The 71,298-nt window shown below is 48.1% G+C and overlaps 2 protein-coding genes and 1 long non-coding RNA gene across 5 annotated transcripts; 2 read left to right on the forward strand and 1 right to left on the reverse strand.

Annotated features, from left to right (window-relative positions):
• The first annotated feature begins 2,042 nt into the window (after positions 1 to 2,042).
• Positions 2,043 to 14,054, forward strand: gaa (glucosidase, alpha; acid (Pompe disease, glycogen storage disease type II)). 3 transcript variants are annotated; one of them, XM_035397426.1, is made up of 20 exons: positions 2,046 to 2,180; positions 2,668 to 3,366; positions 3,821 to 3,972; positions 4,382 to 4,547; positions 4,812 to 4,908; positions 5,385 to 5,504; positions 5,846 to 5,964; positions 6,211 to 6,342; positions 6,508 to 6,618; positions 7,380 to 7,493; positions 7,862 to 7,946; positions 8,662 to 8,779; positions 9,033 to 9,166; positions 9,667 to 9,818; positions 11,187 to 11,335; positions 11,759 to 11,900; positions 12,014 to 12,112; positions 12,207 to 12,371; positions 12,969 to 13,121; positions 13,731 to 14,054. In XM_035397426.1, the coding sequence occupies exons 2-20, from the start codon at positions 2,776 to 2,778 to the stop codon at positions 13,794 to 13,796; spliced, it is 2,865 nt and encodes a 954-aa protein (XP_035253317.1). In that variant the 5' UTR covers positions 2,046 to 2,180; positions 2,668 to 2,775; the 3' UTR covers positions 13,797 to 14,054. The 3 variants fall into 3 exon arrangements, with proteins under 3 accessions (XP_035253319.1, XP_035253317.1, XP_035253318.1); XM_035397427.1 differs by lacking the exon at positions 2,046 to 2,180 and having other exon boundaries at positions 2,249 to 3,366; XM_035397428.1 differs by lacking the exons at positions 12,969 to 13,121; positions 13,731 to 14,054 and having other exon boundaries at positions 2,043 to 2,180; positions 11,759 to 11,884; positions 12,207 to 12,347.
• Positions 14,055 to 19,393: 5,339 nt separating this feature from the next.
• On the forward strand, positions 19,394 to 47,857 carry tbc1d16 (TBC1 domain family, member 16). Its single transcript, XM_035397018.1, has 12 exons — positions 19,394 to 19,675; positions 25,170 to 25,376; positions 26,028 to 26,481; positions 34,718 to 34,909; positions 35,546 to 35,693; positions 36,244 to 36,408; positions 36,815 to 36,963; positions 42,957 to 43,091; positions 43,946 to 44,132; positions 44,758 to 44,937; positions 46,854 to 47,000; positions 47,573 to 47,857. Exons 2-12 carry the CDS (start codon positions 25,202 to 25,204, stop codon positions 47,837 to 47,839), a joined length of 2,199 nt encoding a protein of 732 aa, XP_035252909.1. The 5' UTR covers positions 19,394 to 19,675; positions 25,170 to 25,201; the 3' UTR covers positions 47,840 to 47,857.
• Positions 26,500 to 35,605, reverse strand: LOC118216020. Its single transcript, XR_004762952.1, has 3 exons — positions 35,520 to 35,605; positions 34,713 to 34,937; positions 26,500 to 26,551 (listed from the first exon to the last, which is right to left on the reverse strand). It is a non-coding gene; the product is annotated as an uncharacterized LOC118216020 (long non-coding RNA).
• Positions 47,858 to 71,298: the final 23,441 nt, after the last annotated feature.

The following is a 71,298-nucleotide window of genomic DNA, read 5'->3' on the forward strand; positions in this document are numbered from 1 at the left end:
TGTACATCGCTTTGGATAAAAGTGTCTGCCAAATAAATGTAATATCATATGTTGAAAGTGACCTCCCAAACAAATGGTTCCATATTAATGTATCGTGCTAGAGCCAGAGAGACCCCAATACTTTTGGGTGCCCTAGGCAAAAAAATAATAATTTGGGGGCCCCTCCAAAACATTGGCACCTTCTGATTCTTCTGCCTGGAAACCAATGTCAGAGGAAGGCAAAAAGGCGGGGCCCTGGACAAGAAGGCAGGGCCCTAACTGCAGTGCCAGATCTGCCTAGCGGGAGGGTCAAACCATTGTGTACTGACATGAGAGACTGATTGAGCAAATAGCTTTGAATCTGATCTCTGCAAATGATGTGCTGAGGTAAGGAAACCAACTGTGAGAAAAGAGTAATTTTGGCTAAAACTACGACTGAACATTCAAGGGCCGATTATAAGGACAATAACATTTGGACAGCTCTAGCCTAGCCTTTTGACATTGTAACACAAAGTTCAAGGGGAAGGTCCTAATTCTGTATTGACATGAAAGTGGTGTAACTGGATTAGCAACAATGACATTTTCAAAATTCCCCTGAAGGGAGTTGTTCTATCAACTTTGTTTGTATAAAAGACTGTTCTGCTGTACAGTGTGACTGCACTATAAGCCATTAGTATGGTGTCTTATGACCACCATGATCTTGCACAGTTTTTCATATAGCAATAACTTTTTTAAAAAGTTGATTTTCCAATTTGCAATAAAAGACATAAATAAACATGGTGAATTGAATATTGAAACCCCATTCACCAACCCACACATCCAACCCCTGCCTCCCTTCCCCCAGATACATAAGAAAATCCTAATAATAATAATAATTTGTTCCTCTGAGGAAGAAAATAATGGGATATAATTGATTCTGAATTGCATATATAAAACATCTTAGTTGTGGATATTTTACACGGTGTATGCTTGGTGAGCCGAATTTGGCCGATAATTATTGAAAAGACATGAGTTTTCCGTCCTTGTGTAGCTCACCTATAGGGAAGCCTTCGTCTGCTCCTCCAGGTACAGTATGAACTCTACATTGCCCCCTACAGGGCCAAAATTGAACAAATGTTGGGAAAGGCGTTGTCACTTGAATGTCCTGCCATACATAAATCACATTTAGCATTATAGGATTCTATATTGATTTTCGCAAAGCTTTCAGCTTCGCCGGGTGCAAACAGAGATGCAGTGGTTTAACGGAACAGGCTTCTAAATCAAGCCAGACCAGAGGAACCTAAAACTGAAAAATACAACGTAATGGTTTGCAATTGAGCCGACCAATAGTAACACATTAAATTTGGACACAGCAGTCATTCTCAATCATATGGTATGTATAGCATAGTTAGTCGTGATCTTTGACGCTTATTGTACCAGATAAAAGTTAGTGAGAGCCTTCCCAAGATTGTGAGATAAATATAGAGGTAGGGGGATATTTTTTAATTGATTTTATTTTTTAAATATCATTTTAAAGATATTGATTCTGTCAGTTAGATTGATAATGTCTAGTGTTCTAATACTTTAGAAACCAGCTCAAAGATGTTGTCATAGTTTACTGATACTATATTTTCTATCTCAGTCTCAATTTTCATACTCAGACTTCAAAGTCTGTTGCCTTAAACGTCTAGCCGACTGTATTTTAGTTTCCCATCCAACATTTCTCAACACACACAAGTACAGTATGTTCTGAGAATTCCAACATTAATCTAGAATACAAAATATAGTTGTCTCACAATTCTTTCACAAAAACATTCAGGGGAAAAATGCACAGCCAAGTGACTGACCACTCGGAATTGAAATTAATACAGAAATCTGTGATGTGTAACCGTTGAACATAGTCTGTTTGTTGGTCAACTGCATGATGCTTTAAGAATGTAGCCACAGAAGACGTTTTATACAATGGGTGCGCAGACCGTGCAGACAGACTGGATTTCAGGACCTTCACGGGTTTTCGAAGTAGTTACTGTATTGACAGGGCGAATGTGACCATCGTCCATTCCACACGACAGAACAGTAGGTGGCGTCGTGCTTGTTTATTCGGTTGAATCCTCCAAGAACTTCACCAAAGAAGCAGAAAGCTTGCACAGGAGCTTGATTTCCTGATTGTGACGAGATTTACACTGCCTCAGAAAACCGCACACCGCACTGAACTGTTCACTGTAAGTCGGTAATACAGTAGAAACCTAGAATGCAAACGTATAAACTGATTACAAAATATTTTTTGCACAAAAGAATGTATCAGAATTTAGGTAGCGAATTAGCCTGCTATCTTGCCGTTTAATTATTTTCGGACTTCCTCAATTACTGTAGTAGTTGGCCGCAGGTCTGTTTACGTGTACATGCACGAATAGTATTGTCACCATCAAATTAGTAAACAAGTGCGTTTAAGTGAGCCTGTTTGCCAGCTGACTACTACCAACAGCATTAGCTAAAACGTGAATGTAAACTCTGGTTGGTTTGAAGGAGATTAGGAGATTTTAAAATAAGGTTAGCAAACGACCTTATTTTAACGCTGGTTAATAAGCAGGGTAGTTTAGCACTATGCTGCAAAAATATTGCTACCGTCATGCTAAACAGTTCTCTACCTAGCAAGCTGTCTGCAACGTTATCCGTCATTTAATAGTTAACGTACTGTTTTAATTTCAGGTCGGCGTACTATGGTTGTTCGTTTGTTGCCACTGTGGATCCGTGGAAGTGTAGTTTGAATTTGTGGTCCATGCACCGTGTACCAGTGAGACTGAGAAGGCGTTCTTGATGACTTACCGGGGGCGTCTGGGGGAGATATGGCGCGTGTCTGCGCGTACCCCAGTCGCAGGTCTCGCGCTTTCCGTGCTGACCACAGCGTTGTTAGCGTACTTGCTCTGTGTGTGCATGTCGGACCACAAAACCAAAGTGATCCGGATAACGCTGGAAAACTTCAGCGGAGACGGTCTGGAAAGGGCACGCAGAAACGTAAGAACACCAGTCGCGGACAGGCAGCAGTTCCCCCCTCGCTCTGAACGGAATATAAAACGCTCCCCGGTGTCCCGCTTTGCACCGAGGGGGGAGTTATGTCAGCGACCGCCAGAGGAACGCTTTGACTGCGCGCGGGACAGGTCGCTGAGCCGGACGGAATGCGAGGCTCGCGGCTGCTGCTACGTCCCGCTGAAGGACGGCCTCTCTAACGGACCTCCGTGCTGCTTCTACCCACCGTCCTACCCTGGCTACAAAATGGCACCCCTCTCTCCCAGTCCCCGTGGACAGGCTGCCACCCTAAATCGACCCACACCCTCCTACCTTCCCCGGGATATTTCCACCCTCCAGTTGGAGGTCATGGAGGAGTCAGAGGGTCGATTGCACCTCACTGTGAGTGTCTCAGCCCTTCTTCATGGACTCCTGTTCCACCTTTTGACATTGTGGGGCTAACTCTAGAAGTAGCAGAGACAGGGATATATGACGTTATAAACACTCCCAGTACATCACAGATTCAGCCAGTCTGTGCATAACAGGATTATTTAGGCTACTGATTGGAAGCCACCAGTTTTTACCAATGTGAGATTTTAAGCACACCACATCTACAGCTGCTGTCCTAACAGTGAACACATTTAACCTGGGCCATGAACTTACAGTAAGCAGATACAGGAAGTGACATCACATGGAACCTACCAGTCAGTGGGATCCAATCAGGGCACAGTTTTTTCTTGTAAAACCAGACGTGGCTCACTCACGCTGCTAAACATGCGGAGTGCTACTCACAGCTCTCGAAGGCACAAATTAATTATTTTGTTTTAAGTCATGTTTACATCCCCCCCACCTGTAGCTGAAGGACCCTGCGCATCCCAGGTATGAGGTTCCGCTGTCCGTGGCCCCGCCCAGGAAGAGCCCCGAGGCGCAGGGTGCCCTCTACGGCGTCGAGTTTCAGCCAGACCCTTTCGGATTCGTCGTGCGTCGCAAGTCCAACGGCCGCGTGCTGTGAGTGTGGATCTCCTTCACGATCGGTGCCGTTCTCTCCTGTCTCCAAAACCCCCCCCCCCCCCCCCTTTCCCCCCTTCCCCCCCCCCCACCACCCCCCAAAAAAAAAAAACCGTGATGGGATTATTTAGACCTGTATTCAAATACTGTCTGTATGCAGAATATCAGAAAGTAAGTTTTGAATTGCAATTTTGGCTATGTAAGAATAACAGAGGAGGGGAGTCAGTGGTTTAGTGTCCACGAAGGACAATTCCATTTTGCTGCAATCCACCACATGTTTTGTGTGTAACAGGCTGTGTCTGTGTCCTTGTGTGTGTATGTTGGGTTGGACTGATGTGCTTGCTTTGTGTGTGTGCGCATGCGTTTGTGCGTGTGTGTCCTTGTTTTTGTTTTTTGGGGGGTGGTTCAGGATGAACACCACAGTGGCCCCCCTGCTCTTCGCTGACCAGTATCTACAACTGTCCACCTCCCTGCCCTCCTCCCTACTGTCCGGCCTGGGGGAGCACTACACCCCCCTCACCCTGGACCTCAACTGGACCTCCCTCACGCTGTGGAACCAGGACATGGCCCCCCACGTGAGTGTGACATCATCATCGTCATCTTCATCATCATTGACCATCGCTTATATCAGATTCTCACCTCCGGTCCTGGGGGCCCACTCTGTGTACTGGTTTTAGTTCCAGCAAATGTTTCATCGTTAGTGTAATCAACAGATTGGCTTGTAGACATTTATAACCCATGTTATTTTTATCCAAGCCAGCACCAAACTGTTTTTTTTTGGTTTTTTTTTTGAACGACCAGTTCAGGCCACAGTGACCCCTTGTACCCCTTTCTTACAGAGTGATGCCAACCTGTACGGGTCCCACCCGTTCTACCTGGTGCAGGAAGGGGACGGCCAGGCTCACGGAGTCTTCCTCCTGAACAGCAACGCAATGGGTGAGAGGGAGGCGGCAGCGACTCCCATCCCACGTTTAACGTTCCTTTAATTCATTTTACATTACATGACATTTACTAGTCCATCAAACAATCACTTTCTGAGTCAAGAAATTTTTCGGAACTGACCACTGAAGAGAGCGTCACAGGATCAATGTATAAATGTTAATTCTTTGCCGGTTTAATTTTTTTAATTATTGACTGGTAAAAATTGAGGGTTACTGGTGCCTATTCCTCACTCACATTTTAACCTTGAGTCTTGCAGTTAAAATGCAGGAAGGAATAATAGTGGGAATGAAGGAATGTGCTTTTGAGACCTCCTTCCTCTCTCCCTCTCCATTCCCGTCTCTCCCCCTCCCCTCACTTCTTTCTCTCTCTCCCCCTCCCTTATCTCTCTCCCCTTCCCTTCCTCTCTGTCTTTCCTCTCCTCTCTCTTCTGTCTGTTTCTCCACCATCCCTTCCCCCCCCCCTCTCTGTAGAGGTAGTGCTCCAGCCCACCCCGGCCCTCACCTGGGTGTCCATCGGAGGGGTTCTGGACCTCTACGTCTTATTGGGGCCGGACCCACAGAGCGTAGTGCGGCAGTACCATGAGGTCATCGGTAAGACCCTGTTACTCGGTCCTCACAAGCATAGGAGCTCAGGGAGGATGTGTGCTCCTTGGTCCTCACGAACATAAGAGCTCAGGGTTGGTTCTGTTTTTATTGCAATGCAAGAGCTCCCTGTCTTCACGATTGCCCTTTCCAATCTGTAGCTTTTGCTCTATCTACCTCCCTCTCATCTCTCTACCTCTCTCCCTCTTTCTCTCTCTCTCTCTCCCCCCTTCTGCCTGTCCAACACTCACCATCATGCCAGAATATGAACAGATAAAATAAGAAACTCTACCTATCTCACATCTCTTATTTCCGTTCTCCTTCTCTTTTTCTTCTCCCTCCCTGTGTAGGGTATCCCATGATGCCACCGTACTGGTCTCTGGGTTTCCACCTCTGCCGCTGGGGGTACCCCACCACCAACGCCACGCGAGCTGTAGCCCAGCGCATGCACGATGCCCAGTTTCCTCTGGTACCCACACAGTGGCACGACGCTCCCTTCCCATGGTTCATCAACAAAAAAGACAGAACAAATAAAAGTTTTAAAATTAGCCCGTGCAGCAAAAATAATCTTAAAACCAGTCTGTGCCATTAAGAAGTAATCTTGAAATCAGATTTTGCAGTGAAAGTGATCTTAAAATCAAGCTGTGCGGTGAAAACTATTTTGAAGTCAAGCTGCGCGTTAGAAACAGACGTCTCAAACCACTGTTGCCACTAGGATGTGCAGTGGAACGACCTCGACTACGCGGACAAGCAGAGAGATTTCACCTTCGACCCCCAGCGCTTCGGCGACCTTCCTGAAATGGTGAAGGAGTTCCACCAAGCGGGGATGAAGTATGTCCTCATACTGGTGAGATGGCGCCCGGATTGGGTAACTGGGGAAACACTTGAGCTTATCTGACGAGAACTGCAATCCACACCTTGGTCACTAGGGGGCAGCAAAAGCCAGAATCAGTACAATGCCGTCGCAGTCACAGAAACGTTTTTTCTTGTTGGTGACTTCGCTGTGTCCCAGGATCCAGGCATCAGCAGTTCAAGTCCCCCTGGATCCTACAGACCATTTGATGAAGGGTTACAGAGGGGCGTCTTCATCAGGAACACCACCGGGCAGCCTCTTATTGGGCAGGTACTGACTGTTAAACAAAGCTTGTCGTACCTGCTTACGTCATTTATGGCAGGTGTCTCTCATATACTGTAGTTCAGAAGCACGTGCAAAAAGTAGTCCAAATGCCTAGGGAAAATAACTGTTCATTCAGCAGGATCAAACAGATTTTTATCACAGAGGTGGATCAGCACTTGGTGTAGGGTAGAAAACCAGATTTTCAAAAGTGTTATTTCTCCAACAGCATTGAACTCATTTTTTTAATGCATGCTCTTGCCATCCGTTTTCTACACTAGAGAGTCTGCAGCCCTAGTCCTGTTGAGCCACGGGGTCTGTTGGGTTTTTATTGATGCTCAAATTGTCTTTTTCTGGCTGTGACATGGCTGCTGACATTAGGGTGAAAAGAAGCAGCAGCCAAACCCTCCAGCTCTCTGTCGTGGCTGCAGATCCCTGATCCGCACACCCGTCTCTGATGAGATATGTTGGGTTATTGGCCCCACAAGCATTAAACCTCTGTGTGCTGCAAGGGCTCCACGCTCTCGTTTTTTCCAAGGAGGAGTATAATTTTTGGTTGCCAGGTTGCTAGGTGCAGATCCTAGTTGGAGCAGTACCTTTGTTCCTTTGTGTAAGGTGCTTAACTTGAATTGGCTTCATTAGGAATTCAGCTCTGTTAATGGATTTTAAGTTAAAATGTATGTGATAAGAGCTTAACAACCATCTGGCCTTCCTCCTCTGTGTTTCCACTCTTGGCCCCGCCTTCTCCCCGTTCTCTCCTGTCCAATCAGGTGTGGCCGGGCCCCACCGCTTTCCCGGACTTCACCAATCCCGAGACGCAGAGCTGGTGGCAGGAGAACATCCAGGACTTCCACAGCAAAGTCCCCGTCGATGGCCTGTGGATCGTTAGTGCCCTACCCCCCCCATCCAACACCCCCCCCCCCCCCCGTAACCCCTACACCTCTAGCCTTTTGATCCCTTCATTCACTGACATGTGGTTTAGAGTAGGTTAGATAATCATTTATAAAACAAGAGCATCAGATCTGGATACTCAGGAAGATGGATGTTTGAGATAGTAAACAGCAATTATTAGGCAAGATAACATAGTAAATTACGTATAAACGTTTCACACTTTAAATGCTTTAGGTTATGATCCATACATGTATAATACTGGAATATGAACTGACTATGACTGAGAGGTGTGTCTCTGGTAAAAGGCATCATCAGTAGATCTTTTTTTTACCCCCCCGATGCTGACGGCATTTCCTCTCAGGACATGAACGAGCCGGCCAGCTTTGTGCCGGGCTCTGTGGAGGGGTGTCCCGACACCGACCTGGAGAGCCCCCCCTATGTTCCAGGTGAGGCCATCAGACAGCCTGTCTGACCTCTCACCTCTCACCTCTGCCAACAATGACCTTTCACCTCATGCACCTTCATCTCCCCATTAAGCCTTTAAGGTGTAAGATCACGCATGTGTGCGGTTAGAATATCGAACCGCACATTCTAAATGCTGATGTCACAATCACTACTGGTAAGTGAAAGCAATGGAGTTCTAGAACACTGACATAGAATTTTCAAAAAACTTTCCAAAACCTTGCTGTTTAAGGGGTTAATGCAGGGGTTCCAGAACATATTCAGCTGTCCTAACATGGCCACCCTGTGGCTGCGGATCTCTTCCTTAGTAAAACGGTTAACCTGTCACACCTTTAACCTTTAACACTTCAACACCTTTACACTGTGCAGTGGCTATTTAACATGCTACTACATGGAATCACTTTGAAAACTTGTATCATGGATCTATGTAAAACATCTTTAGAAATATCATGAGTGCAACATTACCAAGAATCTGTAGACTAGACAAGGTTGATTTTATGTACAAATGAGAAAATGTCTAAAATGAGTTGCTCATTAATAAATGGATAAGTGAAATGAGATTGTATTTAATGAAAATCATATTAACTAATATTGTTATGATTTTTTCCATTTGAAGACACTGGGACTTACAGACCCTATTTTAGGAGTTTATTATATTTTATGTTAAGATCTCATTGGAAGTTTTTTTGCTCTGTACAGGTGTGATCGGAGGCCACCTGAACTCTGGCACGCTGTGTATGTCCAGCCAGCAGAACATCTCCTCTCATTACAACCTGCACAACCTCTATGGGCTGACAGAGGCCAGCGCCACCTACAGGTCAGACATGGCACTGCACGGAAATCAGGATGACTCGAATAGTATTCATAAATATTATTTCAGCTTTTTTGTAGAGCGAATCACAACTGATATGTTTGAATCGTTGAAACTGTTTTTAAAAGTGTACATGTTTGTTTTCTCAGATCAGTATTTTTTTTTTTTTAATTATTGTTGGGAGTTGCACAAACAGGCAACCAATGGGCCATAAGATTTGAGGAGGACGTGACCCCGTGACCCTTCTTCCTGTATATAGCGCCCTGCTGAAGGTTCGGGGGTCCCGCCCCTTCGTTCTTTCCCGCTCGTCGTTCCCCGGACTGGGCCGCTTCTCTGCGCATTGGACGGGAGACGTCCAGAGCGACTGGGAGCAGCTGCGCTACTCCGTCCCTGGTGAGGGCGAAGGGCGTCTGCCGTCTGCGCAGTCCAGCTGCGCAGTCCATCTGTGCAGTCCAGCTGCGCAGTCCAGCTGCGCAGTCGTTCTGTCCTCTAAGCTCGCGCAACACGTCCAAGCGATTAAACCAGCGGTTCTCATCCCTGTTCCTGCAGAGCAACCGTCCTGCTGGTTTTCATTTCAGCCCTGATTTGGCACATCTGACTCTACTGATTAGCAGCTCAATGAGATCTCTAGCTGTTGAGTGAGGTGTGCTTTGTTAGGGTTGGAGCAAAAACCTACAGGACGGTATAGCTCCAGTAAAAGAGTTTGGAAACACTGTCTCAAACCATTTGAAAACTGGAACTCAGATTTACTGTTTTTGAGTTTAAATGGAGTGTTACTGTAGGCATTTGGATAGGTTTATGATATATCCGAGTAATTTTTCTGTATTGAATCTGAATGCACCCCCTCTGTCCCATCACTAACCCCCCCATCGGCCTCTCTCTCCCCCCCCCAGCCATCCTGCTGTTTGGGCTGTACGGGGTGCCCCTGGTGGGGGCAGACGTCTGCGGGTTTGAGGGCAACACCACTGAGGAGCTGTGCGTGCGCTGGATGCAGCTGGGGGCCTTCTACCCCTTCATGAGGAACCACAACGACCGGCCCAACATTGTGAGACCCCCACCCCCCCACTTCCCCCCCCAGTTCGCCCTTCCTAAACGCTACCCCGGTTATCCGGGTGCTGTAAGCAAAGGGTGATAAGTGATGGTAAACGTACCATCCGGGTCACGTTTACATTTAGCCATTAGACACACTATTCTCATTCAGACAGACAGTGTGTGTGCGCGAAAACTTCAGGTAGCGACATCGCCAACGGTACAAAGCTATTAGCGTCACAACCAATGAAAGAAGTGGCACCATGCAAACCTAAAACACAACATTAAGAGCCACAGGGGTTGCCAGAGCCACAGAAAGCAGAGGAAATGAACTTGAGGACATAGAACCACGAGCAATGCCCTATATCCTCGAGTTTATAATGCATTTTAGGACATATCTTAAATCTAACATTACTACGTCTAGTTTGCCCACTGTTAGATGCTGTAATGGTGGGGTGCTATGTGCGATAATGGTACCGCGCTGTAACAGGAGAGTACCAAGCACAGTAATTGTACCGTGCTGCGCTAGCACAGTGCTAAGTACGGTACGTTTCAGATACTAATTGCAGCAGCGGGGCAGTACTTAAGGTGCATTATGGTCCCGTGGGCGCAGTAAGGTCCTGTGGGGGGGGGTGCGATAATGTTCCTTTCTGTGGGCGCGGTAACGGTCCCGTGCGTTGCTAAGCGCCGTCTCCGACGGCAGCGTAGCATGATGGGTAAGAAACTGGTCGCGGGTTCGATTCCCAGGGTAGGACACTGCGGTTGTGACCCTTGAGGAAAGGTATTTAACCTGCACTGCTTCAGTATATATATCCAGCTGTGTAAATGGATGCAATGCTATGTAAAAAAAAAAATTGTGTAAGTCGCTCTGAATAAGAGCGTGTACTAAATTGCCAGTAGTGTAATATAATATAGTGTAATGTAATATTGTAATGCAGTGTAATGTAATGTAGTTTAGTGTAGTATAGTGTAATGTAATATGCTATGTAATGTAATGTAGCGTGATGTAACGTAATGTAATACATAATGTAGTAAGTCGCGCTGGATATGAGCGTGTACTAAATTGCCAGTAGTGTAATGTGATATAGTGTAATGTAATATTGTAATGTAGTGTAATGTAATATACTATGTAATGTAATGTAGTTTAGGCTAGTATTGTGTGTAGTATAGTGTAATGCGATGTAATGTAATGTAATATGTGATGTACTGTAATGTGATGTAGTGTAATGTAATATGTAATGTACTGTAATATGATGTAGCGTAATATAATATGCTGTGTAATGTAATGTGATGTACTGTAATGTGATGTAGTGTAATGTAATATTGTAATGAAATGTAATGTAATGTAATGTAATCTCATGTAATGTCCCCGTGTCTCTCCCAGCCCCAGGAGCCGTACGTGTTTGGGCAGCGGGCCCAGGACGCCATGCGGGCCGCCCTCACCCTGCGCTACTCGCTCCTGCCCCTGCTCTACACGCTCCTCCACCACGCCCACGCCTCCGCCAGCACCGTGGCCCGGGCCCTCTTCCTGGAGTACGGACCGCACCGAAACGCCGCCGCGCGTGGTTTTTCCCGCCGTTTTGGCGCCGCGCTGAGAGGAACCGCCGCGGCGCGGCGGTGGCTACGTCCTCTCATGAGCAGGCTGAGCCTTTTTGCAGCTACGCCATCTTGTTTTTTTTTTTGAGTTATTTAGTTATCTTAAATCCAAATGAAGGCAAAATGCGAAGGGGGTCCGATGTAAAGCGATGTTGAACTACTGTGTCGATTTATTGGACCCCGCCGTAGCAAAGCAAGCATTGTAATTTGAACATTTTCACAGTAGTCTTTGTTTTACAGTCTTCAGATAGGACTACTATGAGATTGCTATTGCTTGTCTCTCTCTGTACATCTTCTCTTATTACTCCTCTGCTATCTCTCTCTCTTTCTCTCCCTCTCTCTTCTTCTCACCCCTCCCAGGTTCCCCTCTGATCCTAACTGCCAGACGGTGGACCGGCAGTTTCTGTGGGGGAGTTCTTTGCTCATCAGCCCCGTCCTGGAGCAGGGATCAGTGGAGCTGGCCGCCTACCTCCCCCCGGGGACTTGGTACAGTCTGCATGATGTAAACCAGGCCCCTCCTCCCTTTTGTGCCATCATCGTCAATCTACAGCAAGATTCCCACACTGTTCTGACTGTCGCTCACCCCTCCCCCTCTCCTGCGTTCTGCTTTCACAGGGACAGCCTTTCCACAGCAGGGGGCAGTACCTCCTCCTGCCCGCCCCCCTGGACACCATCAACGTCCACCTGAGGGGGGGCTACATCGTCCCACAGCAGGTCGGTCAGTTGTGAACATGTGTCTGTGCTGCGATTCCATCCACTCCCCCACCTCCCCCGCCGTCTGTGTTTCAAACCTGCGTCTGTGCCACAGGAGCCGGCTTTGACGACCGTGGCGTCCCGCACCAACCCTTTCCTCCTGACGGTGGCGCTGTCCGCGGAGGGCTGGGCGCGGGGCGAGCTGTTCTGGGATGACGGGGACAGCCCGGACACTTTCGAGAGGGGCGACTACTCCTTCCTAGTGTTCATCGCGGGAGAGGTGAGGGCTGGTCTCCACGGGCGTCCACGCCAGCCAGCCTTATCTCCCTGTTATCGTTCATCATAACGTCGGTTATTTGACTGTTGCAGTCGCCGCTGCTAAACTGTACGTTTGTAACCGACGGCAGTTTATTATCATGGTCACAGTTTCCCGCCTCACCATTAAACTCACCCACGTACACATAACTTCACTGTCTTACCACTGTCGCCTGTGTTCAACTGAATGGATGTTTTTTTTGTATTTTTAAAAACAAACTTTATGGTTTTCATATGTAAACGCTAAAAAGTTTTTTTTTTCTCTATTGTTAAAATTGGTGGAATTTTCAAGTCCTCTTCACCATACTGTTAAGAAGCTATCACCGTGCCAACTAAACTAATAGGTGCCAGGTGTGGCCCACCCTAGGTAATGGGGCACCTTGTTTTGAATGCTGTACTGGCCAGGTGTGTCTTGGCTAATGGCTAAATTGACTCTGGCAAAAACCACACATTTGGATTAAGCTGTCACTTCCTGTTTGCGAATAATTGAAATCAAGGATCACCACCACTGTGTGATTGGCTGCTTAAGGTTTTCCTCCCTCTCTCCCCTCCCGTTACCCAGGCAACGCTTGTGAGCCAACCCTTGAAGACTAACAGGGCTCTAGATGGACTGGTGCTGGGTGGGGTGCGCGTTTTTGGGGTGCCCTCCCCACCCCTGGACGTGTGGGTCAACGGCGAGAGGCTGAGGGACTTCTCCTACCGCTCCGACACCCAGGTGAGCTTTACCTGCACCTCCTTCCTCCGCACCCTCGCTCCCATAGCTAGCCGGCTGGATAACTAGCAGAGTAGGATGCGTTATCATACCCTGAGTTTATTCAGTCATTATGTTGGAACACACAGCTGTTATAGCTGGCTGTGTTTAAGATGCCAGTAAGCACCGCTAGAAACTAACTGACCTGTTGTTTGTTTGCTCAGTAATTAGTACATACATTTGTGTGAACTGAACTGTTTAATTGTATACTTAGTATATACTCTCGCAGATATTCAATTCGATTTTATTCGCATCATGCGTTTTACATATATAGCAGAAGTATACTGTATACTGCAGGGCTGCTCAACCCTATTCCTGGAGATCTACCGTCCTGTAGGTTTTCACTCTTACCCTAACAAAACACACCTCACTCAACAGCTAGAGATCCACCGTCCTGGTGGTTTTCACTCCAGCCCTAACAAAGCACACCTCACTCAACAGCTAGAGATTTACCATCCTGTAGGTTTTCTGAGTTCAGAAATGAATTTGATTCACATTCTGATCATTGGTTGCACATTAGTTTGCCCATTTCTCATATTCTTCCATAATGGTGTCCTGTCCATCTGGGTGTAGGTTCTGACCGTATCCGGCCTGGCTCTTCCAATGTCCAAAAGTTTTACCATCAACTGGAGGCTCTGACCCTGGATCTCTGTCCCCGGTTCTGCTCCTGAGGCTCCTGCGCCCCCCCCAAACTCTCCTCCTCCTCCTCCTCCTCCTCCTCCTTCAGGGTCACGCCGCTCGATGAATGATTTGCACTGCACTGTTTAATGCTGCTTATGTGAAGTGATTTTACTGGGATTGTTTTTATTATATTGATTTTTATTTTTTATTTTTTTTAAAAGAGCGACTGCTGTGGTGTGGTGTGGTGGGGACTCTTAAGCCGTGGTAGTGCCGGATCTGGGGGGGGGGCAGATCGCGGGGCAAGAGGGAGGGTTTTCACTGGGCCGGGATGACAGGGGCTCGTTGCGCACTGGCGACCCCTACTGGGTCAGTCAGGCACCTGCAACCCACCTATTGAGCTGCATATGAAGCATCTCCCTCCAGTTTGTGTCTGTGCGAGTGGAACTTCTTCACTGCAGAGTGAGAGGAAGTGGTGTCTGACATCACGTCCTTTGGAGGTCAGCTCTCCCAAATTTATAACACAGGTTTCATTTATGAGCACTGATGAATGCGGTTCAAATTTGGGACATAAAGGGAGGTTAAGGGCATTACAAAAAAAAAACTGCAAATATTTCATTTTCTAAGAAGGGGAAGTTTTATCATGTTCTTAGAATGGTGAAATCGTAGCGAAGGACATACAACTTAAATCGCATTTGAACTTTTGAGCATTTTGAGCCACGTTGAACATTACCCCTGCAGGCATTCACACTGAAATTGAGCAGGAGTGGTCACATATCCTGGGGGAAAGGGCATGCCCATAATTAATATCACACTGGAAAAAAAAAAAAAAAAACACTGCGCAGTTTGGCTAAGGGGCTAGGGCCATTAATGCAGCGAAGGGTATGGGGCCACGCGCGTAACCCTGAGGGACACCCAAACGTGGCAGAAGAGCCAGAACAGCCACTTTGAATGGCCATCTGCCTGCGTTAAGCTGAGCAGGTACGGCATCAGCGATGCCAGGGAAGACTAATCGCCCGCAGCCCTGCGGCTATATTTAGAATGGAAACTTGATAGAAGAGGAGTCAGAAGTAGAGTTTGGATGCAGCGGCCGCATTCCGGAAGCTTGGCAAGAGAGACCTCATTGCTGGAGACGAGCCTGAGAGTCTGTGAGAGTTTTTTTTCTTTTTTTTTTTTTTGATGCTTGGATAAGACTCCTGCCAAATTTTCCAATGGTGGAGAGTGGCAAAGTTCAAGTGTTAATTTGGTCTGTTAATGAGGCTTGTGGGGGGGTGTAAGCCTTGGCTAATATGGTTGGCAATGGTTGAAGATGACGAGAAGATGATCTACCAGGGAATTTTGGTGGTAGTGCTTTCATCGGCAGGTGAAAGTAAAGCAAGAGAATGCCCGTGCATGACAAGTCTTTGACTCTGCAGAACTTCCGCCATCAGTGGTGATGGGGAAATCTTGGCGTTTCCACTAGAATTTCTCTACTTAATTAGCCGTCAAGAGTTAATCAAAACTCCCCAAGGAAGATCAGTTGCTGAAACAAGTTGCTTAAACCTGACTTACCCAGTGTGGGTAAGGCCTGTGCTGCGTTCTGTTGATTCCATTACAGCTCAATGAATGTTTGCCCTTTTCACCTTTTTGCACTGTATTAAATTATCACTCTTTGCAATCTATGGGCTGCTGTGCTTTATTTGTGTGGATCTTTCCCTTGTTACATTACATTACATTACAGGCATTTAGCAGACGCTCTTATCCAGAGCGACTTACATTGAATCCATATATACAGCTGGATATATACTGGAGCAATGCAGGTTAAGCACCTTGCTCAAGGGTACAATGGCAGTGTCCTACCGGGGAATCGAACCTGCGACCTTTCGGTTACAAGACCAACTCCTTAGCCATTACGCTACACTGCCGCCCTTGTGAAATCTCTCTCTCACCCCCTCCCCTCGGATCATACGGAATCTTCCCAACTCGTCAAGGGTCCAGAAGCAGAGGTGGGAAATGCAGGTTCAGAAAGTAAAAGTCAGTCGGGGACTATAAACGTGGTCAAGCCGAAACTAGACTAGTTGCCCTCTATACAGTCATCCGTGGACATCAAGCTGACGGTGCTGCAAGTGTGATGTAACTTCGCTTGCCTGCTCTTACAAATTTTCACTTTATTTATCGAGTCAGACGGATGCACGTTCATTTAGAATGGTGACTGAACTTTTGCTGGCACTACTCCATATTTAGGCGTGTATGGGGAAACTCATTTCTCAGCCAATCGGAATTGAGCATTCAGCCAAGCACGTTGTGTGTTGGTTTTGTGGGCGCGCAAACATTTGTGAGTTGAAAATAAAACGCTTTGTTTCATATCTGACATGGGCTGAGTTTATTTACACAATAAACTAAACATTAAGACTTCATTACGATGGACAAACTTGGGTACGAAGGGTGCACTGGTGCCTCCCAGCCAAGATCCATTCTAAAGAGAGCTATCTCCCCAGGCTAGGAATCGATCACATTATGCGATCCCTCAATCTGTAAAACAATCAAAAATCACCATCCCTATCACTTACACTCCCTACAGCAAATGAATAGTGTTCACCAGTTCTAGCCACTCTGGACACTACTGAAGATTCTTGGAGAAGGAAAGCTGAATTTACCCAGGGCCTCAGTCGATGGCTAAATTCACATTACGGGCTCAATGCTAAATTCAGATTTTTTTTTGCTCGGATACAATCTTTTAGCATCGACTGTTCGCACCCGTGTTCGTAAGTGACCAATATCTGAGCAGACCTCTGCCCCGAAAGACCCAAATGTGCACATTAACAACAACAACAACAACATAATATTTGTGAGACAGACCATCATGGAAACAAACAAATTAGCAGTGCAAGCACTGACCAAGGCTGCGTCTGAAACAGATTACTTGCCTACTATTGAGTACACAACTTGTATACTCAATAGTAGGCAAGTAAACTGTTTTTGGACATGGCCCAAGATGATTTGCTTGTGGAGGTTGGAAGACGCTTCAACGCTACATGCTCCTGTTTTTAACCTCTGTGCTGCTTTTATTTACTGTTACACTGCCATCTCTTTCTCCATTTGATGTCCGTAACTTGTTTTTCTACTGTCTTGTGTAACTTTGTAACTTTTGTGTTTTATGTCAGGTCCCCCTTTGCAAAAGAGATTTTGAGCTCAGTGGGTTTTTTTCCCTGGTTAAATAAAGGTTAAATAAAAAATAAATAAATAACATAACGGCTGTTGTGCATGAGGGTGAAGAGGTGGAGGAAGGCCAACAAAGGAGTGATGAAGATGGTGATCTGCACCTGTGCAGCGAAGGGTGACTTCAAAAAAACCACACGAATGCCGACCTGACAGTTCTCTCAGCGCTCGCTATGACATGTGTGATGTGGGACTGCATATGGAAGTGGCCCGAATCTGATATGAAAAGATAAGATTTTTGTGTTCACATTGTCCAGTGTGATATAATCTGATATAATTCACATCTGGATTTGGGCCTCTTTAGCCAGTAATCTGAACATAGCATTACAAACCGTGGGAGAAGGTAATCTCCTACAGCACAGTGTCCCCAATCATGGTTGTGGAGCATGGTCAAGATAATACTGCCCCCTACTGGATCAACTGTATCACTTCCAGTTACAACCTGGTTTCCCCAAATGGTTTATCATCAAAGAACCGCCCAAAACTGGCCAAAACAAGTGCATCAAGTCGGGAGAAAGCTACTGAATGATGTGTTAATGCATCTATTAATGCAGGTGAAATCATAGCCATAAAAACAATTCATTGGGGTCCATGTCAGAGGTGGGCAACGAGGGCCGTATCCGTTTCTAATTTTCATGCCAACTTCTGGCCTTAATTGCTTAATTTGCCCTGACGTTTAACGCCACCCCGATACATGTTCGAATGGCTGAAGACTGCTCTTGTGTCCCTATACAAAACATTTTACTGTGAGCTAATATACAAGTGTATACAGCCTGTTAGCTCTTTTATCCAGGGTAACTGGTGGAAACAAACTGCATACATTACATTACATTACAGGCATTTAGCAGACGCTCTTATCCAGAGCGACTTACACAACTTTTTACACAGCATTTTACATCGTATCCATTTATACAGCTGGATGTATACTGAAGCAATTACGGTTAAGTACCTTGCTCAAGGGTACAACGGCAGTGTCCTTACCCGGGAATCGAACCTGCGACCTTTCGGTTACACTGTGCTACACTCCGTCCATACACACCCAGCCCTCCAGGAATGGAATTGCCCAGCCCTGGTCAATATACTGTATATAGGCCTATATAAGATTGTTATGTATGTGCACTGCAGCCATTTTCTGTGGAGGCATATAGTAGGTGAAATGGTATATGCAGCATGTGTTTATAACATGGACTCTCACACGACCTTCCCCATGCTCTTACCTTGAAGAGTCACTGCGTTTGTGAAATAAACTAGGTGTGTGTGGCATTATCTTTTGCGAAGTCCACTTTCTTCAGGAGAAGGATGGCTTGAATGAGAGAGAGTAAGAGAGAGAGAAAGAGAGGGAGAGAGAGAGAGAAAGTGAGTGAGTAGCAACTCTTTATATCACCTTGGCTTTGATGTCAGTGCCTTTGAAGTTTAAAAAAAAAAAACTGTTAAATGAGACCAGTGTAGACATAGTTTACAATGTCAATCTCACGGATATTGAGATACTACCTACAGCTATGTTGTGATGACAGGCTACTGACGAAGATCATATCCAGGTGTGTGACACACCTGGGCAGGGCTGCTCTCTCTTTGAATGTGCGGTTTGCCGCAAGTTACTCTCGCTACCCCCCCCCCCCCACCAGAAACAGGGGACATATGTATACCCAATATTATAGGTAGTAGTGTATTGTATCAGAATCACTTAAAAGCAGTTGCATTCCCCTGTCTTTAACATGACAAGCCGCCATGACCTCACACTGCAGGGTTTGCCCAAGAGCAACGGGGCAGGTGGACATGGATCAGATCAGATCTAGGATTACAATAACAGGGTAGGAAAGAATAGATTGCAAAAACCAGGCCCACCAACCCTATGGTGACTAATGGCCAGTTATATTGGGCTGTCAGATAACCATCTTAGAAAAATGGGTCATAGCCCAAACCAAGCTTTCAGTCACATTACAAATTTGTGATACATTGTTTTTTTTTTTTGCCTTGTAAAACTAACCCACATCCCACAGTTGTCTTCCCCTCTTTTTATAGTCTTTTCCTGAAAGGACTTCATCTGAAAGCCTGACTTAATCATTCACATTTATTACATCTCGTCAGCTCAGCTGTCCTCAAATGTTTTTTGACGAATAAAGAACGTTTTGTATACTGTAGTGATACAAATACACAATATTGTGGGGAAAAGTCCCGTATTCTTGCAGCTACAATGTCAACAAAGAACTGTACAGTTTAATTGTTCTAACCTTCTTTATAAAACCCACTTAACTCAAATAATGTATAGCCTATTGGATAGGTCCCAGTAGCTAATTTGATCCGGAGGCTATTGTATTGTGTCAGGTAACCCATGACTTGAATGGAATGGTAATGTTCTATAATTAATTATAATGAACTGGTTTTCGTGCCTCTCGGATTTCACGACAGCCCTGGGTATCCCCATCCCAGTACGTTTTCAGAACTCCAGTACGGTATGTGCCTGTTTTCTTGAGAGGAAGCGGACTGTCATCCCGGAAGCAGCGGAATTTTTTAGGGGGGTTGGGATGAACGATGGAAGCAGCAACGTGTAGTCGGGAGTCGGACGGATAAACACACACCTCAGCGTAATAAAACACGGCATCGGAGCTTACACGCGGCACCCGTACAGCGACCAAAAATTACTGCACCGCAGTGGAAAAATGGACGAGCGGCACTGACAACAGTCTCGAGCGGAGCAGAGGGTGAGAGAGAGAGAGAGAGGGATTCAACGCAAGCTTGCTAGTTTCTCATGCAACCCTGTGTGTGTGGCTAACGTCAGCTATCTGGCTATTCAATAACACATTGCCTTCTCGCACAGGTGTCATTTATTTGAGTTGGATGCAGCACTGTTCGGAACGATTATGTGTATGTGTTTTTATTTTTTTTCTTTGGACAAACAAACACTACGGTTAACATCACCGCGTCATGAATAGTATTTGTCTTTGCTTGGAAGTTGAATTGAAGGGGATATGGATTCTGGGGAACATAGGGATATTTAGGCTACCCTAACACCACGGATGGTGCTAGCATAGCTAGCTAACATAGCCGTTTGCAATATTAAACTGACGTCGCGCAAACACAGCTGGCGGTGTCTGCATGCCTTTGTTGGAATGAAATAAAACAAGCGACACTAGTTTGAGTCTCAAGCAAACCGCGAGAACGAGTTTTCCTTCGTCCGTTTCGAGGGGTGGCGGAATAACACGCATGTCATAGGATACTCTATAAACTACCCTACCCACCTTGAGTAACGTTAACGCTCCAGGGGATACCCAACCATGGCTGGTGGACTGGGATATTGTTAATTTTTCATGAACCTACACAGCTGAGCTCGCTGAACACCATGACATTAGAGCATCTGTTTTGCCTGCTGGGATAAAGTAGGCTAAAGCCGTAGTACCAGCAGAAGTGCTGTTTAGCAGTTGCAAGAGAGCACTGGGTTAGCAGTCACTGTATTTGCTGAATTGTGAGCAAACCTGTGTTACTTGTATTCGTTTTTCCCGAGTGTTTTGTGTGCAGGAATTTAGATTGCAATTGACAGGTGAAGTACCTGGAGCAAATTCCTGCCATACAGACGTTTGAAAACTTGCAGGAAAAACCAGAAAAAATTGCTCATCCGATAGCATCAGCTTTAACGTATGCTAATGTATTTAAAGTAAGCACACATTCTGGAAATACCACTTAGTGGTAACCTCAAAGACTGTAACCCGGAAACCAATAGCTCGCAGTTTTCTGAAGTAAAAATATGTTCTTTAGTGCAAGATACTATAATATGAGAAAAAGCTTTTAAATTGCAAATTGTACCACTGTCTGAAGAGTAATTCTGATATGAAAACCTGTCCACATACTCATAAAAGTTAATGTACTAACGTTTCAAGTTTATTTGAGTGTAGCTGAACCTACAATGCAAATAACTACTTTTCTTTCTTTGCCAAAGCAGTTTTATTTTTGCATCTATCTCCATCCCTGCATTAGGTGTAATGAAATATGTAAAATAGTAAGTCAATTGTAATGACAATACATGTGAAACTAGAGTTAGAATTAGGCCAAAAAAGGCAAAATAATTATTTCACAATTTGAATATTCTGGGTTAGGACATGAAATGAAAGTGTTCTTATTGTGTCATCCCACAAGTCGGTAAGCAAATGTGTGTGTGTCTCTAGGAATATGAATGCTTACTTGATTGTTTTTAAGTTGATGTGTATGCATATGTGTGCGTGCGTGTGTGTGTGTTTGCTCTCATGAGTAGGCAGAAACCTGGCAAATGAAATTCAATATAGCTGAAAGTAAAGTTCTGCATGTGGGAAATACAAACATAAGGCAGGGACTACTTTGTGGGAGGAACAAAATTAGAATGTGCTCAGTTTGAAAAAGACTTGGGAGAAGTAGTTGATGAAAGCCTTTCAGATTCTAGGCATTGTGCACCAAAAAAGGCCAACAGGATGCTGGGATATATAGCCAAAAGTATTGAGTATAAATCCAAGGAAGTTATACTTATGTTATACAATATGTTTGTCAGATGACACAAAGCTCTGTGTGCAGTTCTGGGTACTGTTCTTCAAGAAATATATAGAGGCTCAGGAAAAAGTTCAAAGAAGGGCAACTAAATTGGTTCCTGATATGAAAGATAAAAGTTATGAGTAATGACTTAGGATACTTAATCTATTCAAGTTTATTAAAAGGAGACTTGGGGGCGATTTGATTGAGGCTTTGAAATTCATAAAAGGGAGTAAGAAAGTGAACTGCAAGAGATTCTTCAGGTTGAATTCTGTCAGTTGAATGAGGGGGCATACATGGAAATGGAGCAAAATTAGCAAAAATTCAGCCATCAGAGACAGACATCAGGACATTTTTCTTCACACAGAGAGTAGTCACAGTGTGGAACAGCCTGCAAGGTCATGTAGTAGAGAGAGAAACTGGGGGGTTTTCAAGATCGGGCTTGTTACGGTGCTAGATACTGTCCACTTTGCAGGTAAACGGTGAGCACGAGGTACCCTTTAGTTGATAGGAAAATGGCGAGCGTTGTCGGGCAGAATGCCTGTTCATGTCGTTATGTACTGTATGTTATGTTATGTATAGGGCGGCACTGTAGTATGATGGGTAAGGAACTCGTCTTGTAACCTGAAGGTCGCAAGTTTGATTCCTGGGTAGGACACTGCCGTTGTACCCTTGGGCAAGGTACTTTACCTGCATTGCTTCAGTATGTATCCAGCTGTATAAACGGACGCAATGCATGAAGTGGCTCTGGATAAGGGCGTCTGCTAAACGCCTGTAATGTGATGTTACGTGTTCTGGAACCTTCCGTCCGCCAGTCTCGGCCTGGGTACCAGGCAGCCAGGGCCAGTGCTAGGAGGGGAGAGGTGCACGGAGACGGGCTGGCAGCTCGCTCAGCGCAGGTGCGGAGGTGTGGATGGAGGATGGAGACTGTAGCGGTGTCGGAGTAGAGGGCCCGGATGAGGATGAGGAGCGAGGATGCCACGGACTGTAATTGTCAGGGACTCCACATTGGATCAGTCTAAATTATTATTTGCTTATTGATTTTTTTTTTTTTTTTTTTTTTGCTTGGTCACATGCTCAAGGTAGAGCCCTGAAACACGCCTCTTGTGGTCTGCGGCTCGCGTGGAGCCTGATTGGTCGAGGGTCCAGTGCGAGCCTTTATTTTTTTATTTTTTGCGCTTTTACTGTCACTACTGTTCAGGTGCCCGGCTGTGTCACGCGCTCACCCGTACAGCAATACCTGTGCTGTCTTAAATGTCTCCTTTATTTTCTTTGAAGCTGGTTTCTTGTTGTTGTTGTTATTGCCACAGAGTGTTTTTTTGTTTTGTTGGGATGACTTAATCTTGCTTCTAGTGTCACTGAGGAGGGTTTTTTTACTGGGTGCTCAGTGGGCGAAACCGGTCGACCGGCGACTGCAGGCGGTCTGTTGCCGGCGCTAATTTGCTGTTTAATTTGCCGGAGCGCGGCAGGCATTTGGCGTGCCAGTGTCACAGAGCCGACCGGGGGGGGGGGGATTTTTAAAACCGCTGACTCGTCTTTGGGACTCGGGCCCTCGTTCCCGTACGGGATATCCCGTTCAGGTCCTGCTGGAGCGGAAGCTGTGCCGAGAGGGGCTCTGATAATCCGAAGGAGTGATTTTTGGCTTTCCTTTCAGGAAAGGGAAACAGACTGTGCCCTTCCTGAGCGAGGGGGGGGGAGTTGGCGGTGGGGCAGGGGGGGGTTGGGTCTTTAGCAATGGGGCGCAGGCAGTGGTTTCTCTACCAATTGCAGACTACCAGGTTTTGCATCACCCAATCGGAGATGGAGGGTCCAAACCAAAAGGTGCAGAGCTGCAGTAGTACAGGGAATCTAGGGTGGACACATGACTGCAGAGTCATGTTTTTTAGATGAATGTTTTTTTTATTTAAATTTATTAATTCACAAATCTGTAGAAATTGATTTCTTATTATAATTTACCGATCTGTAGGAATCTGTTTTTACTCTAATGTCTACCACTCCTTTAATTTAAAGCAACTTTTTCTCCCATTGCTTCTCCTCAGTTATCTCCCAATATAGAATTTCCAAGGTTGTCCCAACACTGCAGTGTCCTCCTTCAATTGTGGAGTGAGTGCACAGACTCACTCAATTAAACCTTAAAGGCGTGAGGTCACAAACATGTGATCGGAATGTTCTTAACTGAACACTCTAATGCCGACGTAACAATCTCTGCTGGTAATGAGGACATCTGGCTGTGGTAGAGCTATTGGTGCAATTTGGTCCTTCAACCTTGCAAAACAGTTCTTCCCTCTTCGGTGCAGTACTTACAGTAATCACACACAGGCTCACACACACACACACACACACACAGTCTATGCACAGAACGGCCCTTGTAACCCATGTTTATTTAAGGTGGGACAGATGTTCTCAGCCCCAGATAACAGGTCCAGCGCACTGAGTCACAGGGGAGAAGGCGTCGTGGAGCGTTTTTTTTTTTAATAAACACATTAACAGGTGTTTACTCCACTCCGCCACTGTGCACATACAGTACACCTTCAGCACATCACGCACACAATAACGGGCAGGCGACACTGTAAACACATCCCGGACACTCACTCCGGTCTTATTTGCACTGGCTCAGCTTTGCAAACAGTAGCAACACCAGGTCCCACACATGCAGACGGCTGCTGACGCTTCTCTTGACTTTGCCTTGGCCTCTGGCCGCCTGAAACTTCTCTCACGCTTGCTTACACCACCCTAACCCCACCTCAAGACCGCCCTACACCCGCTTGCACAAACTTAGCATCGTTCTACTGCACCCAGACCTCCATATACCATCATACACCACCCGAGAAATCACCCTACACACGCTCGCACAAACTTAGCATCCTTCTACTGCACCCAGACCTCCATATACCATCACACACCACCCGAGAAATCACCCTACACCCGCTCGCACAAACTTAGCATCGTTCTCCTCCACCCAGACCTCCATATACCATCCTACACCACCCGAGAAATCTTCCTGCACCAACTCGCAAAACTTTGCATCGTTCTCCTCCACCCAGGACCACCATACACTATCCTACACCACCCGAGATATCATCCTACACCGACTTGAACAAACTTGGCATCATTCTACTACACCAAGACCACTATACATTATCCTACACCACCCGAGAAATCATCCTACACCAACTTGAACAAACATCATTCTACTCCACACAGACCTCCATACACCATCCCACAGCACCCTGACACCACCCTAAAACCATCATGCGCCAACTCGCACAAACTTGGCACCATTCTACACCACCCCGACCACCATACACCATCCTATACCACCCTAAAGCCGCTCAGCCAATCAGACACCGCCCTACTCCTCCCTTAAAGCCCCTCATGCCACACTATGCCAACATGCATTATTCATTCAAATGTGGCCGTTCAGGTTGTAGCACCATACCGACCTCATAACACTGGGAGATTTAACACTGTTTTCCCTTTTTATTCTGCGAAAACTTTGTATACTCAAAACCAGTGTAAAAAGTGTAAAATTGCCATGTCCTGGTCTCTCTCTATCTCTCTTTCTCTCTACCTCTCTCTCTCTCTCTCTCCACCTCTCTCTCTCTCTCTCTACCTCTATCTCTCGCTCTCTCCCTCTCCACCTCTCTCTCTCTCTCTCACTCCCTCCCTCCCTCCCTCCCTCTCTCTCTCTCTCTCTCTCAGAGGATGGGCGCAGTGTCCAGGCTCTGGAGGAGATGTCTCTGGGACGACTTCTGCGACGCGCCTCCTCGAAAGCCTCTGACCTCCTGACCTTCAATGCCGGGTCGGGGGGTTCGCGGAGCGTGCTGGACGGCGAGATCATCTTCTCCAAAAACAACGTGTGCGTGCACCCCACGGAGCCCCTGCCGGGCCTCGCCGAGCACCACCCAGGTATGGGGGACCCTGACGACCTCGCCCCCCCCCCCCCCTCCCTAAACCCACCCCTGTCCTGTCCGGCCCCTGGCGGCCCGGCTTCTCCCTCACTGTCACCGTGACCTTAGCTTTCCTGGCCATGGTGGCTCAATAGACCCCTTTCCCACTGTAGAGCTGGAACCAGGCTGGCTCATTATAGCCCTTTCCCACTGTAGAGCTGGAACCAGGCTGGCTCATTATAGCCCTTTCCCACTGTAGAGCTGGAACCAGGCTGGCTCATTATAGCCCTTTCCCACTGTAGAGCTGGAACCAGGCTGGCTCATTATAGCCCTTTCCCACTGTAGAGCTGGAACCAGGCTGGCTCATTATAGCCCTTTCCCACTGTAGAGCTGGAACCAGGCTGGCTCATTATAGCCCTTTCCCACTGTAGAGCTGGAACCAGGCTGGCTCATTATAGCCCTTTCCCACTGTAGAGCTGGAACCAGGCTGGCTCATTATAGCCCTTTCCCACTGTAGAGCTGGAACCAGGCTGGCTCATTATAGCCCTTTCCCACTGTAGAGCTGGAATCAGGCTGGCCTATAGCCCTTTCTCACCTGCTCAGGGGTACCTGTGTGTGTTTTTGGGTCTTTGCTCAGGGTACCTGTGTGTGTTTTCGGGTCTTTGCTCAGGGTACCTGTGCGTTCACCTGGAGAAGGACGAGGCCCTGGGCAGCACCCTCATCCTGACCTGGGTGCCCAACTCACGCATCCAGCGGCAGGACGAGGAGGCCCTGCGCTACATCACCCCCGAAAGCTCGCCCGTGCGCCGGAACCCGCGCCGCCGCCCCCGCCGCGCCCACTCCAGGCCCCCGCCTGCCGAGGAGGAGGAGGAGGAGGAAGGAGGAGGAGGAGGAGGAGGAGGGACTGGGGAGGGCGGGGCAGAGCCCCAGCACCCGCAGCAGCAGCAGCAGCAGCAGCTGGAGGAGGGGGACGAGGGGTCATGTGACCTGTCGGCGGACGAGGTGAGCCGCGACAGCACGCTGGGCTCGGACTCGGACACCTTCTCCTCGCCCTTCTGCCTGTCGCCCGTCAGCGAGGCGCTTGCCGAGAGCAGCGGCTCCGTCTTCCTGGACAACGAGAACAGGTGAGGCGGGGAGAACGGCGGGAACGGGGGGGAGGGGGGGAGTAAATGAGGGAGGAGAGAATGACAGGAACTGGGGAGGGGAGAACGACGGGAACGGGGGGGGGGGAGAACGACGGGAATGGGGGGAGGGGGAGAGAACAACGGGAACAGGGGGAAGAGAATGACAGGAACTGGGGAGGGAAGAATGACGGGAACAGGGGGGGTGGGGGAGGACGACAGGAACGGGGGGGAGGAACCACGGGAAAGGGGGAGGGAGAAACAATGGGAAGGGGGAGGAGAACGACAGGAACGAGGGGGAGGGCAGAGAGGAAAGGTGGAGGTGAAGAGGAAGACTCCAGACTGTCCTCTGTAACAAATGTAAGGTGTGTGTATAGTTCTACAGGCATGTTTAGACAGTCTATTTTGCATAGCCTCGTTAAGACAGTCATTTGCAGTTTATGTAAAAATGTCTGTCGTTTATGTAAATGTGTCTGTAGTATAAAGGTTTACAAAGACAGTCCTGCTTAGTCTATATTAATACTGTGTGAAGGCTGTTCTCTGTCGGTTATGTAACTACGTAGTGTGTGGTCACTACATATCTCTAGATTATGTAAAAACGTCTGATCTGTTCTCATGCAGTTTACGTAAGGTGCCTGTACCTTAGTGCTGAAGGTGTGTTTCATTAATGTAAGTGCTCCGGTAGTTTGTGTAAAAGCTTGCGAACAGTCTTGGTTTAATATTAAGGATTCTGCAGTTCTCCAGCGCTTCTGGCTGCATTGGCAGTGGTCCAGAAGCATACCGTTTCCCTCAGACACACAGACTGATTTTTTTTTTTAAACGTTCGCTTCAGGGCTCTCCGTACAACAGCATTCACCACAGGCACAGACTGGGCCCAGTATCCAAGGTGCTGCGGGTTTGAGTCTGGGCTTTGTCTGTAGTTAGCTATGAGCGCATAGTGGAAATGCACAGATGGTTCCTTTCCTCGGGGGGGGGGGGGGGGGGGGGGGGGGGGGCGTATTAGTTGGCTGTGTTGGCTCCTGCTGGTAGCTACCAGCTGCCGTCGGTGCGTGATAGCGACTCTCCTTTAGCCCACCGATAGGAGCCAGCTCCCCTGCAGTACCCCGTGTGGCCTGTAGGGGGTGAAACAGCCACACGAGCCTCAGCTGCAGGGCTCCTCCCACGGCTGCAGGGGGCGTAGTGGCCTGATGTCAGAGGCGCGATTGCCAATCCAAAAACTGGGGAGAAAATCGGTGGAAGACCTGCTTAAAACAAACTTCTATGTTTATTTTAAAAAATGCAATAACTGCCATGGGATATGTTTGTGGGTCTGTGTTCTGCAGAGCGAGGTGAAGTAGACAGAATCAGAGTGGAAAAGTGACCTGTGATGGGCCTCCACTGTGATGCAGTCCATCTCTGTGGAGGCTCATGGGGCAGCTTGCCAGAGTTTGGAGCACAGCTAACATGGAGAAGGGCAGGTTTACTCTGAGCTGTGGCTCAAACGCTGGGCCTTTCTCAAAGGCTGTGTTTCTCTCAGGACCGAGAAGCGAGTGATCGCTCATTTTCAGCTCTTCTCTCAAATCGGTCCTTTCCCAGCACTCAGCCATTCAGAGGGGGCTCTACAGGCCCTTATGTTGGGTCTACTAACGAGGCAATCTTGTAAGACCTTCCTTGGTAGGAAGGAAGCGTAGAGTTTTCCCACTGCCATGCAGTGGTGGTTTGGGCCTGCAGAGGGAGCCAGAGCACCTGCACCCACAATCCTTATATGACCTTGTTGCCGCCCAGGCTAGAGTTACCATTATGACATCACGCTTCTAACTTGACAGCATTCCATTGAGACAGATGTGATAATTGATTTAGGCTGTGTTCGAAGCCGCATTCTAGTATTCTTTTGGTTGTTTAACTAGCAAGCAGAGCACCTAGCGCTGTAGCTACCAGGAGATGCACAGCAAAACAGCAGGTCTGTGTTAGTGCAGTCCTAAAGTGCACCCTACTCTCGAGTAGGCAGTAATCCAAAAGAGATGTTAACGCTTTTTTCGAATGCATATTTCAACAGTGCAAACGAGAGCTCCAGATACTGTGTGTGGACATGGTTCTCCTTGCACTGTTAGGTCCTGTGTGTAGACAGGCCTTTTATTTTTACTTTAACAGTGCCAGACAGTCCTCTCGTGTTTCCCTGAGACGAGAAGCTGGGACATCGCGGTGTTCTCTGCGTGTCTAAAATGGCGGCAGGCCACAAGGTCAGCAGTGACCCGGTGATTGAGTGTTTACGCAGTGATGCGCCCGTGTGGTCCTGTATCGAGCAGGGCAGTGGATAAATGGCTGTCGCTTCACCCTGAGGAGGGAGGATTTTTAACCCTTTAAAGCATAAGACCACAAATATGTGATCTGATTCGTTCTTAAGTGAACATTCTAATGCTGATGACGTCACAATCACTACTGGTGACTGAAAGCTAGAATGGAGTTCTAGAACAGTGACTTAGAATCTTGAAAAAAACAAACTTCAAAGCGTTAGTAGCATTTCAAATGGCTGCTGTGGGTGATCAGACGCCTCCAGGTGTGCCCACACCGGCTGCACATGACGGGTACATGCACTCCACTCCACTTCCAAGGACATAATTGGATTTAAAAAATGTAAACCAAAAAAAAAGGATTTTGCCCAGCCACATTCTGTGACCCGCTGAAAATAAACATCCTTAAATGTACGATTAACGTTATGCAGTAAAATTGTAAAAATGTAAACACGGCAGGCCTGTTAGTACAGTGATGATTCAAGGGCCTGCCCTGCCCTAGTGGTAAAAACACTTCTTTGTGTAGACTTGGCCTTTTTGACGCACTCGATCTTCGTGAGCTCATTTCGGATATTTGTTTCCAAACGCTGGGCGGGGCCCGGAGTGGACTGCTGGACATGAAGTGGGCTCGCTCCTGTCAGCTTGAAGCAATTAGGACTGTTTACGTCCAAACGGTGATGTAATGCGCAGTGAGCCCCTCCCCCTTTTGCACGCCGGTCTATGCAAATGCAGTTAAGCTGCTGCTTTGCGTATGACGCTGGCTGGAAAGCCGCTCTGATCGAGGACGCTTCGGTTTTAGCGAACTGGGGCAGGCCTGATTATTATTTTATGTCTCTCTGAGACCAGAATGGCTTTGCCCGAATGGCAGGGAAATGCCCGAGTATGCGTGCGTTCGGTTTTGTGTTGGTCTGAGGGTACGGGAGAAAGTTGCCGTCGGTTACAGCTTGTCTGGGGGCTTTTCTGGAGAGCGCAGTGTGCCGATGTGCGTGACTGTGGAATGGACTGCAGAAAGAGTGGAAGCCAGACAGAATGTCTTAGTGACCTTTGACCCCGTAACATGCAGGAAGGGAAACGTTCTGCCCTTTATTCTCCTGGATGTACAGCAGGGCTGCCCAACCCTGCTCCTGGAGATCTACCGTCCTGTAGGTCTTCACTCCAACCCCAACAAAGCACACCTCATTCAACAGCTAGAGATCTACCGTCCTGTAGGTTTTCACTCCAACCCCAACAAAGCTCACCTCACTCAACAGCTAGAGATCTACCGTCCTGTAGGTTTTCATTCCAACCCCAACAAAGCACACTTCACTCAACAGCTAGAGATCTACCGTCCTGTACGTCTTTACTCCAACCCTAACAAAGCACACCTCACTCAACAGCTAGAGATCTACCATCCTGTAGGTTTTCACTCCAACCCTAACAAAGCACACCTCAGTCAACAGCGAGAGATCCAATTGAGCTGCTAATTAGTAGAATAAGGTGTGCCAAATTGGGGTTGAAATGAAAACCTACAGAACAGTACATCACCAGGAATAGGGTTGGGCAGCCCAGATATACAGTATAAATTGTATTGTCTGTTTTTATTGTAATTATGCAATGTGCATCAATGGCCACCGGAGGGAGGCAGAGAGATGAGCGACATTACATTATATTTTGACAGTGAGGCTGTTTTTTGTTAGACAGACAGAATAATGGATAAGGGTGAAAGTTGGTTAGTGTGTGAGTGTGGTGGAGGTTTGGAGGGGTGGGGGGGGGTGTCTGTTCAGGCAGGTATTAAGCAGTGCCTCACTATAATGCACTTGCTGTGGGTGGGGGTGTGTGGGTGCAGTCAGTTTAGCTGTGTGCAGATTGGATTTGCTGGTACGCTTTGAAACAGAAGTGGGCAGGGAGGGAGGGCTGTATCCTTTTCTGAATTTCAAGCCAAGTTGTACTCTTAATTTGTTCACAAGCTCAATCATTCACATGATCTGACATTTTATGTGATTTTCTGGATAAGACGGATGACAGTTTTTGTCCTTATGCAAAACTGTGTTACTGTGATTTAATCTATGAGTGAACGGGCATTGCTGGATATTTGCTAAATGAGCTTGAAACAAAAGACATGCACACACACACGTGCGCACACACACACACACACACACTCACGCACTCACGCGAGCACACACACACACACCAGCCCTCCAGTAATAAGATTACCCACTCAAGCTTTAAGAGCCTCAATGAAAGGATACGTTGATACAGGTACTGAGGACAGCGTGTATGTATGTGTGTGTGTGTATGTGTGTGTGTGTGTGTGTGTGTGTGAGAGAGACCGTCTCTGAGCTCTCCCAGATCAGCAGAGGACATTTCAGAGACTAAACAAGCCTACAAACATCACTTCCTGTTCTAAATGGGAAGAAAAGAGGAAACTGTGCATAAACACGTTACATTGTCTTACAAACCATCACTGTGCATGTACAAGGGCAGGGGCAGTCTTGAGGTGACTTGGAAACATATCTATCACCAAACAACACGGAGGACTCCTACTGAAGATATAAAGGGCAATACTAAACTCGGAGCTAAATGGCTATTTTTTTTTTCCATGAGATTTTGCCAAGCCGGCTACAAAAAAAAAAAGACGGATAATGAGGAGTCCTTCGTGGGCCAGGCACGGGCCTCAGAGGAAACGGGATGAGGCTGAGGGTACCCTCCTGTCTGTTCAGGAGGTGTGAAAATTTAAGTGGCTCGGGGGTGGGGGGCGGGGTGGTGGGGGAGGGCAGGGGCGTGAGAACCCGCTCCAGGCGAATTGCGGCGGGGGGCGGGGGGGTTACCGAGGCGGAGGTTTGTTCCTAGGTTACGGGCGGCGCGTGCCGCAGGCCGGTCGGCGTGTAAGCGTGGACGCTCGAAACGAGCGCCGTGCGCGGTCCTGTCTGAGGGGAACGAGGCGAGCGGCCACTAGCTAACGTTCGCGAACACATTCAAACACATTCAGACCTTTTTTTTTTCTGTTCGCCGCCAACGTTAGCTAACGTTACCCAGCAGCCTGAAGAGGTAGTGCGCCGCTAACAAAAATGGCTGCTTCAGGCTGCTAGGTAACGTTAGCTATCGTTAGCTAGGTAACGTTAGCTAACGTTACCCAGCAGCCTGAAGCGGTAGTGCGCCGCGAACAAAAATGGCTGCTTCAGGCTGCTAGGTAACGTTAGCTATCGTTAGCTAGGTAACGTTAGCTAACGTTACCCAGCAGCCTGAAGCGGTAGTGCGCCGCGAACAAAAATGGCTGCTTCAGGCTGCTAGGTAACGTTAGCTAACGTAAGCCTGAAGAGCTAGTGCGCCGCGAACAGAAATGGCTGCTGACAGGATAAGACGGCGAGAGAACGAAGGTCGCCCGTATCGAGGGATGACTTCCTCTTCCTCGGCATGTCGCTCAGTTCTGCAGACCTCTTCATTAGTTGCTCTACACGACGATACAGAGTTGTAGGCGTATAATATCTGTCGTGGAAGGCTCGCTATCAGTGAAGTCCTCTAATATCGCGGAAGCCAACGGTGAAAATGACCCTCCGTTTAGTCGCATCCATTTTGTGGTGGGGAACTAAATGGAATGTTTACCTAAAATCGTTCAGCAGTAACTGTCCACCGCAAACTTAGTTCTTCACGAATGTTCGTCATCGTGAACGCACTTCCGTCTGACTGAGTGTGTTAATGCTGTACTGCGCTCTCTTTGATGCTGCGTTGGAGTCTTCCTCATGCTAAAATTTAATCCCTGCAGAATGGAATTAATGCAGTGATCATTAAACAGTGTTGGGCGTGTAATACTGAACCTTGTAATTATTTTTTAATTATAATTGTGGGATATTGTTTGACTCTCCCAGTGTCCACACGGGTTTCCTCCAGGTACTCCGGTTTCCTCCTACAGTCCGAAGACGTGCAGGCTAGGCTAACTGGAGACTCTAAATTGTCCTTGGGGAATGAATGTGTGAGTGAATGGTGTGTGGGCCCTGCGATGGATTGGGCACCTGTCCATGGTGTATTCCTGCCTTTCACCCAATGCATGCTGGGATAGGCTCCAGCCTCACTGTGACCTTGACCAGGTGTAAGCAGTTTAGGAAATGGATGGATGGTATGGATGGATGGACATTATTTGACATGTTACTGTACTCTATATTGACCTATATTTCCATTAGATATCTCATTAAAAAGAAAAACAAACAAAATAAGGTAATACAAATGATACAATACCAAGTTATTACGCATTACTTTCTACCATTGCGTGTACAAAGATTTCAATTTCATAAAAGAAAAAAATTAAGATTTAACCAAAATCAGCAACCATTTTAGAGGCAGGAAACTGTAATCTGCTGCTTCAGTTGACCAATTGCTGACCAAATACCCAGTAACTATGGAAACCTGCAGCCCCTCTCGGTGTCGGGGATCGGGATTGGCTGCCCCTTTAACAGGCAGTAAATTTGGTTGTGCCATGGGAGCGGGTCGTCCCCGAGCCGCTCGTGACCTCGCCCCTGGGTATCTGCGTGACGTCTGTGCCCGGGCCCTCTCGGGGGGGGGGGGTGGCGTTGGGGGGGGTTACGTGGTGACTCACTCAGCCAGGGACTGCAGGCCCTCACACTCTAACTGACATGTGTACGGTTTAACGGCCCCTTCCTGCACTGTCCTGCTGAAGGCTTGGCAGCCGACAACGTTACTGTGTTGCATTAAAGCTGTATTTTTTGGAGCACTACACCAGCTGTGCGAGTCTCACTTTCTTCAAGCTTCAATACTCTCTTTGTGACTCTGCACCTTAGCTATTGGGCGGGTGTGCATGCATTTTGCAGTTCTTCGGACGTTGCAATGCTTCCTGAACACGCACAGTCCTTAGCGTGATGTCAGCCTGAACACGTACCTTTACCGTCTCGAAACCCAACGCGCGCCTTGTACGCGTCTGTGACCCAACACTCGGCTCCACCTGAACGCGCACCGCTCCCCTTTTTTTTCGCTGAACGCGCCCTTAGTGTCGCCTTGGTGACGGTTCGGGAGAGCGCTCCTTTGCGTCTGCTGACCGTCCTCTCGATGAGCCTTGAGGAAACGGGAGAACAAGGTTCCCGAACAGAGAGCAGCTAAACCCTTTTACTGTTCTCCCTTCAAAGCAGAACGGTCATGCTCGTCTTCACTTTAATACCGATATGTAGGGGGCGGAGTCTCCTGCTCAGCCGATAATGATTGAAGTATCAATTCTTCTTTCTGATCATTGCTTATGCTTTTTTTTTTATAAGGAGGCCAGGATTGCATACATACTGAGCGCTCGCTGTTTTGTGTGTGGGGGGGGAATGGAAGTGAGTGAATGTTTGTGATTGGCTGCTGCAGCTGACTTGGGACCACTGAGTGACCTGAGCTTACTGCTAAAAAAGCTGATATCAAAAAGCCCTGAGCAAGTGCAGTGCTATAATGTTCCCTTCAGTAACTGGATGGATTAGATTACATTACATTACAGATGGATTACAGATTACAGATGGATGGATTAGATTGCAAATTCCAAATCTTGGGTCGAATCCAGACCGTGCCAGTGCCGACTGTGGCCGGTAGCTCCACGGGGTGTGAGAGGGTTCAGTCTGTTAGGGGTCTGCGTTTCATCGCTCTTCAGCAACCCCTGCTAGTCGATCGGGCAGCCGTGGACTGCACGCTAAAGCTGCATATGAAGGGTCTTCCTCTGACTCCGCTCTGCGAGAGCTTAGCTGTAGTCTGCCGTGTGACAAGAAGCAGCTGGCGCCACCTCATGTTTAGGAGGAGAACTGCGGGTATCTACACTCCCCCCAAATCGGCAGTGGGGTTCAGCATGAACCAAGCTAGTGGTTGCAGATAATTGGAAATTCCAAATTTAAAGTGGGAATTGGACATGCTCAGCCGTTGGGTGCCAAATTTCTATAAAAAAAACAAAAAAAAATAAAACAAAAAGAGAGGGTGGGGTGCTGGAATGTGACCCTTCTCCCAATTCCTCACCTTAGGGACATGTGCGACGAGTCTATGACTCATTCAGCCAGCTCCGCCTCCAGCCTGGACAGCCACGCCCCCTCTGAGAACAGCCAATCGCAGGGGGTGCGGTGGGAGGAGCAGCAGAAGGTGATGGCCCTGGAGCAGCTGTGCGGAGTCTTCCGGGTCGACCTGGGTCACATGAGGTCCCTCCGCCTCTTCTTCAGGTGAGACACGAGGAGTCGGAGTGCGGCCCTGTCGGCCATTTTGACTCCTTTCGTTTAGTTATTTGTTGGTTCTCTTTTTTTTTTTTTTTTACCTCTACCTGCGATGAAGGCTTCCAGGCTTTTTTGTTATTAACTTCATGAGCTAATACAGTGGTAACCAACCCTGTTCCTGGAGATCTGCCATCCTGTGGTTTTTAATTTCAACCCTAATTTGGCACATCTGACTCTACTAATTAGCATCTGAATGAGATCTCTAGCTGTTGAATGAGGTGGTATGAGGTGATACTTTGGTATGATTGGAATGAAACCCTGCAGGATGGTAGATCTCCAGGAACAGGGCTGGTTACCACTGAGCTAATAGATACATGGTCACAGTGGGTTGTCTTAGGAAGGAAAATGATTACCCGTTGCCAAGATAATCTACTGCTAAGATAGTGGCGTAACGCAAGAGCAACAAGGAATTTGCACTTTTAGTGGCCAGTGATCTTCAAAGGAAATGCTGCAAGCTATGTGCTACACTGATTGATAAAGACAATGCGATAGAATGCGAGAGGACAGATGAGCCTAGCAATGCTGGCTGCTGTGACTGCGCTGCGTTGCGGAGACTTACCCTGCTCTCTCTCCATGTTCTGACAGTGACGAGGCCTGCACCAGCGGCCAGCTGGTCATCGCCAGCAGGGAGAGTCAGTACAAGATCCTGCACTTCCACCACGCCGGCCTGGACAAGCTGGCGGAGGTCTTCCAGCAGTGGAAGTACTGCCGCGAGACCCAGCTCAAAGACCAGGTGAGTGGACCCAACACCGATCTCCCCGGGCTTCCCCTGACTGATCCCCCGTACCACAACACTGATCCCCCATACCCCCAACACTGATCCCCCGTACCGCAACACTGATCCTCATACCACAACACTGATCCCCCATACCCCCAACACTGATCCCCCATACCACAACACTGATCCGCCATACCGCAACACTGATCCGCCATACCGCAACACTGATCCCCATACCAAAACACTGATCCCCGTACCACAACACTGATCCCCCGTACCACAACACTGATCCCCCATGCCACAACACTGATCCGCCGTACCAAAACACTGATCCCCACACAACAGCACTGATCTCCTGTAACACAACACCGATCCCACATACCATAACTCTCTCTCTCTCTCTCTCTCCCCATTTCCTCCTCCCCTCTCTCTCTCCCTATTCCCTCCTCCCCTCTCTCTCTCTCCCCATTCCCTCTTTCCCTGCTCTCCCTCCTCTGCTCCCTCCCTCTCTCTCTCTCCTCCCCTCTCCCCCTCGCCCTCTCTCCCCTCGCCCCGCCCCTCCCAGGTTTCGGAGGAGAAGTCCTGCATGCAGTTCTCCATCCGCCGCCCCACCCTGCCGTCGGCGGAGACCCACCCTGAGGAGCGGCTGTACCGCCGCCTGGACGTGGCCACCTGGCTCAGACACCTCAACCACAGCGGCCAGGTGGAGGAGGAGTACAAGCTGCGCAAGGTGAGGGAGAGCGCCCCCTACCAGCAGGTATATGTGGTATATATAAGGCCAGAACCTTTCCCCACCGAGGCGACCAGGAGCCCATACAGGAGTGCTATGTATCGACTGCATTCTCTCAGCACTTACAGATACGCGCACGTTTGAATTCTTCATATTTGAGGCCACAGTTAATCATAGACAATAAAGGGCTACAATTGTTTTTTGATGACTCACACACCCGCGCACGCACACACAGACACACACATGCATATACACACACAAACGCGTGCACACAGACACACACGCACACAAATGTGCACATACACATATACACACACACACGTGCGTGCGCGTACCTAACCGCAACACACACACACACCCACACACACACACACACTCTCATTCTGAAGGCATCTCTCTCTGTTAGGCCATCTTCTTCGGGGGGATCGACCCGGCGATCCGTGGGGAGGTGTGGCCATTCCTGCTGCAGTACTACAGCTGCGACTCCACGTCGGAGGAGCGGGAGGCCTGGAGGCTCCAGAAGCGCGGAGAGTACCAGGAGATCCAGCACAGGAGGTACGGGGACTCCCACACGCCACATCAGAAACGTAGCAAGCACAAGGAGATCCAGCACAGGAGGTACAGGGTCTATAACGCTCCACATCAGAACCAGGAGATCTAGCACAGGAGGTACAGAGACTCCCACACGCCACATCAGAAACGTAGCAAGCACAAGGAGATCCAGCACAGGAGGTACAGGGTCTATAACACAGAGTCTCTCACGCTCCACATCAGAACCAGGAGATCCAGCACAGGAGGTACAAAGCCTCTGACGGATCTTTCCATTACAGCTGTTTTATCACATGGTTACTCGCTCATGCAGTTACGTTGTTTCTCAAAGGCTTTTGAAAAGCAGAACATGTAAGATTATAAGATCGGAATCATTTTGCAAATTTGCAATTTGATGTTTACTATCCCAAAGGCAATTTTGGACCAGGTATAAACAACTTTCCCATGATTATGTACATTCCAGCATTTCATAGGCAATTCAAATGAATGGCCTGAAACTTTCTGGATTAGTATCGTCCACCATATTCGAGTGGCAATTTACAATTAAGCTGTTTAGCAGACGCTCTTAGCCAAAGCATCTTGTAAAAGTGCATTTCACGTACATATACATATATATTGTTGCTTCCGCTCCAACGTCTCCTGTCTTCTGGATGGTCTCCAGTTCTTTAGTGTAACTGAGTTAATGATTTCTGTATGATCTCCCTACGCGCCGGAAAAATCCTTGGAGGTATGCCACCCAGACACACCTTATCCGGCTGTATATTTGCTCTTGAAGTTTCCCTCAGTGCTTCCTGTGTGTCTGTGGCAGGTGCCGTTATAAGTGAGCGTTTCAGTGGGACGGTAAATTCCCGAGCACGTCTGCAATGTTTAATTATAAAACGAACCCTCTCTCCTAACATTCCTGTTACTCTTTTTGTTTTTTACTGTAAATATTGAAAAAGCTACCTCAGCTTGTTTTTCTTTTTAACCTTCTGGGTAATTAGCTTCTCAGGGAGTCCTCGGGCAGATCTTCACTCATTTCGGTCCTGCAGGGCGTTTTACGACAGGGTTGGATCATTACTCTCTGTGTTCCCTTTATTAGTGACCCTGTGCTGGCCCCCTGGTCCTTAGCCTTTTTCAAAAAGTTGCCGTTCGCCCGCCGCTGGGACCTCTCGTCCGGTCGGCGTTCTTTGGCTTTGGAATGCGCGTGGGCCGCCCGGCTAAAATGACCCGCCCCCGCGTCCCGTCGAGTGTCCAGCTGCGGAACGGCCGCTCCAATCGAATGTCTCCCTGAAAGAATTTCCCGCTGTAAGGAGTTTGAGTTTGAAAGGCCGCACGTCAGAGTGGTTTTGGCCTCTTTGCTGTTGAGGAGGGGGATAGTCAGAAACACCTCAGATGTGGTGGGACGTGTGGCGCAGCCCGTAGGGTGGCAGACTCTCGAACTGCACGCGAGGCCCCCTCCCCTGAGTTTGGTGGTGGTGGTGGTGGTTTGGGGGGTTGGGGGGGTCCCATCCGCAACCGAAGCACTGTCTCTTGCCCTCTCTGCTTTCCGCCTATCTGAAGAAAGCAAAGAATATGGAGAAAAAGAAACTGTGATCACGTACTCATCACATACCCCCAAGTCCCTCACCCCTGTCAGCTGCTCACAGCATCCCTTTGGCTAATTTTCACTCCAATTTTCTTTATCCTGGAACTCTTTCCCAGTTAATAGAGGGACATTTGATACCGGCCATTGTTTATGTTGCCTTTTCCACATGTGATGTTGTAGAGACTAGTCTAGGAGCCTACTGGTAGGCTGACATCAGATCCTAATGGCCTATAGCACACTATACCTTTTTGAGTTCTCCTCTGGATTTCAGACAGTAATTTAATCCACATACTGTATCTACTTCAGGGCATAGATAGAGGATGACGTGATGCTATTTATTGCCAATGTTAGGTTTCCTGTGAGGTTATAGGGTCACACCACCTCTTTCTGCTGTCATTTCAATCCCTTTTCTGTCCATCTGTGCTTCACTCATTCCTGTCCCCTCTAGGTAAGTGTCTGTTATGGCAGTTACGTTTAAATTCTTAGCCAGCCCAACTGCTGATGTGTGCACTGTGCTGCTGTGGACACAGTGCCTGTGATCTTTACAGAACCTTTACACAGTTTACCAAGCGTGTCTGTGATCTTTACAGAACCTTTACACAGTTTACCAAGCGTGTCTGTGATCTTTACAGAACCTTTACACAGTTTACCAAGCGTGTCTGTGATCTTTACAGGACCTTTACACAGTTTACCAAGCATGTCTGTGATCTTTACAGGACCTTTACACAGTTTACCAAGTGTGTCTGTGATCTTTACAGGACCTTTACACAGTTTACCAAGCATGTCTGTGATCTTTACAGGACCTTTACACAGTTTACCAAGTGTGTCTGTGATCTTTACAGGACCTTTACACAGTTTACCAAGCTTGTCTGTGATCTTTACAGGACCTTTACACAGTTTACCAAGCGTGTCTGTGATCTTTACAGAACCTTTACACAGTTTACTAAGCGTGTCTGTGATCTTTACAGAACCTTTACACAGTTTACTAAGCGTGTCTGTGATCTTTACAGAACTTTTATACAGTTTACCAAGTGTGTCTGTGATCTTTACAGAACCTTTACACAGTTTACTAAGCGTGTCTGTGATCTTTACAGAACTTTTATACAGTTTACCAAGTGTGTCTGTGATCTTTACAGAGTGTTGCTGTGAGTTTACCAAGTGTGTCTGTGATCTTTACAGAATGTTGCTGTAAGTTTAGCAAATGCATCTGATATTTACAGAATGTTTCTGCGAGCTTGCATTGATCATTCATGTGATATATATATATATATGTCATGTGATTTTCACATGCAGGTCATCCTCATCTACAACCACTCAGCATGTGGTGCCATTGCAGATTTTATGACTTGCAGCATAAATAGAAATGACCTTTGTTCTTTCATAAATATTTGTGTGTGGGTATATGGGGGGGGGGGGGGGGTTCCCTGGGGTACAAACCCGTAAGAGCGAATCATGTCATATCATTTTCATCTGAAACGCATCAAAGGCATCATACAACGGTCTCTGTTGAACGGAAAGTCTGTGGTAAACTATGGCAGTTTGTCACAAGGTAGCAGACTGTTACAGAAGATAGGACCCATGAGTCAGACCCGAGTCAGTATTCCTTTTCCAAAATATATATTTGTGTGCGTGTTCGCAGCTATGCCTGTTTCCATTAGACGTGCGTATAGATAAGTTTTGTCATCTAGAGCATCATTCGCAGGTTTTGCAATGTTTACTTACTGGATAAAATGGAAAAACCTGAACGGCTACGATTTTTAGAGATGGCTTGAGCTTTTAACATTTTATTTGGTGTTAAACAGTTGCGCAAGTTAAGCAAATGTTTGCACGCAAGCCATGGGGGGGGGGGGGGGGGGTACCTTCAAACTTTATAACAAACATTTAACATGAACACACCCTGTGATGATTAATAATTACTATAAAATGCAATACTTTACTGCTAGTGTTTGTTCAACAGTAGCACATACATTATCTCAGTATCACAGACTGTCTCAGTGGATCAGCTCCGCTGATCTTGCTATAAGTTTCTAAGGATATTCTGCCTCAACAGAAAAATAGCTGTACAAACACAAGTACAAAGTGATTATTTTCCTTACTCAGAAGGTAAAGGTTATTATACTTATTGTACTTTGCATCATCGTCCTGGTGTTGTAGCTTGTACTGCCCCCTAGTTTGACTTAGCATAGGTTAGGTCAGAGTAATGTTCACTGTGTGAACTGGACTTAATGTGTTCATGGCTATGAGTAACTGTTACAAAATGAGTATTGTACCTTGTCGGACCTGTGTTTTGTAGTTGTTCGAATGACCTTCGATATGCACTTTTGTACGTCGCTTTGGATAAAAGTAGCGGCCAAATAAATGGTGGCAGGTAAAAGAGTGAAGTGCGGGACTGTTGGTTTATCACACGAGAGAGAGGGGGAGAGAGAGGGAGAGAGAGAGAGAGAGAGAGAGAGAGAGAGCGCAGTTTTAAAGGAGGTTTGACTTGGCTGTGAGCCTGCTCCTTCATAGGAAGGCTGTTGAGGAGTTTGCTTCTGTAATAATGGCGGTAAAACCGGGATGGGCTCTCGACGGCGGGTCTGCTTGGCGGGAGGCGTTGGCCTGTTTGCCAGCCTGCTCCCCAGGGTCCGAGGGGTGGGGTGGGGGGGCGGGGGGCAGGCTGGCAAAAGCACAGGCGCCAGGAGAGCCGGCGTGGCGGCGTGGCGCTAACCGGCGCGGTTGCGTGGAGTTGCATCAGGCGCCGTGTTTTTCTTCGGCAGCGCTCAGCAAAACAAACGCGGGTCTCCTCGGGACGTCCCCCCCCCGCCCCCCCGCGGTCCTGGGGGCGAGCGGAGCCCATCTGCGTGGCTCCTCCGCCAGGGACGGGCCTGCACCCCCGGGGTGGGGGGGGGGGGGGCGGCGTTACATCAGGCTTTCCCTCCCGCTCGTCCGCGCGGCTCAGCGTAGCAGCATCTCTCAGCGCCAGCCCAACCGGTCCTCTCTCTGCTCCCAGGTCTCAGTCACCTGCTGCCTTTAACTCCGTCTCTCTGTTGAAATCAATTTTTCATCTTTTTTTTTTTTTTTTGAATAAACATGACAAGAAACATTTTTTTAAAAATGTGTAAGTGAAAGTGTTTCTGGGGGAAAGGGCTTGTATCATTGTCTCTGTGTCAAAGTTAAAGCCAAATACGGATGAAATCCAGATGGTCTCAGTGAGAGTAATAAAATTCGTACTCCAGGACAAAATGAGGGATTTTTATAGTTAGTTCAAGGTTGCCCCTTAATTTGTAAATGGTAGGAAAATGGAAATGAAATTGTCACTTATTGTCTGTATCAAATTCCCAGCCTCCCTTATGTCTGGAGGCATAGACCCAGGAGCGTCTCCACAGCTGCGGGTCAATGAGAGAAAAAGACCCATGCAGTGTTTTAACTGTAAAGCGCTTTAACCGCAAAGTGTTCAAACATACAGTATTCTGAATATACAGTATCATAAGCTCACAGTACTCTAACTGCACAGTATTCTAAACATGCGGTATTCTAACTGCACAGTATTCTAAACATACGGTATTCTAACTGCACAGTATTCTAAACATACGGTATTCTAACTGCACAGTATTCTAAACATACGGTATTCTAACTGCACAGTATTCTAAACATACGGTACTCTAACTGCACAGTATTCTAAACATACGGTATTCGAACTGCACAGTATTCTAAACATACGGTATTCTAACTGCACAGTATTCTAAACATACGGTATTCGAACTGCACAGTATTCTAAACATACAGTATGCTCACTGTTCTAACAGCACAACATTCTAAATGTACAGTACTCTAAATGCACAGTATGCTAACCCAACAGTATTCCAAATGCACAGCACTGTAACCACACAGTATTCCAACCATGCAGTACTTTCACTGCACAGTGTTATAAAAGTACAGTATTCTAGCCGTACAGTACTCTAACGTACAGTATTCTAAAAGTACATATTGTAACCCTACAGTATTCTAACTGCAGAATACTCTAACTATACAGTATTTTAACCATATAGTATTCCAACCGCACAGTATTCTAAAAGTACAGTAGTCTAACCATGTAGCACTCTAACTGCACCATTCCAACCACACGGTATTCTAAAAGTACAGTATTCTAAACCTACAGAATTCTAACCGCAGAGTACTACATATTCTAACCATATAGTATTCCAACCATACAGTCCTCAAACTGTACAGAATTCACATGTACCATATTGTAACCATACAGTATTTCACAAACTTTCTGTTTCAGTCACTTCAGAAATCAGGCACAATTAATGGCAAGTTGCCAAATAGTGCGATATGCTAGCAAGATCAGTTTCATTTTGCTGATGTCCAAAAAGCACTAGAGCCCAGAGCTGATGTTCATAAAGCACTAGACCACAGGCCATCCGTTAACCCCCCCGTGTCTCGCCCTCAGGTTGTCCATGAGCCCGGAGGAGCACAGCGAGTTCTGGAGAAAGGTCCAGTTCACCGTGGATAAGGACGTGGTGAGGACGGACCGCAGCAACCACTTCTTCAGGGGGGAGAACAACCCCAACGTGGAGATAATGAGGTTTGAGCCCCCCCCCGACTGTCTCTCTCCGACACCCAGACCCCAGCGTCACTGTGATTTCATTTGATTTGTTTTTCCGTTTTTTTTTTTTTCAAAATATGTATACATTGTACAGCCCACAGGATAACATGTAGTCTTCAACACTTGTTTCCAACATGGCCCTTAATGGAATATCGCAAATCCTCCACATCATCATGATAGCAATAGTCTGATAGCACACGCTTGGTTTTATCTGGTTGGTTTTATTTTGGACTTTTTTGTGAAATGTACAAGTTTTATTTTGCGAGTTTGCGCTCAGAAGTGCCCTGCCTTTACCGCTAATAATAATTTGGTTCATATTGAGCTGCATCTAACTGCTAAGAGATGATGTGAGGTAATGGGGCGGGGGGGGTTGGATTAAATGCCTTTCTGATGGGGTTCATTTCACACACATTGTGTAGCCCTGGGCTAAAAAAAAGCATCCTAGACGATTCATCGCCTCGGGCTAAAAGAGCCGCTAGCCCCCGGGCTAAATTTCGTCTTACACCTGTGTCCCGCGTGGAACGGCACCGACCTCAGTGTGTGGAGTTACCGTAGCCCCCATCGGGAGTTGGGGGATGACACTGAAGTCCGTGTAGCCGGAGAACTCCCAAAAGCGGACTGACGGAGCATTCTAATCCGCTAGTCAGTTAGCCCTGGGCTACGGGACGCTAGCGCGACGGGAGCTAGCGCAGGGTTAGCGCCGCTAGCCTAGAGCTAGCGCAGGATTAGCGCCGCTAGCCTAGAGCTAGGAGAAGCGTGGAAGCGCCTGCGACTTGGTGAACGCGCGGGGTGCTGAGGCGGAGGTGCTGATTGGCCGGTCTCTGCTCGCGCAGGCGGATCCTGCTGAACTACGCGGTGTTTAACCCTGGGATGGGGTACTGCCAGGGCATGTCGGACCTGGTGGCCCCCTTGCTCACGGAGGTCCAGGACGAGAGCGACACCTTCTGGTGCTTCGTGGGCCTGATGGAGAACACCATCTTCATCAGCTCCCCCCGAGACGAGGACATGGAGAGGCAGCTGGTGAGCTCACACATACTCACTCACGCACGCACACGCGACACACACTAACATGTGTGTGAGTGTGTTTAAGAGTGTGTGTGTGTGTGTGTGTAAAGCTGATGATGTGTATGTATATGTGTAATGTGCGTGTATGTGTGTGTGTAAAGCTGATGACAGTGTATGTGTGTAAGTGTGTGTAATGTGTGTGTGTGTGTGTGTGTGTGTGTAATGTGTGTGTGTGTGTGAGTGTGTGTATAATGTGTGTGTGTGTATGTGTGTAATGTGTGTCGTGTGTGTATGTGTATAATGTGTGTGTGTGTATGTGTATAATGTGTGTGTGTGTGTGTGCGGTGTGTGTATGTGTATAATGTGTGTGTGTATAATGTGTGTGTGTGTGTAATGTGTGTGTGTGTGTGTGTGTATGTGTATAATGTGTGTGTGTGTAATGTGTGTGTGTGTGTAATGTGTGTGTGTGTGTGTGTGTGTGTGTATAATGTGTGTGTGTGTGTGTGTGTGTATAATGTGTGTGTGTGTGTGTGTGTGTGTGTAATGTGTGTGTGTGTAGGTGTATAATGTGTGTGTGAGTGTGTGTGAGTGTATGTGTGTATGTGTATAATGTGTGTGTGTGTGTGTGTGTAATGTGCAGATGTACTTGCGGGAGCTCCTGCGGCTCATGCTGCCCAGGTTCCACCAGCACCTGACCCAGCTGGGGGAGGACGGGCTGCAGCTGCTCTTCTGCCACCGCTGGGTGCTGCTCTGCTTCAAGAGGGAGTTCCCCGACACCGAGGCCCTGCGCATGTGGGAGGCCTGCTGGGCGCACTACCAGGTACACATGCATGCATACATACACACACACACACACACACACACACACTCACACATACACACACACACATTATACACACAAATGCACACACGCACACACACGCACGCACGTACGCAAACACACAGTATACACACACAAAGTTGTACCTTTGGCCTTTCCCTGGCTAATTCATGACAGAGCCAGCATTTTCCTAATCTAATTTGGCAAGCAAGCAGCACCCTGACTGAGCTGGCATTGCTGCACAGTGACGTCCTAACCGCGGCTCCCTCAGCTCGGGTGCAAAGAACACTTAATGCGCGTGCTGCTAATAACCCACATAATGCCTCACGGGTGATAGTGTAAATAAACAAGTGACCAGTGTTCCCTGGAGAGAGGCTGCATGCCGAGCGCTTTCACGATGGTGGGTCCCACCGTCCCGCGGGGAAACGGGCTTCCAAACCACACACGCAGCTAGTATACACACACCGCTCCCGTTTCCGTGGCAACCGCTGACCTCCTTCTGGCCTCGCACATTCAGATTTCCCAGAATTCCTCTCTGAGCGAGAGGCACCTGACCTTGCGAGCGTTTCCCCCGGCAGTGTGAGAGATGGAGAGCAAAACGCTCTCCTGACAGTACGACAGGGTCCCCACAAAGAGGGGATGATTTCAACTGCTCTCCTAACAGTACGGCAGGGTCCCCACAAAGATGGGATGATTTCAACTGCTGTCCTAACAGTAAGACAGGGTCCCCACAAAGATGGGATGATTTCAACTGCTCTCCTAACAGTACTACAGGGTCCCCACAAAGAGGGGATGATTTCAACTGCTCTCCTAACAGTATGACAGGGTCCCCACAAAGATGGGATGATTTCAACTGCTCTCCTAACAGTAAGACAGGGTCCCCACAAAGATGGGATGATTTCAACTGCTCTCCTAACAGTACTACAGGGTCCCCACAAAGAGGGGATGATCTCAACTGCTCTCCTAACAGTACGACAGGGTCCCCACAAAGATGGGATGATCTCAACTGCTCTCCTAACAGTACGACAGGGTCCCCACAAAGAGGGGATGATTTCAACTGCTCTCCTAACAGTACGACAGGGTCCCCACAAAGATGGGATTTCAGCTGCTCTCCTAACAGTATGACAGGGTCCCCACAAAGATGGGATGATTTCAACTGCTCTCCTAACAGTACGACAGGGTCCCCACAAAGATGGGATGATTTCAACTGCTCTCCTAACAGTATGACAGGGTCCCCACAAAGATGGGATGATTTCAACTGCTCTCCTAACAGTACGACAGGGTCCCCACAAAGAGGGGATGATTTCAACCGCCAACACGTCTCCCGTCTGTAGCGAACATGCAGTCACATGTCAACACACGGCGCACACGCCATAAACGCAAAGCACAGCCATGCTAACGCAAACTCGCTAACGTTTAAATGCGCACGGCTAGGTAAACACAGCAGTGTCAACACACTGTCAAGTGTAAACGCGCACACACAGGTAGATATGCGCACTGTGTAACCACACTGTTGAGCTGTGTAAACACACACGTTAGGTAAACACACACACGCTACCAAACGCATGCACATACTGGCAGGTGTTCTTTTGCTGGCAGATTTCTATACACACACACACACACTCACACTCAAGTAACTTTAGGTTTCAAGACCAGCTCCTTACCGATTATACTACACTGTGGCCTACACACACGCACAAACACACTCACACACACACACACTCACACATACAAATACAGTCACACACAAACACACTCACACTCTGACACACACACGCACGCACACATTCACACACACACACACACACACACTCACACACACATACAGTCACACTCACTCACACACACACACAAACACATACACACCACCATTGTTCTGGCCTCTGAGACGTGTTTGCGTGGCTCTCCCCCCACAGACAGACTACTTCCACCTCTTCCTGTGCGTGGCCATCATCGTGCTGTACGGGGAGGACGTCACCGAGCAGCAGCTGGCCACGGACCAGATGCTCCTACACTTCAGCAACCTGTCCATGCACATGAATGGGGAACTGGTGCTACGCAAGGTAATGCCGCGACTGGCCACAGGGGGCGCTGTGTTCATTTAGGGAAGTGTGTTTGAGTACATGATGAACTGGTGCTGCGCAAGGTAATGCCACGACTGGCCACAGGGGGCGCTGTGCTCGTTTAAGGGCAGTGTTTAAGAGTACATGATGAACTGGTGCTGCGCAAGGTAATGCCACGACTGGCCACAGGGGGCGCTGTGCTCGTTTAAGGGCAGTGTTTAAGAGTACATGATGACCAGATCAGGCCCTTCAGCACACACACACACACACACTCGGCTTGCCGTTCGCCCATACTCTTAGAACCTTAATGAAATCCCCTGATAGGAGCAGGAGTCCCTCGCTGCCTCTCCTGGGAGTGCGATCCCTGCGGCAGGCTACACATTTGTTTGCCAAGATGGAAAAATGTGAATGTTTTTAGCTTTTAGAGTCCCTTCTTTTCCTTCAAATTGGCAGAAAAAGAAAATCAAGGGGAATAAAAAATTAGAAAAACTGTTTTGACATTCATCTTTTTTCCCGAATGTGTTTGTTCCCTCCTTTACTTGTTTTTCTCCCTCCCTCCCACCCATCCCCAGGCCCGCAGCCTGCTCTACCAGTTCCGCCTCCTACCCAGAATCCCCTGCAGCCTGCACGACCTGTGCAAGCTGTGCGGCCCCGGCATGTGGGACAGCCGCTACATCCCGGCTGTGGAGTGCTCCGGAGAGCACCCCGACTCGCAGAGCTGCCCCTATGGAGGCACCGTCACGCCCCTGCCGCCCCCCTCCCCCCTCCCGGCACCCCCCACCGAGGGCAAGAGGGGCTCCAAGACCCGGGACATCTTCAACTTCCGGAAGCAGTCCTGAGCGCGGAGCCCGGCCGGGGGGGGGGGGGGGGGGGGGAACTTTTAACGCGGAAAATACCCGCTGTGGGTTCCACCTTACCCCCCCCCCCCGCCCCATATTACACTCCGCACTCTACCAGGGGGGTGCAGAGGGGTGGTGGACAGGGTCGTTTCTCTGTGCGTTCTGTTTTTAAAACTGAAAACCGCTGTGTTAAAATGGATACACATAGGACCCAGTACATAAAACGGAGGCCGCACCCGGCCCTGTTCTGACTCCCGGACAGAGGGGGGCGCTGTGGGCCTCGGCGCAGCAGCTTGCCCTGTGGGACAAACTGGGCCACAGTTACAATCAGTATGTTAATCTTATCTTTAAAAATGGCAGGCTTCCCACCCGGTAAGTCTGGGTACAGTTTCGGACGTTGGACGGCTCATCACAACAACAAGTATAACAATATACCCCCATGGACATACACACGTGAAGCTGTTTCTGCGGCCTGATTGGCCGGATCTCGCCTCGATCTTATCAGAAGGCCACGTGTGGGTCCTTTTGTTTTTTTTTTCGTTGTTTTTGTTTTTATCCAACTCATCCCTGCAGTAAAGTCAGCCTTGTATACAGTATATGCTTACAGTGTGCTTACAGACACAGAGTCCTCTGTAGTCCTTTAGACTGCATGAATAAACCATTGTAGGAGGAGGAGGAGGAGGAGGAGACGTTACTTGTTTGCAGAAACGACAGAGCGATGGTAAACTGAGGAGGGGAATCAATCAACGGCATCAATCCGAGCGGGACCTGCCGGTCTCACCCTCTCTGTCTGACAGCCTGCAGCTTTTTAAAAAAAATTTTCCCGAAAATGTTTTTTGTTTCTCCCCCCCCCCCCCACTTGCCATCTTGCGAGAGGGACAGAAAGGGACAAGTTCACACCTCTGTGAAGAGGACGGAATGTTCCGGAGAGGAGAGAGAGGGTCAGACGCGTCGGAGACCTTGGAGACCCTGCTCCCTGGAGAAGCCGCGGGATCCGTTCCTGGTTTTGGCTCTCACTCCAGGGTGCTGAGCAAGTTCCAGCGCCTGTTCAACCGACACATCTCTGTCTGTAGCTTTATTCAGACATAAGCCCAGTACCAAAACAACAGACCTGCCAGTTCTCTAGCCTAGAAGTACGTTAGGAAAGAAAACTGGCATCTTGAATTGCTTACACAAAACACCGGCACATGCCAGGCCCACTTCTGGGTTATGATCCAAATCCAGATACAGCACACCCCCCTTACTCAACGCTCAGTTTATCATTAAAAAGCAGCGGAGTCACCTCAGCTGGGTTCCAGAGTCTGAATGTGCGGCCGAATTTTAAGGTTGAGCGTTCCCTGCCACCGTCCCAGTACCAGGGTTCCAGAGCGCTGAGGTCGACGCCCGAAGCAATGGGGTTCGAAATGTTTAATTTAACCGTTTAAAAGGCCCGGAAAAATCTGCAATAACGAGGCAATAAGGTGAATTTTACTGGGGTCCGGGAAATACATCAGACCCATTCGCTGCTGGTGAAAACCCAGCGGGGGGGTTGGGGAGGGGGGGGTGGGGGGTTTAGGGCGATTTATCGAACCCGTGTCTGGGCGTGTGAAACTCGCCCAAGTTTTCCGTCAGGCTGTGAAACCCACATCCTGCCGATTTCTCTCCCGTTAGTCCGAAGGCCGCGGCGGGCGCCTTCTCTGCGGAAACGTGAAACGACTGCGGATTAAAAACCGCCACGGTTTCACCGACTGACGTTCCCCTCCGTCTGACGTTCCCCTCCGTCTGACGTTCCCCTCTGCCTGACGTTCCCCTCCGCCTGACGTTCCCCTCCGCCTGACGTTCCCCTCCGACTGACGTTCCCCTCCGCCTGACGTTCCCCTCCGCCTGACGTTCCCCTCCGCCTGACGTTCCCCTCCGCCTGACGTTCCCCTCCGCCTGACGTTCCCGTCCGTCTGACGTTCCCCTCCGTCTGACGTTCCTGACTGAGGAGCAGAACGCATCACGCAGAGGTACACAACTCCTCTCTCCACAGCACTACCGCTACCACTAGCGCTAGCATTAGCATTACATTATAGCCACTTAGCGGACGCTCTTATCCAGAGCGACTTACACAACTTTCTTTACACAGCATTTACACTGCATCCATTTATACAGCTGGATGTACACTGAAGCAATGCAGGTTAAGCACCTTTTGCTCAAGGGTACAACAGCCTGGGAATCGACCTTGGTTAGATGACCAGCTCCATACCCTCTATTCTTAGTGCATTAGCGTATACATTTAAGCAGTGGCCAAGGGTTCTGGGGCTCTGGCTATCAGGTGAACTTTGAGTGGCACAGAGGTACAGTATTTAAAACCTATTTTGTTTGCCTTTTCTGTGTGATATGTTTTACAGTCGCGTTGGAGACGGGTACGGTAATTAGAGAGAGAGGAGCTGTAGCAGAACACCCCCTCCCCCCCCCGTACCCCCGGGGCACGGAGAGGGCCTCAACGGGAAACTTCATTAAATATTATGGTAGGAGCAAAAAGCAAATAAGGACGTTAAAGGATTAAATCCGTCTGTGCGCGCTGCACCTACGCTAGCAAGAGGCGCCAGATCAGAGAGAGAGAGAGAGAGAAATGAGGACAGTCCTTACAGTTACAGCTCTCCACGGTGCGTTTGAAGTGCCACTCTCCCGGGGGGGGGGGGGGGGTGTGTGGGATCTCTCCCACATTCGCTGTTAGAATGTAACATTAGCAGCTCAAAGCCTCGCTCTCTCGATGCGCTATCTTTGATAAACGGCGCGGGTTGTGTAATGGCCTCTCGGCCTCTGACACACACTGTCGGAGGCTAGCTGAGGCTAGCAGAGGCTCATTGAGTTTAGCAGGGGCTAGCAAAGGTTAGCTGAGGCTAGCTGAGGTTAGCAGGGGCTAGCAGAGGTTAGCTGAGGCTAACTGAGGCTAGCAGAGGCTTGCTGAGGTTAGCAGGGGCTAGCAGAGGTTAGCTAAGGCTAACTGAGGCTATCAGAGGTTAGCTGAGGCTAGCAGAGGCTTGCTGAGGTTAGCAGGGGCTAGCAGAGGTTAGCTAAGGCTATCTGAGGCTAGCAGAGGTTAGCTAAGGCTATCTGAGGCTAGCAGAGGTTAGCTGAGGCTAGCTGAGATTAGCTGAGGCTAGCTGAGGCCGCTGAGAAACAGGAGCTCTCGCAGGGGCAGAAACAGAGCAGACCACCTCAGGGGGCGGTCCCGCCAGATCACATACACGCGTGTGCGTGTGCGCGTGCGCGTGCTCATGAATGTACACCTGCTGGTCTTCTGCGAGTCGGCGTGTGACCCCGCGTGTGCGCGCGTTCGGCGCGTGTGTTCGGGTCTGCTGTCAGCGGCCAATCGGAGAGCTTCGCTTCACAGAGCGATCGGCGCTGACCTGCTACCGATATCCATGTTGCCACGGCGAGAATGGACACTCGTGGGAGCAGTGCATGTTGGGAGGACGTCGTGCAGAGCAGGGTGAGATCAGCTGCTGCTGATAAGACAGTGAATAATATCCTAACCCTGCTCGCCGCACATTCGCTGATGGCTCGATTGGCAGACGTGTGCATGTTCGTAATCAAACGATTGTGAAATCATCACGATGACACTCACTGATAAACATACAGTATGGAGAGGAAAGGGAAGTTATGAAATAGTGGTTATCGCTCCTGTGTGAGTGTGTGTTGTGTGTTGTGTGTGTCTGTGTCTGTGAGAGAGAGTGAGCGAGAGAGAGAGAGGAGGAGACAGATGTGCTTCCACCTAGACTGTGAGAAATACTCTGAAATCAGAAAAAACATTTCAGGACATTTTCTAAATTTATAAACACATTTCCTTCCCTGACAAATGTGGAAAAGCTGCAAATCCCTCTGGCAGAAGGGTCAAGGGTCAGAACAGGAAGTCTCGGCCTGTCACAACCAGAGGGACAGCGAGTAACCACTCAGCAAGAATATGACGACTGCACAGATAAACAGTGTATTATCCGTTCCACTTACAGCAAGTATTATAATTACGGTTAATAAATAAAGGCTTTCAATATTCTTTTTTCCTTCTTTTTGAAATTGTTTTTATACATAATGCTTTGGCAACATTTGCTATACATACTTGATGCCAATAAAATTGAGAGAGAGAGAGAGAGAGAGAGAGAGAGAGAGATTTGAGCTCTTCATTCTCACATCCAGGAGTTAGTGGGTTTGGGGCCCTTATCTCTGAGGAAGAGTACAGTAATGAAACTGGAAGACCCCAGTGTGTGTGTGTGTGTATGCATGTGAGCATGTGTGTGCGCTACACACACCGGCTCACAGGTGTACTGATCCTGTACGATATGGGACTTTGCCCCCTCTCACTGTTCTGGGCTCAGGCTGAGGAGCTCAGGGTGGCGGTGGTGCTGCTGCTGCTTGCTGGCAGAGGGGGATTGTGGGGCTGTTTGTGTAACTGTGTGGATGATAAGATCACCCTGTGGTCTAACTGTAAGGCCCGTGTCACAGGCGGAGGGGACAGACTCAACGGCGTGCTCAGAAAACACGGTTACGGTAATGCTAGAGAAGATACGCCACGAAGTTCAGACTGCTGTGTGTGTGTACATACGTGTGTGTGTGCGTGTGTGCACGAGTGTGTGTGACAGTGTCTGTGCATGCCTGTGTGTGTGTGAGAGTGTGTGTGTACACGCGTGCGTGTGAGTGTGTGTGTGTGCGTGTGTGTGAGAGTGTCTGTGCATGCCTGTGTGGTCCCCAGGGTGAATGGGCATGCTGTGGGAGGCCCATACAGTCCCCCCCCCCCCCCCCGCCTTGGGGAGCGTGTGCGATGACCACCGTGTTTGTGATCAATTATGGGGCCACGCCCGCTCAGCTGGAGCAGGTGGTAATGAGCGGGGCCACTGTGGGCTGGAGGGGCCGAGGTGTTAATGAATCTCACACTGTTACAGAGCACAGGGACCTGGGGGGGGGGGGGGGGAGCTTTCATCTGCACCCCCCCCCCACCCCACCCCACCCACTGTGTGCCCCCCCCCCCACCCCCCTGGCTGTGTGTTTCACGAGATGCTTCTGCTCCCAAACAAAATATGAAATCTCTCTTTTTTTTAAATCATTTTTTTCTGAAAGGGAAGAACAGAAGAGGCGTACCGTAAAAGGCACAACGCGTGCGTCATCTCTAATCTTTGGGCTCTGGTGTTTACGGCTGTGGTCTGATTAAGTGTGGTGGCGCTGCCAGTTAGGAACGCTTAACAGGTGTGTGTGTGTGTGTGTGTGTGTGTGTGTGTGTGTGTGTGCATGTGGGTTTGTTTGAACATGCATGTCTGTGTGTCTGTGTGTGTGTGTGTGTGTGCGCGCATCGGCATGTTTGTGAGAGAGAGAGGTAGACTGAGACGATGTGTACTGAGCTCCTTGTGTGAACGTGCGCGTGAGCACGTCTGACCTCCTTGTGTGAACACGCGTGTGAACATGTCTGAGCGCACTGCAGTTTTACGCTGTGCGAGCGGCGCGTTCAGCAGAAGGTGCTAGAAAGCTGCTGGGTTTGCATATTTCCGTTTCGCTGGTGCTGTGAACGCCGAGACAGATGGGACAGATGTTGCTGGACACAGCAGTGTGGCGTGTGCACACTGTGTGTGTTTAACTGGCCTGAGCCTCTGCTAAAGCGTTCAGTCTGTTTACACCGTACCTGTGTGCACCTGCCGTCTGCACTCCTGGGCAGGTAAATCTCACTAGAACTGGAGCCCCATTTCACTGCTTGATCTCAGATCTCAAGGAGACTCAGGCTCAGAGAGGGAAATGTCATTCCAGTGTGCAGCTGGTCTGCGGCATGGCCTATTATGTCAGCCGGACATGAAAGGGATCTTTTATTTGAATGGTCTAATATTTGTTTCTTTGTACATCATAAAAAAACATTATATAGTATGTTGCTGAAAGCATTTTGTGTGCCGTTTTGTTCATCAGCGCATGTTATGGTTTTTTAAAATAAGGCGCACACGCACTGCTCTCTGGGGATGTTTATACTCGGCGTTGTACGTCCCTCTTTTCCGACCGGTTTCTGGATGGAAGGGCGGTGGCGGGGACTGATGAGGAGAAACGGGGCGGTCGATGGGCCGCCCCCCGTCCCGCCGCAGCATGTCTCTCTGCGCGGCCTCTGCCCGTCCCGTGAGGTGGGGTGATCCGTTAGACAGAGAACGAGACGTGTTTGTGAGTCTGCGGGGGAACGGCAGTAGGCAGAAATCCAGGGATAGATGGGGGGGGGGGGGGCTGGGGAGGGGATGACATGCTTTGGGTATTGTGTTTAAAAAAAATTTTTTTTTAAAGGACTATCAAACGAGCTGTGCAGAGTGGTGGGGGGGGGGGCAGGAGTGGGGGGGGTGGGTGGACGGAAGGCTGCTGACAGCACAAGTGTTTTCAACAAAGGGAAAGTGCTTTCATATGAAAAGAGGGCATTCATCCATTTTGTTTGCGGTTATGTGCTGCGGAGTATTTCAGCGTTTAGACCACGTGCGAGTGTGATCAAGCAGGTGTGTGTGTGTGTGAGTGTGTGCGTATGTGACTGTGCGTGTGTGTGTGTGTGTGTGTAATGTGTGTGTGTGTGTGTGTGTGTGTGTGTGTGTGTGAGTGTGTGTGTGTGTGTGCGTGTGTGCATGTGACTGAGTGTACACATTTCAGGATTAGACTGATCGCTATGAGACCTGTTGATGGAATGTCTGTGAACACACGGTTTCGTTTTGTTTTTTTTGCTAATAAATCCACTGCCTTGGTTACAGGAAATCACGGCGTATGTAAAAACACTGACACGAACACCAGGCCCTGCCATAAACACAAACACTTCACTGTTGAAAGAACTACACACAAACACAGGCCTCTGCTATTCAGCCACAGAGAGATGCAGGGCTCCGTCATTCAAACACAATCAAAACACACAAACACAGGCTTCTGATATTCAAACAGAGCCACATACAAACACTGGCTTCTGATATTCAAACAGAGCCACATACAAACACTGGCTTCTGCTATTCAAACACAGTCACACACAAACACAGTGTTCTGCCATTCAAACACAGTCACACACAAGCACAGCGTTTTGTAGGCCCTGTCAGCTCAATGGAGTCTGGGTGGGTTCAGTCTCCTGAACAGAATGATTGTTATGGTCATATATGCACACACACATCCCACGACATACTTTAAAACCTACATAACACTGTTACTAAAAGTTTTGAGTCTTAAAAAATAGTTTTTTATACTTTATGCTTCAACTTTAACCTGTAAAATTTCATTATGGTTTTTGAAAAAAATCAAACAATAAATCAAAGACAATATGATATGTAACAGATGGGCTGGGCCTTTTTTGCCGATGTGGTTTTTCCGGATCCCGCAAGGATCTTGTGTGCGTTCTCATAATAATAATATTTCCGCTGTCTGTGCGTATATTGTTTGAAAATACAAGTAGAGTGAAAACGCAAAGCCAATTCATAAACAGCTTTCTTGGACGCTGGTTTAATTGACAGCCGATTATTCTGTTAATATTTTTGATATGTCAAACAGTTGCTCTCCAGTGGGAAGAAAAAAATGAATTCGTTTTTCCTTCATGTTCTGTAGCGGACTGCCGGTCCCACTAAAATACAGCACTCATTACATCATCTCTGTCTCCTGCCTGACACACAATCAGGTTGGCCAATCAGAGAGCTGTTTCCTGGGCGCTAGCTGTAAGTGCATTGTTCCATAACTTTACACTGTATTGCGGATGAGTATTTATTTTTGTTCTATTTTTGTCCTATCGATAATGAACAATGAACGCCACAGCAAGACGGGCTGAAAATTCAATCTACAGAGAGAGACGGAGGGAGGGAGGGAGGGATGGAGGGAAAAAGCACTGGCCATCATGAAGCTTTCCACAAAGGGCAGGTCTCCTGCGAGGCGTTACGTCTACAGGTTACCAACGTCCCATACGCAGCACACAGACTACCGAGTAGTCAGCTTGTCATGGGACGCTATACACTGTAAGATGGATGAATATTTCATCAATAATGCTGTTTGTATTTTTGCAAAAAGACAGAACAGAACTTTCCCTTTCATGAAAGCTTGGGAGGAGTGGAAAGAGGTCACATGACCACCTTCGAGCCCATGAACTTCCCTCTTGTCAATCAACAGTGATAACTGAGGATAAACCAAACACAGCATTTACTTCCATTCATTAAAAAAAGGAATTACTGGATTAATGCTTGGTTGGTTTTTGGGCCAGGGTCTGTGATTAAAGAATGTCTGAGCCTAAAAATAAAATGATAAACAAACATGCTAAATATTTAGACCCCCCCCCCCCCCCAACAGACACAAGCTTGTCTGCTTTTTCTCATATCCAAAGTAGAGATTGAGAACTGGTAAATACAACTGGGCATTTTCCAAATTTGGGGAAAGAATGGAGGAAAAGCATTAAAGAGACAAACTCATTCTCTTCAACCACGCACACAGCTAGAGGCTTATTCTCAGACCACAGCTTGCCACCATTAAGCCGCACCAGTGCAATGCCTCAGCCTACGTGTGGTCTGTAAAACTACACGCAAAACCACTCGAATGGTCGCATAATCCTTTCTTTAAGAGAGCCGAGCAGTCGCAGTCAATCCAGGTGTCTGACCGCACGGAATGATCTGGAGTCGGTGTGTCTTGGTTTTGTCATGTGGACTCACGTTATGCAACCGTCCAATGAATGAATGGATGAGTGGAGCTGGCGGCCAGATTTACGAGCCTAGGGATTTAGCAGCGCGTGCGTAAGAACGGAGACGCACACACAGATGCACGCACACACACACACGCACGCACGCACGCACGCACGCACGCACACACACACACACACACACACACACACACACACACACACACAGACGCACGCACACACGCACACACACACACACACACACACGCACGCACGCACACACACACACACACACAGAGACACACGCACGCACGCACACACACACACACATACACACACGGAGACACGCACGCACACATGAACACACACACACAGACGCACGCACACACACACACACGCACACGGAGATGCATGCACACACAAACACACACACACGCAGACGTGCGCACGCGCACACACACACACAAACAGACGCACGCACACACATGCACACACGCAGACGTACGCACGCACACACACACACACACACACGCATGCACACACGAACACACACAAACGTGCGCGCGCACACCCACGCGTTTACGGAGAAAAACAGGGAGCCTGCTGGGACACTGGAGCGCAGTCCGCTCCCTCCGTGTGTGGCAGGAACGTGCCACTGGTGCAGGGATGAGGGATGAGACCGCAGATCTCTGCAGCGCAGTGCAGGGCCTACCACCCCATCCCCCCCTCCCCTTCCGGGAGAGATGGTACGGTCCGACCGGTCTGCCCAGGGCTGCCTGCTTCTTCCACTGCTGGAGCTGACAGCATATTTCCAGCATACGCCACCGGCGAGCCGAGCTAAAACACTGTAGCAATTAAACACACAGCCTGAGCCACAACACGGCGGCAGGGTGTCACCCACACGCCCCCCCCCAGCCCCCAGCCCCCCCAGGCCGTGTCCAAGGCCTGAGAGTCCCAGATGTGCCACCTGCCACCTGATCCGCTGCAGAGGAACGGAGGGAGGAGGAGGAGGAAGAGAGAAAAGAGAGAGGGGGGAAAAACCTGAGGCTGGCGCGAGGCTGAAAGGCGGAGTGAAGGAGAGAGCAAAAAGGAAGAAGAGAGAGAAAAGACAAACAGAATTTTCCCTTTCAGATATGGGAGGTGGCTTTCTGTGGAAAGAGGTCACATGACCCATGAGCCTCCCCCTGTCAATCAACATGAATGACGGCGGATGAACGACACGTAGCATTCACTTCCTCATAAAAACCCAAAGATCAATGTTCATTATGTTTTTATTCCTGAAATGACACACAACGCACCGCCTAAGGGTCACCAAGCACACCTCCGTGACTTCACGGTTTGTTCCATGCTTTGTGTTTCACCAAAAAATGTTTTTTTAATTGAACAACTTCCTCGAAAAAGGTGTTGAGTGGTGAAGTCCATGAGACACCTCTCATGGAACAGAAAGCTCCGCAAAATTAACACCACACCTGCCCTTTATAAATAAAAATTATTGTTTGTGTATTCTGTTAAGGAAATTAACAATGCTCTTAATCCCAGGAAATACCTCTAACACATTGAAAAAGAATGTTGTTACACAGCTAATTGGACCTCATGACAGTGTAGGTTATACACAAATCTTAAGCCAAGCTGTAATAAATGCAATTTCCCATTTCTATTGGTTTTCTTCAAAATGTCAGGCTGCCTGTACAGGTAAAGAGAAAATGCCTCTGACTACGGTTTGTTTCAGCACTGTCGATTGAGGATTTACGACCATGCAAATGCAGATTAATCATCCAACATAACTGCCTGACATTATGACATTATACACTTATCTATTTGCCTGGCAGACACATGTAATCCCTTGATGACTGTCTTAAACACACAAACCATTTACATAGCTGTTCAGGTGGAGCACCTTGCTTAAGGGAATGACCACACCCCCCATCTGCCATGCGATCCAGCGAACTCCCATTCACAAGCCCAGTTCACACTCACTACTACACAAGCCCAGTTCACACTCACTACTACACAAGCCCAGTTCACTCACTCACCACTACACAAGCCCAGTTCACACTCACTACTACACAAGCCCAGTTCACACTCACTACTACACAAGCCCAGTTCACACTCACTACTACACAAGCCCAGTTCACACTCACCACTACACAAGCCCAGTTCACTCACTCACCACTACACAAGCCCAGTTCACTCACTCACCACTACACAAGCCCAGTTCACTCACTCACCACTACACAAGCCCAGTTCACACTCACTACTACACAAGTCCAGTTCACACTCACCACTACACAAGTCCAGTTCACACTCACTACTACACAAGTCCAGTTCACACTCACCACTACACAAGCCCAGTTCACACTCACCACTACACAAGCCTAGTTCACACTCACTACTACACAAGTCCAGTTCACACTCACCACTACACAAGCCCAGTTCACACTCACCACTACACAAGCCTAGTTCACACTCACTACTACACAAGTCCAGTTCACACTCACCACTACACAAGCCCAGTTCACTCACTCACCACTACACAAGCCCAGTTCACACTCACCACTACACAAGCCTAGTTCACACTCACTACTACACAAGTCCAGTTCACACTCACCACTACACAAGCCCAGTTCACTCACTCACCACTACACAAGCCCAGTTCACAATCACCACTACACAAGCCCAGTTCACTCACCACTACACAAGCCCAGTTCACACTCACCACTACACAAGTCACCACTACCCAGCACTGCCACACCAGATCAATGATTCAGGTGAATCCTGCTGAAACATTAGTAATGTGGCTCATGCCGTCCTTCAGTAAGCGCTGAAATGACAAGGAGAAGCAGAACTTGCACCAGGACAGAACCCGACCGCACCTGAAGGTATTCAACGTATGTTTTCACTGTGTTCATTTATTTTATAGCACATTTTACAGTAAGCTTATGGAGTGATCCCACCTATGCATAATCATCCTCACTGAGAATGAAGCACAGACGTGTTATTCCACTGAGACACAAGACATACAGTACTGAAATGGCAAAACTCGCAACAAATCAATTTCAAGAAAAAGAAATGCGCACCCAGAAAACATGGCCGACTATTAAATGCTGACTAATGACTTCAAACTTGAGCCATTAGGCCATTTTCTCCACAGAGGCAATCACAGCAGACCGCTCAATATCACGAGAGAAGGAGAGATTATGTGGCTGAGGAACGACTCGCCTATTTTTAAAAATGCTTTTCCTCACCAATTAGTAATTACGAGGTTCACCACAATTCGCAAGTCATGCTCGCACGGACACGAGTCAGAGGAAGACGCTTCATGCGGCAGCTCAACAGGTTTACTTGCAGGCGCCCAATCGACCAGCAGGGGTCACTGGTGCACAATGGGAATGCCGTCGTCTCGGCCAGCGGGACCACTCCCCGTCCCTGAGCGACGCCAGAGCCGATTGTGCGTCGCACCACGGAGTCGCTGGCCACGGTTGCCATGGGCACGGTCTGGATTCAAAGCCTCAGCACGGGGCCCATCCTCGCCCTAGAACAGCGCCTTAACGAGATGAGCCGCCCAGCAGCACTTAAAATCTCAGCAAGCTCAGAACACGTACGAGTGGACATGAGCTCTTACTTCCTCTCGCTCTGCGATTCTGTTAGCGCTCTACCCTCCTCGGCCTGTGGCCAATAGCCACGGACGGCCCCTTCTCAATGCGTTTAAGGGCAGAGATGTTATCAGGAGGAAACCCTACGCAGGTAGTATTACGCCTCTAGGACAGCCCAAACGCGGCCCTGGTGAACAGGAGGGGGAACGGCGGAACTGCAGCGCTGGGCCATAGGGCTGAGTTACGTGGCATCCACAACCATATTTCTGTGTTTCATCCTGCTAAATTATTTCCGTTCTTTTGTTGTTGTTTTTTTTTTTTTTTTGGGTCATACACGTTTAATTTTTCAAGTCTTAATGCACCATAAAAAGCACCCACAGGATGTTGTTGTTCAGTTATAAGGCAGCTAAGGCTACCAGGCTAACGGCGCATTTATACCTCATTGTGATGTCATAAGCAGTGGGGGACGGGCAGAGGGGGAGGCTCCTCCTCTTTGTTTTCAGCAATTCAGCCCCAGGTATAGCTCAATACCTTTCCAGACCCGTTATAAGGCACAGTCTTGCAGCCTAAAGGTCACAGGTTCGATTCCCAGGTACACACTACTGTTGTACCCTTGAGCTACGTACTTAACCTGCATTGCTTCCGTATATATCCAGTATATAAATGGATACTACGTCAAAAAAATTTTTTTTTAAGTTGTGTAAGTTGCTCTGGATAAGAGCATCTGCTAAATGTCTGCAATGTAATGTAATTTTTCTTATACATTCAAAGAGTTTTCCACAAAAGACAATCCATCCATCCATCCATTATCTATTCCTGCTTATTCCTGGAGAGGTTCACCAGAGGTGCTGGAGCCTATCCCAGCATGCATTGGGCAAGAGGCAGGAATAAACCTTGGACAGGTCACCAGTCCATCGCAGAAAAGACAACAGAATACCAGTAAAGAAAGAAAAAACAAGAGGGGAAAGGGCAAGTGGGAAATGGAAGTTAAAATAGATCATACAATAAAAGTATTATGGGTAAATGAAAAATAAAAAGGAATTACAGATAGTAAGTTTAAAAACGATGAGTTTTTAAAACAGATTTAAAAGTCTGACAGCGAGGCCTTGATCCTTTCTGGTTAAGAAACTCCATATTCTGGGGGTCTGGATAGAGAAGCTCAATCACTCTTAGTTTTTCACTGGGACGCAAAAGGCCCAGCTGACACGAAATGTTCTTACAGTGTTACAGGAATGTTTTGTCAAAGTTGTAACACTGCCACTATATCGCAGCCACATTGTGAGAACGTTTCATGTCAGTTGGGGGAACCCCTTTTATGAAGGGCCTGGCAGACCATTGTTCCCGCTCAGTAGGCCTAGCCAGCCGCTAATCAGATCGCAGAACAGATCGCAGAAGCCGTTATTGCAAGGTGATGGTGCACGCTGCTGCACAATTCCACATCTGGGAAATTGAATGAAAAATAAATTAATTACAGCCGCATGTACTAGCAGCTGACTAATTGAGAAATGGTCTCCTGGCAACGGCCAATTGACTCCAACCGTCATGAATAAGTAAGCACGGCACAGACTTTGAACGACTGCTGTGCGACGCAAACAATGTTTGTAGGATTATGAACGACCTGAATTTAAAATAGAAATACGAAATATCGTCATAAAATGTTCTCTTTCCTATCATCGCCTCACTATCCCAGTTCTGTGGGGGTGAATGATGTTGTAACAGGGTTGCAAAATGAGTCTGTTTTGTGTGAGTTTACAGACGGTGTGATAACAGCTCTATTTTGGCAAAGCGTTCTGTAGGCATGCTGCACACGCAGCCTCTCCACCGTGGCGAAGATCACGGGGCGGATGTTTTAGATTCTGTGTTTCCAGACAGCTGTCAGAAGGGGAGGCCTCGTTTCCTACCGTGCCTCAGCGCTCATCTAAAGCTTCTATTCATCAAGTCTGGAGTCCTGGCACGCGGAAACGCGCCGCCAGCGCATCTGCGAGTCTGTCAGAGACCTCCCGCCGTTTCCGTGTACAATCATTTCCCAGAAAAGACGCTGCGCACTCGACAAATTCAAATCGCCGCGAAGGTCGATTGTGCCATGTTTTCAGCTGCGGAGAGAGCAATGTCCCGCAAATCCATTCAGGAAAAATATTTTTTTTCGAAACAATATGAACTGCACCCTGGCAGAATTTTAACATTCAGAACAAATCCTTCCCGGAAACGGCGTTTCCCTGGCAGCGGTTTCTAGTAACTCCAAATTACCCAGTCAAACAAGTCGGCTGAGAAAAGGTGTCAAATTGGAATGGGCTTTTCTAGCTGGCTTTAGGAAAGTGTGTGCTCAGTATGGAAGGTGTTAGATATGTTCAGCAGTGACACATTTCACCTAAAGCCAGGTGTGTGCTTGCTCTGATTATAGTTGAAACACATTTGCCTAAATCACATGTTCTGCGCATCGCTTCAGGTACATAGGAGTAAAGACTGTTTTTTTTGACGGCGCCTTGATGCTGTAATTCAACCAGGTCTTGAGATTTCGGTTGGATCTGAGGTCCGTTTCAGGTTTCACTGAACAAGCTTGTTGGGGCTGCTCAGTAAGATAGGGCATTTGCACATACAGGCAGGGGTCAATTCCAAATAATGTATGCATATATACAGCGATAATATTGACTAAATGTCTAATTGACTAAACACACAAAACAATTAAGCTATGTGAAGTAGCCAATACATTTATAATGTAAGTTTATGTATAATTCGTGATGGAGAAATGCTGAAGCAAACAATTAGCATTATTTTTGTCCTCAATACATTTTTCGTTCATCATGTTTCATACTTAGATGTAGGTAAAACAATGCGAAATCCATGTATAAAATACAGTATTGCTGTTAAATCTACTGTAAAGGTGATTCTGGCTTTATTATTCTGGTGGGACAGAATGCACGATAAAAGTCGCAACGAACCAAAAAATTGCATGGTAATATAATGACACAGTCTACGAGGCATGTACTGTACCTCTCACATTTAATAAGCAAAATTGGTCGAATTAGGCACCGTGCCATTTTACCCCTTCGGTAATAATAACAAGCTCCAGTAATAGTAAGTCACAAGGCGCACGGCGACGGGGAAAATAGGGGATGATGAAACCGCCGGACTCGCGCTGCAATGCAACCCCGGTGCAGCCCGACGACATGATGTAACGATGTCGCCGAGGCTCTGCGCGAGGTTACGACTGCCAAGGCGATTCGCGGTCCCCCGACGCGCGAGTGTTGTGCGTCTGTGGGGAAGCGGATGACGCAAGCGGGGGACCTTTGCGCGAACCTGCAGGTAAACAATCTGTACTGTGTGTCACGAGCGGCTTGGGGGGGTGGGGTGGAGTGGGGGGCAGGGGGCCAACAGGCGAACAGATGATTTACTGCAAATTATATCAGGCCCTCTGTTTGTAATGTATTTAGATTTGCGGTACTAGTATCCAAATCACGAAATACCATAACGTGACCTATATGCTAAGGCAACATTATTACGCAATTACCGATAATAATTTTCTATTCAACGAATTACCATAGGCAATCAATATATAACATGTAAAATATAATATGAATATAATATGTAAAACCCACAGACATTCAAATTTGAATTAAACTGAAAGAGATGCAAAATCTATATAAAATGAGTAATAAAAATTCTAAATAAAGAGAACACCTTCAAAGAAGTTGAAAAAAGTATTTGCGTGTATTGTCAAACCCATGCAAATACATTATAAAACTTTTCTTAACACATTACTGAATAAAAAATTTAAAAAAACAATTGTCTTAATACATTCTGTTTTTCCATATGTTCAATATTCTTAAAAATGCACGAATTCAAATAAATATATGCAGCGTGGCAGACGTGAAAGAACGACGCACTCAAATTTTTACAGTAGGCTAGTGACGACCAGTTCATGGCATCTTGGTGACAACAGCTATGGTCTGGGACTAAAGTCTATATGGCAGATATGGTGCGTGTGGAACTGTACTAATGAGAATGCGTTCCCCTGTAGCGGTTCCTCTCTGATGCTGAGGACCACGGAGTGCACGCGCACAGTTAAATGCCCAGCGTTAATTCAACTGTAACAGAGTACATATGAGTCCATTAGGGACCACATGTACTCTGCGAGTTGATTTAACGCTGAACGTTTTACTGCGTGGACCAGTAAACCCTCCCAACCCCATTCATTACAGCACCAGCTCCCCCCCCCACCCCCACCCCAGCAAATACCATCGACTGGAAACTCAAGAGCAGGAGAACAACTCACTCTGCACAGTTCTGAGCCTCTCTAAAGAACACAGACGGCTTAAAGTGGGGCACGGTGGCATGGATATTCTCATATAGGCTTATATTTGTAGACATCTGTGTTTTGCTATTGAAATAGAGAACTGGAGAACTCAAAGAGTACTAATAAACTGAGAAATATCCAGAATAGCCAGTGTGTTAAATCTTCCGGTCTTGCTGTAAATGAAATGTACCATTCCTTGTCCCGATCTCTTTGCACAGTTTTAAGAGCGTTGTAGTGTTTGTATTTTATATATTTTGTGATTTCTATTTTATGTTGTATGTGTGTGTTTGGCATATGCTACAAATGCTGTGATATACTGCACTGGATTTCCGTTTTACCATAATGTGTTGAAATGTATCTGTCCTTATCAAATAACCCCCCCTCCAAGTAGAAATGAGATCTATGTCCTTGGATCTAGATGCTGATGTCCTCCTACCCCAACCCCCCTATCCCCCCCCCCCCCCCCCCACACACACACACACTTTGGAAGGATATCTGACTACAAACCAGTGAACAAATTAGCCTTTCAAACTCATTTCCATACAATACCATTCAAGATAACTCCCGATAAATTCTTCTATTTTCAAAGTGACGGTCTCATGTGTATATGCCAACCTCTTTAAGGCCGATTTCATTCTCTTTCCAAACAGGACTCAGCATGGTTTTTCTCAGGGGTTGCTGATTACATCACCTTTCTTAGCAATTCGGTTAAACACAAACACAAGTTAAAGACATTAGCTACATTCAGATAAGAGAGACAATGCAATTTCTGAATGCTGAAAAAATAATGAATTACTATCCACGAGTCAACAGAAAACAGAAAGTCTATTGAGTCTGGCAGTCTTTCTTCTCATACCTAGATCCACACAGATCGCTATCCACCTTGTTAGACGTGGACGTGCCTCTGACTTGTGTAGACTGCACAGATAGAATTTTGTGTCTAGCTATGACACTAGTGTATAGGCGAAGGACTACGGGGTGCTGATAGGCTAAGTTCTATGCGTATGTTAGGACCTTAAAACTGCTAGGTGTGTGGGTGGTAAGAGTCAAAGAGGAATGCCAGGTCAAAGTGAATGTAGTTTATTCTACAGTGTGCTGTTCAATAATGGCGATATACAACGCTGCAAGATGTGTGCATGTGTGCGTATGTTTTGAATGGCCACACGCGTATGACGCTGCAAAGAACACCGCGTGGAGTAGACCCCTCGAACCACGGCACTTTTCGCCTTATATACCCGAGGATACAGGAAAACCCCAAGTCATCAAATAAAGACACAATCATTAAAAAAAAAATGGTGACCACACCATCAAAGACGCCAACTTAAGGTTCACGTAATGCTGATCCAGTAAATCGTTTAGCAACTTGCCATTGCACATTGCGCCTTTTTATCAAACGCTGCTGACTCCCTGTCAACACAGTAAACACAGACTGCTTTCCATTGGGGGTCTCATAAGGGACACACTTCTGTACTATGTGTGTGTGTGTGTGGTGTGGGGGTGGATGTGGGGGTGGGGGGGCAGTGGTCCGTGAACTTGTGGGAAATATTATTGTCCCAGTACCGGGAATAATATAACACACCTCTGTCCCAGGCCCAGGAATTCTCACTTCCCAAAAATCCTGTCGGGCGCAGCTGCTAGATAAGCCCTGTGCAGCCTTCTCCCACACAATCCCCAGTCAGACAGCGCAGCAACAACAAACTGGGCCTGCGTCAAACACTTAAATGATGAGTCCAAATAACAAGGACATCAGCAAACCTTTGTCAGGGTTTTTTTTTTTTTTTTTTTGACCAAAAAGCTTAGCTCTTTAATAAACGCTGGTGAAATCTGCGGCAGAGAAAAACGTGCGGACGCCCTTCATTTTTTAAATTTACCGTTTTGCCTCCGGCACTGTATTCTGAACTTTCCCCCTTTTTTTCCCCACTTTTTGGGGGGCAGTTCACTTTGTCTTTAAATACTTAAGTGATGAAATACCAAGCGAGGGACCTACGGGTGGGGTCAGAAAGGCCCGGAATCATAGCAGTCGAGAGACTGCGTTCAACATCCCGTGAAACGCCACTCCTGAGGACGTCCAGGCCATTCTGCTGTTAATCACAGCAGGAAGCCCACGGGTTTAAAACGAACACGACCAATTATGAAAGTCTTAGCCCCCCACCATTGAGCGCTCTCACTCTCGCAGCTGGGTCTGCCGGGGGGGGGGGGGGGCTGGTCTTCTTTTCCCCTCGAACAGGGAATACCGTCGATGTCATCGACTGGTGAGGGACGGTGTTGGCATCTCACGCCGCTGGTTCACAGCTTCCCCCCCACCCCCCCCACCCCCCCCCACCCCCCCGCCCTGCCTGTAGTTATTGGAAAATGGAGGTGATGTGAAAACCATGACTCACGCGGAACAGAGCGGGACCGTAGCGCTGGCAGCTGTGGTGCGTGGGCGGGGCGGGTGCAAGTGCGAGACTGACAGACAGGTTTCGCATCGACTGTGTAAGTAAACACCAACTTTGGGTAAAAAAAAAAAACTTTTTTTTAAAAGAATGAGGAAATTCGCACGCAGCTGACAAATGACAACGGACAGAAACGTTTATCTTCGCCGATAACAACATCCTGAATGATTCAGGAGATTATCTACAAATTATGCGGAAATGGAAAACCACACAGATTATGAAGTAGAAGAAAATATCTCTCCCTTACATGGGCTGGTTCAGGGGTCCTCAATCTTATCCAGAAAGGGCCGGTATGGGTGCAGGCTTTTGTTCCAACCAAGCAGTAACACACATTATTCTACTAATCAACCACTAGAGTCTTTGCCAAGGACCTCAATTAGGAGAATCAGGTGTGTTACTGCCTGGTTGAGACAAAAGCCTGCACCCACACCGGCCCTTTGTGGGTAAGATTGAGGACGCCTGGGCTAGTTCATTCCTACAGTTTGTCCTTTACTCACTGTGGCCTCTGGCCTGCTTTGTGGGAGTAAACTGTAAACTGGGAATTGTGAAAAATTCTTTGTAAAATGCAGCACACAGAAACCCTGCATTCTGGAGAGAAACCTTGCGTTCTGGAGAGAGAAACCCTGCGTTCTGGAGAGAAACCTTGCATTCTGGAGAGAAACCCTGCATTCTCGAGAGAAACCCTGCGTTCTGGTGATAAACCCTGTGTTCTGGAGAGAGAAACCCTGTGCTCTGAAGAGAAACCCTGCGTTCTGGAGAGAAACCCTGCATTCTGGTGAGAAACCCTGCGCTCTGGAGAGAAACCCTGCGTTCTGGAGAGAGAAACCCTGCGCTCTGGAGATAAACCCTGTGTTCTGGAGAGAGAAACCCTGCGTTCTGGAGAGAGAAACCCTGCGTTCTGGAGAGAGAAACCCTGCGCTCTGGTGATAAACCCTGCGCTCTGGTGATAAACCCTGCATTCTGGAGAGAAACCCTGCGTTCTGGTGATAAACCCTGCGTTCTGGAGAGAGAAAACCTGCGTTCTGGAGAGAGAAACCCTGCGCTCTGGAGAGAGAAACCCTGCGCTCTGGAGAGAAACCCGGCGTTCTGGAGAGAGAAACCCTGCGTTCTGGAGAGAGAAACCCTGCGCTCTGGAGAGAGAAACCCTGCGCTCTGGAGAGAGAAACCCAGAGTTCTGGTGATAAACCCTGTGTTCTGGAGAGAGAAACCCTGCACTCTGGAGAGAGAAACCCTGCGCTCTGGAGAGAGAAACCCAGAGTTCTGGTGATAAACCCTGTGTTCTGGAGAGAGAAACCCTGTGTTCTGGAGAGAGAAACCCTGCGCTCTGGAGAGAGAAACCCTGCGCCCTGGAGAGAGAAACCCAGAGTTCTGGTGATAAACCCTGTGTTCTGGAGAGAGAAACCCTGCGTTCTGGAGAGAGAAACCCTGCGCTCTGGAGAGAGAAACCCAGAGTTCTGGTGATAAACCCGGCGTTCTGGAGAGAGAAACCCTGCGCTCTGGAGAGAGAAACCCTGCGCCCTGGAGAGAGAAACCCTGCGCTCTGGAGAGAGAAACCCTGCGCTCTGGAGAGAGAAACCCTGCGCCCTGGAGAGAGAAACCCAGAGTTCTGGTGATAAACCCTGTGTTCTGGAGAGAGAAACCCTGCGTTCTGGAGAGAGAAACCCTGCGCTCTGGAGAGAGAAACCCTGCGCTCTGGAGAGAGAAACCCAGAGTTCTGGTGATAAACCCGGCGTTCTGGAGAGAGAAACCCTGCGCTCTGGAGAGAAACCCGGCGTTCTGGAGAGAGAAACCCTGCGTTCTGGAGAGAGAAACCCTGCGCTCTGGAGAGAGAAACCCTGCGCTCTGGAGAGAGAAACCCAGAGTTCTGGTGATAAACCCTGTGTTCTGGAGAGAGAAACCCTGCACTCTGGAGAGAGAAACCCTGCGCTCTGGAGAGAGAAACCCAGAGTTCTGGTGATAAACCCTGTGTTCTGGAGAGAGAAACCCTGTGTTCTGGAGAGAGAAACCCTGCGCTCTGGAGAGAGAAACCCTGCGCCCTGGAGAGAGAAACCCAGAGTTCTGGTGATAAACCCTGTGTTCTGGAGAGAGAAACCCTGCGTTCTGGAGAGAGAAACCCTGCGCTCTGGAGAGAGAAACCCTGCGCTCTGGAGAGAGAAACCCAGAGTTCTGGTGATAAACCCGGCGTTCTGGAGAGAGAAACCCTGCGCTCTGGAGAGAGAAACCCTGCGCCCTGGAGAGAGAAACCCTGCGCTCTGGAGAGAGAAACCCTGCGCTCTGGAGAGAGAAACCCTGCGCCCTGGAGAGAGAAACCCAGAGTTCTGGTGATAAACCCTGTGTTCTGGAGAGAGAAACCCTGCGTTCTGGAGAGAGAAACCCTGCGCTCTGGAGAGAGAAACCCTGCGCTCTGGAGAGAGAAACCCAGAGTTCTGGTGATAAACCCGGCGTTCTGGAGAGAGAAACCCTGCGCTCTGGAGAGAAACCCGGCGTTCTGGAGAGAGAAACCCTGCGTTCTGGAGAGAGAAACCCTGCGCTCTGGAGAGAGAAACCCTGCGCTCTGGAGAGAGAAACCCAGAGTTCTGGTGATAAACCCTGTGTTCTGGAGAGAGAAACCCTGCGCTCTGGAGAGAGAAACCCAGAGTTCTGGTGATAAACCCTGTGTTCTGGAGAGAGAAACCCTGTGTTCTGGAGAGAGAAACCCTGCGCTCTGGAGAGAGAAACCCTGCGCTCTGGAGAGAGAAACCCAGAGTTCTGGTGATAAACCCTGTGTTCTGGAGAGAGAAACCCTGCGTTCTGGAGAGAGAAACCCTGCGCTCTGGAGAGAGAAACCCTGCGCTCTGGAGAGAGAAACCCAGAGTTCTGGTGATAAACCCGGCGTTCTGGAGAGAGAAACCCTGCGCTCTGGAGAGAGAAACCCTGCGCCCTGGAGAGAGAAACCCTGCGCTCTGGAGAGAGAAACCCTGCGCTCTGGAGAGAGAAACCCTGCGCCCTGGAGAGAGAAACCCAGAGTTCTGGTGATAAACCCTGTGTTCTGGAGAGAGAAACCCTGCGTTCTGGAGAGAGAAACCCTGCGCTCTGGAGAGAGAAACCCTGCGCTCTGGAGAGAGAAACCCAGAGTTCTGGTGATAAACCCGGCGTTCTGGAGAGAGAAACCCTGCGCTCTGGAGAGAGAAACCCTGCGCCCTGGAGAGAGAAACCCTGCGCTCTGGAGAGAGAAACCCTGCGCTCTGAAGAGAGGAACCCTGAAGGACTCACGCTTGTTTGTCTTTAATTCGGCTCCATCGTTGTTCCCGCCGCACGGCGGGACGGCGGACAGGCCTGGGAGATGGATTAACGGGGTTACTATGGAGACGCCCGGCTGATAGCTCTACCCACAATGCATTGGGGGGGGGGGGGGGGGGTCTGGCTCCTGTCCACTCCTGGGGTCAGAGAGGGAGGAGGACCCATTCCTGGCATGCTCAAACCACCACCCCCCCCCTCGCACCCCACACCTCTGCCCTGCCCCCCCCTCTCCTCCTCGGACCACCCCTCCCCCTAGCCCAGTCTTACAGCTCGACCCCCCCCCCCCCCCCCAAGACCCCCCTAGAGAGGCAATCCATCATCATCCAGGTCTAAATATAACACAGACACACGCCCCGATGACCGGTCCTCCAACTCCCCACACCCCTTCCTGTCTGTCCGTCCGTCCTAACGTGCACTCCTCTACTTCCTGATTATCACTATTATCGTTATTAGTCATAATAATAAGAAGAATGATGACAGTTGTTACAAATATTAGACGATAGTCATAATTGACTTAATTATTCTAGGAATTATTATTAAAAAGTATGCAAATGATAATGGCCATTTCTTATATTATAATGTATTATTTTAAACAACCAAGTTCGTGATGACAACAATCACAAAACACCAATAAGCAATGTTTTATTAATCATAAATACAAAAACTCGGTACTAAAATAAGAAATCATGTTATTATTATGTATGATGTCTTATTATAACTGCAATTACCCTCTGTCATCAATGGCGTCACATATTAATACAGTGAAGCTCTTATTTTCAAAGCACTCTTCCTTTTCCCACATTTATGATGCTGAGCATCATGATCGGAGCGATTATACTTTTATTTATAAGGTTACATTGGCACAGTAACAGATAAATTGAGCTGTGGAAATGAGCCTTGTGCTTTTAAATTTTTTATTTATTTATTTTTTTTTCCCCTCCGATGCCTGCTATGCTGCTGAGGATTCCCCCCAAACCCCCTGCCCACACCGCACCCCCCTCCCCCCTCCCCCCTCCCCGCCCGCCTCCACCTGCTGCCAGGATCATTCCAGCATGCGGCACGCGGCACGAAATCCCCCTTTCCAGAGGGCCGGATTTTGGGATCAGAGGGATTTGCACACCTCGGTTTCTAGCTGCTAAATCATCAGACAAAATTCATTATAAACCCACCACTCCCTTAGAATTCTCCTCGCCTCTCTTTCCACTTCTGTAGAAAGAAGGAAACATTTCTTTTTTTTTTAAAGAAGGGAGGACGTG

The sequence above is a fragment of the Anguilla anguilla genome, chromosome 17 (genome assembly GCF_013347855.1).
Source record: "Anguilla anguilla isolate fAngAng1 chromosome 17, fAngAng1.pri, whole genome shotgun sequence".
Taxonomy (NCBI): Eukaryota; Metazoa; Chordata; class Actinopteri; order Anguilliformes; family Anguillidae; genus Anguilla; species Anguilla anguilla.

Excerpts from the sequence above, each read along its gene's own strand:
- tbc1d16 (XM_035397018.1), top strand. The coding sequence starts at position 25,202 with ATGTCTCTGGGACGACTTCTGCGACGCGCCTCCTCGAAAGCCTCTGAC. Across the intron at positions 26,482-34,717 it reads TTCCTGGACAACGAGAACAG|GGACATGTGCGACGAGTCTA; the intron begins GTGAGGCGGGGA and ends TCCTCACCTTAG. Across the intron at positions 44,938-46,853 it reads CCTGCTGGGCGCACTACCAG|ACAGACTACTTCCACCTCTT; the intron begins GTACACATGCAT and ends CTCCCCCCACAG.
- gaa (XM_035397426.1), top strand. The coding sequence starts at position 2,776 with ATGACTTACCGGGGGCGTCTGGGGGAGATATGGCGCGTGTCTGCGCGT. Across the intron at positions 5,965-6,210 it reads ACGATGCCCAGTTTCCTCTG|GATGTGCAGTGGAACGACCT; the intron begins GTACCCACACAG and ends TGTTGCCACTAG. Across the intron at positions 6,343-6,507 it reads TGAAGTATGTCCTCATACTG|GATCCAGGCATCAGCAGTTC; the intron begins GTGAGATGGCGC and ends GCTGTGTCCCAG.